Source organism: Natrix helvetica (assembly GCF_964273705.1).
Source record: "Natrix helvetica genome assembly, chromosome: Z".
In the NCBI taxonomy this organism is placed as follows: domain Eukaryota; kingdom Metazoa; phylum Chordata; class Lepidosauria; order Squamata; family Natricidae; genus Natrix; species Natrix helvetica.
This window is the reverse complement of record NC_138554.1, coordinates 2568757-2638848: the sequence shown is the minus strand read 5'-3', so window position 1 is coordinate 2638848 and position 70092 is coordinate 2568757. Positions and strand designations below refer to the sequence as shown.

At 45.0% G+C, this 70092-nt stretch overlaps 4 protein-coding genes and 1 long non-coding RNA gene across 9 annotated transcripts in view; 1 reads left to right on the top strand and 4 right to left on the bottom strand.

Annotated features, from left to right (window-relative positions):
* The window catches only part of LOC309381417 (vesicle-associated membrane protein 2-like), an 18942-nt gene extending 9926 nt beyond the window's left edge, over window positions 1-9016 (bottom strand). The window contains 1 exon segment of the mRNA XM_081932381.1: window positions 8882-9016. Within this exon segment, the coding sequence (XP_081788507.1) occupies window positions 8882-8883 (2 nt within the window). The 5' untranslated portion in view covers window positions 8884-9016.
* A 2236-nt stretch (window positions 9017-11252) lies between these two features.
* On the bottom strand, window positions 11253-21137 carry LOC309381411 (aurora kinase C-like). The gene is made up of 8 exons (XM_081932368.1): window positions 20924-21137; window positions 19959-20112; window positions 19389-19452; window positions 18476-18673; window positions 17685-17823; window positions 15233-15381; window positions 14938-15112; window positions 11253-11913 (listed from the first exon to the last, which is right to left on the bottom strand). Exons 1-8 carry the CDS (start codon window positions 20969-20971, stop codon window positions 11737-11739), a joined length of 1104 nt encoding a protein of 367 aa, XP_081788494.1. The 5' UTR covers window positions 20972-21137; the 3' UTR covers window positions 11253-11736.
* Window positions 21138-24655: 3518 nt separating this feature from the next.
* Window positions 24656-26596, top strand: LOC309381420. Its single transcript, XR_014173553.1, has 3 exons — window positions 24656-25172; window positions 25545-25695; window positions 26392-26596. It is a non-coding gene; the product is annotated as an uncharacterized lncRNA (long non-coding RNA).
* A 1023-nt stretch (window positions 26597-27619) lies between these two features.
* LOC309381415 (transmembrane protein 107-like) lies at window positions 27620-44555 on the bottom strand. 5 transcript variants are annotated; one of them, XM_081932376.1, is made up of 7 exons: window positions 44242-44370; window positions 43483-43670; window positions 40451-40548; window positions 38436-38503; window positions 36068-36168; window positions 31127-31223; window positions 27620-29456 (listed from the first exon to the last, which is right to left on the bottom strand). In XM_081932376.1, the coding sequence occupies exons 3-7, from the start codon at window positions 40535-40537 to the stop codon at window positions 29387-29389; spliced, it is 423 nt and encodes a 140-aa protein (XP_081788502.1). In that variant the 5' UTR covers window positions 40538-40548; window positions 43483-43670; window positions 44242-44370; the 3' UTR covers window positions 27620-29386. The 5 variants fall into 5 exon arrangements, with proteins under 5 accessions (XP_081788502.1, XP_081788503.1, XP_081788501.1 ...); XM_081932377.1 differs by lacking the exon at window positions 31127-31223 and adding an exon at window positions 29592-29688; XM_081932375.1 differs by lacking the exon at window positions 44242-44370 and adding an exon at window positions 44450-44555 and having other exon boundaries at window positions 27620-31223.
* A 7207-nt stretch (window positions 44556-51762) lies between these two features.
* LOC309381832 (transcription factor HES-7.1-like) lies at window positions 51763-57990 on the bottom strand (the record flags this gene model as incomplete). Its single annotated transcript, XM_081933117.1, has 4 exons — window positions 51763-52548; window positions 56798-56876; window positions 57104-57199; window positions 57952-57990. The coding sequence occupies 4 exons, from the start codon at window positions 57988-57990 to the stop codon at window positions 52094-52096; spliced, it is 669 nt and encodes a 222-aa protein (XP_081789243.1). The 3' UTR covers window positions 51763-52093.
* Between the last annotated feature and the right edge of the window lie 12102 nt (window positions 57991-70092).

The following is a 70092-nucleotide window of genomic DNA, read 5'->3' as shown; positions in this document are numbered from 1 at the left end:
AGTATGCTTTAAAATGCTTGGACTTCAACTCCCAGAATTCCCCAGTCAGCATGCTTTCATATGGGTGGACTTCAACTCCCAGAATTCCCCAGACATTATGCTTTAAGATGAATGGGTGTGTTTTTCAATGGGTGGACTTCAACTCCCAGAATTCTCAGTCAGCATGCTTTAAAATGCTTGGACTTCAACTCCCAGAATTCCCCAGACATTATGCTTTAAGATGGGTGGACTTCAACTCCCAGAATTCCCCAGTCATCTTCCCCCCCTCTCTCCCCCCCCCCGAACCCCCACCATTTTATGCTAGCGATTTTAAAGAAACAGCGCAAAATTTCTTCTCCTTTGGGAAATGCCTTTGTTCAAACATATAACCCCAGCTTGCCTTTGAGAATTTCAGCTGCATAAAAAGACAGCAGTGGGATAACAGGAGGAGCCGCGTAATTAGAGGGAGGGTGTTAAGAGAAAGAGCTTTAGGCTTAATCCCTGGGAAGGGATTAACAAACCAAGATTAGTAGTACAGTAGTATAGTAGTAGTACAGTAACCATCTCTAAATTACCCAAAAAAAGCAAATTGGAAAATTATCCTGTTAGGTGACAAGATGAGCCAAGGAGCGGAAACAAGACTGTGGAATTTCAAAATTCTCCAGGAAACCGCCTTGTAAATCCGACATGCGTGTAACACACATGTGTGTAACATAGATCGGTAGAAGATGGATAATTCATCCAGAGAGTCCTCGATTTACGACAATCATCTTCTTTTAAAGACCCCGTAATCCCTTGCGGGGTGGAGTCTGGGGCAACCGAATGGAGCTAGCAGAGTGTTTTACTGGCCAGATGCCCTTCGTGTCTCCGATGAGGAGTTATATTCGGTAAGATATATTCTCATTGTGCCCAGAGAGAGAAATATCTGCCTCCATCTCGAATCGAACTCACGGCCTCCTGAGGCGAGAACTCCACCTGTAGGCCATTGCACCACGCCCTCGACTTACGACAAAATTTCCAGGCAAGGCAGCGAGTCACACAGGCCCCATTTCACGACTCTCTCTTTTTTCGGCCTGGATTGTTAAGTGAATCAACTGTGGTGGTTAAGTGAGTCACATGGTTGTTAAGCGAATCCAGCTTCCCCCTCCTATTGACTTGGCTTATTGGGAGCCCCAGCTGGGAAGGTCGCAAATGGGGAATGGCATGACCCCAAAAGGCGTCATAAATACATCCAAGGGCTCCAACTTTTATTACGCGACCTTGGGGATGCTGCAATGGTCATAAGGGCGAGGATCAGTCATTATCAGAGCTTTTCCAATGGCCGTTGTCATTTCAAACAGTCGTAAGTCCAGGATGACACCTGTGGGGCGATCCAAAATCTCCCATTTGTGGGGTAAGATGGGCCATTGTAGCTAGTCCTCGACTTACGACCACAATTGAGCCCCAAATTTCTGATGTTAAGCGAGACTTTGGCTAAATGAGCTTTGCTCCATTTTACGACCTTCTTTGCCACGCTTAAGTGAAGCGAATCAATGCCGTTTTAAGCTACTCACACGGTCGTTAAGTGAATCCAGCTTCCCCGTCTACATGGCCCGTCAAAAGGGGATCACGTGACACACCCCCAAGGGCACGGCAACCGTCGTAAGTACGAGTCAGTGGCCCAGCGTCCGAATTTTGATCACCTGACCACGGGGGGGGGGGGAGCCACGGTTGTAAGCGTGAAAAAAGGTCCTAAGTCCCTTTCTTTCTTCAGTGCCGCTGCAACTTTCAACGGTCACTAAATGAAAAGGTTGTAAAGTGAGGACTACTCTGCTGAAAGAGGGTTTGCGTTTCTAATTTCGGCCCCCAATTCGGCAGGACAGACAAGGAAATGAAAATTTAAAAACTCACAATGACAACTATTTCTCAAGGGAAAAAAACAGTTCCTGGTTCAAAGAACATCTTGCATTTTTGAAAGCCCCAAAATAATAATCAAACGGAATAAAAATGAAATCAAAGAGAAATCCAAACAACCCAGCAATGAAATAAAATAAAGTGGCAATGAAGGGAAGTAATGGGATCAATACAATAAAACAAAACAGAAATAAAATGCAAACCGGAATGGAAACACTGCAGAGGAAAACAGCAATGAAGTGAAATAAAATAAAAACCAATGAAACGAAATTAAAAAAAAAAAATAGCAGCTCTCCAAGATGAGGCCGACAAACCTGACAAATAAATAAATTCAAAAGGAAAATGAAATCAAACTGGAAATCAAGCAAAATAAAAAACAGAGATGAAATCAAGTCTAAAAATGAAATCGCACAGCACAAAAATGAAATAAAGTAAAAGTAAAGATATAATACAATAGTAGAGTTGGAAGGGACCTTGGAGGTCTTCTAGTCCAACCCCCTGCCTAGGCAGGAAAGATGAGGACATGAAGCATGGGCCGTCCTCGACTTACAACAGTTCGTTTAGTGACCGTTCAAAGTTACGACGGCACCCCCCCAAAAGAGAAACCTACGACCGTTTTTCACACTTAACAACCGCTGCAGCATCCCAGGATCCAAATTTAGACGCTTGGGCAACCAACTCAGATTTGTGACCGTTTGCAAGATCCCTGGGTCACGGGATCCCCAGTTACGACCTTCCGAGCCCGCAAAGTCTATGGGGAAGCCCCGATTCGAATTGACCACCGTGTTGCTAACTTAACAACTGCAAGCGAGTTGCTTAACGACGGTGGTCGCAAAACGGAGCAGAGCTCACTTTAACCAATATCTCACTTGGCAAGAGAAAGTGTTGGGCTCTAGGGTGGCCGTAACACGAGGACTACGCATAAACCATCTTTGCCACCCTGAAAGTTGCCAATTTCCCCCCCAAAAAACTAAAAAACGGAACCAGGAACCGACGTGATGCGAATAAAGATGGTTGTGGCCCACCAGTGGAGCTGGAAGCAGATTCGGACATTGGGAGGGTTGGGGAGGAACCTGGGCCAGTCCTGGAGTCTGGGGAAGGCTCTGATGAGGGCTCTGTGTCGGAGGCAGAGAGAGGGCCAGAGCCATCTGACAGTTATCAGCTGCCTTCAGAGTCAGAGATCAATGGGGCAGAAGAACAGCTGGAGCCTTTTCCCAGTGTGCGCATGGGCAGAGCGGCCAGACGAAGGGAGCAGCTAAAGAACAGGGGTTGACTTGGGAGTAAGGCCACAGGTGGATGATGAATGGCCCCTCCCAGAGGAAATAAAAGAGGGAGCGCCAGGGGAGTGGAGTTTGCAGGAGTTCGCTTCATTGGTTCGGGACTCTCTGAGATTCCTGGCTAAGTTCTGCAGAGATCGGCCTGGCGGCTCTCCAAGCCTGATAAGGTCGGTGACCGTAAATCCTCCCTGGAAAGACTTTGGATGGGAATGAGCAGAATTCACAGTCAATGAATCAAAGGTTTTTTTTCGTTGGGACCAGGAATTTTCTTCCCGCTCTTGGGAAGCCTCGGTCAGAATAAAGATTTCAAGGGCAACCTGGCTTTGTCAGGATTCATTTTCCCTGATAATCTACTAAAAAAAAGGGCATGATATGCCTTCTACACACACACACACACACACACACACACAACACACAAAAACAACACACACACACACACGAATTTGCAGTCAACCTGCTGCAATTAACAAGTGATGACTCAGTCACGACTTCTGGGAAGAGGGGACCGATTTCAATGCATCCATTGAAAGGATGACTAAGGAGGCTCGGAATGGCGCACGAGGTCACCGCTGTGATATCACCGGCCGATTCGATCCCGAGACCGGCACACGCCATCGCCCCGCGGATGGATCCACACGATCTTGCCAAACCCCTTCCAGATGCCACCCAAAGATGCTCGCTGGCAAGCCCAAAGAATGGTGGAGAATTGAAACACTGGAGCCCGGTCGCTTCCGAAGCTTTCCTCATTTCCGGCCCCACGTTACTAGTCCTCGCCGTCTGCAAACAGATGAGGAGGGTTGAAATCAATGCACCTGGTGTTTCAGGTGCAGAGGTCAACCATCCTCCTCGGTTTGGACGGTGAGGACTAGCAACTTGGGCAGAAAAGAGGAGAGCTTTGGAAGCTTCTGTTCAATCATCCTTCTCAGTTTGGGCGGTGAGGACCAGTAACTTGGGCAAAAAAAGAGGAGAGCTTTGGAAGCTTCCGTTCAATCCTCCTCGTTGGTTTGGCCGGTGAGGACTAGTAACTTGGGCAAAAAAAGAGGACAGCTTTGGAAGCTTCCGTTCAATTATCCTTCTCAATTTGGGCGGTGATGACTAGTAACTTGGGCAGAAAAGAGAACTTTGGAAACTTCCGTTCAATCATCCTTCTCAGATTGGGCGGTGAGGACTAGTAACTTGGGCAGAAAAGAGGAGAACTTTGGAAGCTTCCGTTCAATCTTCCTTCTCAGTTTGGGCAGTGAGGACTAGTAACTTGGGCAAAAAAGAGGAGAGCTTTGGAACCTTCTGTTCAATCCTCCTCCTCGGTTTGGGCAGTAAGGACTAGTAACTTGAGCAGAAAAGAGAACTTTGGAAGCTCCCGTTGTCAAATAAGCTGGCTCGTTTTCCCAGCCTGTGGAGTAAAATCCCCAGAAGTAACTATGATACAATCGCTATCAAATAAATCTATATTTTTATATACGGATAGGGAGCTCTGCGTTTGAAGATCGAAGTTGCAAAAGCCGAGCCGGAATTCTCCCATTTTACATTCCAGATTTGTCTATTGACATCCGCTCCCAGTTTTATTGAGGATGCGAGGGCTAAATATATATTAACTTATAAATCTATTTATCCCCTGCTTGCCAGGAGTTCAAACGGCGTACAGCAAATAAGCATTCCAGCCCCCCAACCCCAAAACAGAAAGCCAACACGTTAAAACCCACATTTTAAAACCCACACTTTAAAAAAAGGAACAGGAGGAGAACAAAGCCATCCGTTTGCCAAGAAAAGATTCCCTTTTTTGGCTGCCTTGAGTTCTTCGTAAAAATAATAAAGGAAAGCCACAAACCTCCTTTTTATCATCCCGTAATCCCTTAATTCATGATAGTAAAATATTCATTCATAAATATTTCCAGAGCAGGCACGCCGGTTACCAAGAAATACTTCTCAAAGAAAGATATATATATTTCATTATATAAATATATATTTATATGCATACGGCGCGCAAAATAAATCCATCAAAATCCAGATTGATTATTACTAGGGAGGAATAAAACAGAAAAAGGAAAGGAGACCAAGAAGAGAGAATTACTTAAATTCATGCAAGGCGAGTGGATGAGCCTTAAGAGGTGAGCAAATGAAACTAGATTTAGGAGCGATTTTAATTTTTTTGCAGAGTTTCTGAACCTCAGTGAGTTTAAAAGACGGTTGGAACTTCAACTCCCAGAATTCCCCTCGTTGTGCAGGCCGGGGGAATTCTGGGAGTTGAAGTCCAACCGGTCTTCAATTTGCACAGATTGAGGTGCATTGACCCCCTATTCTAGAAGGCTGAACCCGTTTCACTCCCCCAGCCTTGTGAGTGTGACACACGCACAACTCACAAAGAATGCCAGTCTGTGTCTAAGAAAGGCAGCAAACAATCAACAAGAACCAGGCAGCAGCTCAACCGGCTTAGCGCTTCTGTCAACAAGAGGCTTTGTCTGTCCGTCATGCAATCAACCTTCCTTCCTTCCTTCCCCTCTGCAGATCTGGCTCTCAGCCCAGATTCCAGGCAGATCCACCCACAGGAGTTGCGAGTTCGAATCCCACCGACAAAAGAATAATAATAATAGTAATTTTTTTTAAAATCACATTATTGTGCCTTTCGCCCAGCTCGTGCATATTACATTTTGCAGGAGAGGAAGGAAGGAAAGGAAGGTTTTGTGGTTTGGTTTGGTTTTTTTAAAATTGAAAACCAAGATTTCTAACCTCAACTTCCTTTTTTTTAAAAAAATTGCAGGATCTCTTTTTACGGATGATTGACAGCTCTCTCAAATCAGAGCCCTGCCATGCAAGGGAGGGGGTGTCGATGTCTTTCTTTCTTTCTTTCTTTTTAAAAAGGATGAAAATATGGATCAGCATGGAAAGAAGGGGTTAAAAAAAAAAAAACACCCCGAACCTTCGATTTGGGAGTTTTTTTTCTTAATAAAACCACTTTTTTTTTTTAAACAAGGGAAAGAATTGAGATTGTTACAAAAAGGAAACACCTCTCCCTCTCCAAAACAAAATAAATGAAAATTAGGACATGGAAGATTCTTTCTGGATGGTGGGATGGATGGCCGATCCATTGAATAAATTAAAATAAAGTCGGCTTGGAAGGAGGGAATTGCAATAAGATCACCAACTGAATAGTTCTGATTTATTTTTTCTTTATTTGTTTTTTTTTCGCAGCTGGTGTGATTCAGCACCTGCTGAAGACTGGGAGGTGTTTATAGGCAATCTTTCCATTCAACCCCCTTGTTAGAAAATAATAATAATAATAATAACAAAAACGGTTTATCGCAAAACATTAAGAGATCGAAGCCCTTAAACCCCACTGGATAATAAATCCCTGATTGTCAATAAATCACTGATGCTTTGCGTGTGTGTGTGTGTTACATTCTAACGGTCAAAAGCAGCTTAATTTCTTCCTTAATTTCCTTCATTTTTCTTTGGGGTTTGCAAAATATGCCGACACATTTCCCAATCTGCATTCTCCGGATTGCAATCGCGGAAAAAGCCATTCCGTATATATTTCCCACGAGACCTGTGGCTCTTTTTTTAAAAAAATAAAAAAATTTCCAACCAGACCTCGGAGAATAACACCCGGCGGCACTCTGCACGATCCCAGGAGCATCTTCAGACATCCTATTTATTCTGCATGCAATGTTCCATCGGTGTCGTTTGAAGAGGGGCGGGACTTCAACTCCCAGAATTCCCTAGCCAGATGGCCGGGGAATTCTGGGAGTTGAAGTCCACCCCTCTTCAAATAAGCAGAGGTTTGAAAAACACTCATAAAAGATATTTTCTCTGCTCTCCCATCTCCTTTCCAATAGCCAATTCGGTGCCTAAAATCTGCTCCTTCCCAGCTAAAAAAGTCAGCGGCATAAAATCACCTTCTGCATTTCGAGACGGGGCAAAACACCCCCCCCCACAATTTATTTTATCTGCATCACCCCTCTACCCATATTCCACTCCGCAAATGCTACCACCAATGCATGTTCAGCCCTTTGCAAAATCCCATTATATTCTTATTTATTTTGCAACCTTCCTGGAGCCCACTGGGAGTTTCTCACCCACCCACCCAGGTGGGGTGGGGGGGATCAAGAAGCCAAATCAGGGAGGTTCCACCCCCCACACCCAAAATCCAGGACAAAAATAAAATAAAATAAAAATCCACACCAACCACAAAGGAAAACTCTAGCAGTGTCACCGCCAGGAGAGAGAAAAAAGAGAGGGGGGGGGTGTTGATATTTTTAGCATCCTCCATCTGCCCCGCTTGCAAAAATCTAAAAATACTCCAAAAAAAAGAGGGGGGGGGAGAAGAAGAGAGGATATGCATCCTTCTTAAAGAGGCATCACCTCCCTCCCCCCCCAAAAAATCACCTCTTGGTGCCCCATCCTTTCCTTTCAATCCTATTGTTCCTTCCTGACAGCTTGCCCAAGGGATGTTTTTATTGCAAAATGTTTTTAAGCTCCCCGTTTTTCACCCTTTGCAATTCCCAAGTGTGGGAAAGAGGCATTTTTTTAAAACGTTTATTTTTTATTTTTAAATAACACGCCCACCCTCCACCTGTATGCAAAATAGGGCGGGGATTTTGGACTCCCTTCCAAAAATGCTTTTTTCTTCTTCTTTCCTTCTGTTTTGGATCCTTCTCCACCCCTTTTTTTTTGAAGGGGGGAGGGGGTCTCAGGAGGTTAATTTGCACATAGGAGAGCCAGAGGCTGCACGCATGCATGCATGCATTCAATGCACACACGTATATATTACACGTGTGTGCATCTCCACCCTAGACCAAAAAAAAAGGGGGGCGCCTTTAAAACAAATGTTAAAATTGCAAAAAAAACACCTTTGCATTCAAAGGCAGCCCCCACTTTCTAACACCCCCCCCCTCCGCCTTATTTTTTTTTTTTTGCACGTTTGCAAAAGGCAAAGCGAGCGTGCAAAGATGACCTCATTTATTCCTGGGCAAGGAATAAATAAGAGAGGGAGGGGAGGTTTGGAAATGCAATATTTTTTCCCTTTTTTGCACCCCAGGCGGGTGGGGGGCGTTGGAAAGGGTCGTCTCCCCCCTCCCCATATTTGGAGATTGGGGGGGGATTAAAAAGGGGCCTTTTTTTAAAGGGGTCCAACAGTTTCATTCATTGGGGGAGGCAAGGTACGTGCCCTTGGGGAGGGGGAGAAAGCCACCTTAAACCCAAGTCTTCCCCCTTTTTGGTTTTCTTTGGGGAGGGGGCAGCCCCGCCACCCTAGATCTGAACTCCCCCCTTTTTAAAAATCAAGACTGGGAGGGAGGGAGGGAGGGAGGGGGGGGCGACACAAGAGACCCAGAAGGAAGCATCCATTGCAGCAAAATATATTTTAAAAAGGCAGAAAGGTCGCGTCGTGTGGTTTATCCTTCGCAAGCCCCCCTCCCCATTTGCACCCCCCCAAAAAATGAAAAATATGCGTGGGAGGAGGGGAGAAGAGCCGCTTGCCGATGCACCAAAATCCAATGCAAGCCGGGGGAACGTGCACCTCCGTCTCCTTGCAAAAAGACCCTTCCCCACCCAGGGAAAAAAAATAAAAAACACGAGACCCCCCCCACCCCTTGTTACTGCGGGCGGCATCCGAGGCGTGGGCGGCGAGAGAGAGAGAAGGAGGGGGGAAACCCTTCCTTTCTCGCGTGCACCTGCTTTAATGCAAGAAAAGGAGCATTGCACGCCGATGCCCGCCTTGCATCGAAGCGGCTACTTACATCGCGGAGGACGCTGGCTGTGGCGGGCGGGCGGGCGGTCAGTGGCGGCGGCGGCGGCGGCGGCGGCTGCGAGGCTCGCGCTCCCCGAATGAAGCTGCTCGCTCGGGCAGAGGCAGCAAAATGGCGGCCGAGCTGTCACATCCGGGCATTTCGGAGAGGGGAGGGGGGAGGGGGGGAGGAGAGGAGGAGGAGGGAGAAAGAAGGAGTCCGCCATCTTGGTCAGGCTCCTTTCTCACCTGTCTCCCTGAGGAGAAAAAACAAACCAACCAACCCATAACATTTCAATAAAAACCGACTCAAAACACGACAAAGGGAAAACAAACATCCCAAACAGGGCGCCTTGAAGTCCTAATTCTCGTCCTATTTTTAAATGACCCCCCACGGATCCCTTGCAGGGGTGGAGTCTAGGCCACTTGAATGGAGCTGAGGGTTTTACTGGCTGGATGCCCTACCTGTCGCCAATATGGAGTTTTGTTTCGGCAGATATATTCTCAGTAATATTGGGAATGCGGAATTCACTTATCTATTTATCTTCATGTATGAATCTATATATGGGTGGTCCCTTGCCTTGCAACAACGGTTCATTTAGTCGTCATCTTTTAATGACCCCCCCCCCCCCCCATAATCCCTTGTGATATGGAGTCTGGAGATGATAGATAGATAGATAGATAGATAGATAGATAGATAGATAGATAGATAGATAGATAGATAGATAGATAGATAGATAGATAGATAGATAGATAGATAGATAGATAGATAGATAGATGATAGATAGATGTAGGTAGGTAGATATAATGAGAGAGAGGATGATAGATGATAGATAGATAGATAGATGATAGATAGATATAGATAGATAGATAGATAGAGAGATGATATAGATAGATATAGATAGATAGATAGATAGATAGATAGATGATAGATAGATGTAGGTAGGTAGGTAGGTATAATGAGAGAGAGGATGATAGATAGATAGATATAGATAGATGATAGATAGATGTAGGTAGGTAGGTAGATATGAGAGAGAGGATGATAGATGATAGATAGGATAGATAGATAGATGGATGATAGATAGATAATACATAGATAGATGTAGGTAGATTCTATCTATCTATCTATCTATCAATCTAATACATAGAGATATATAATAGATAAGAGATATATGAGAGAGAGAGAGATCTTTTAATGACACCGTAATCCCTTGTGAGGCGGAGTCTGAGCAACTGAATGGAGCTGTTTACTGGCCAGATGCCTTTCCTGTCGCCAATGCCGAGTTATATTCAGCAGATATATTCTCAATATTGAGAATGTGGATTTCACTTACCTATTTATCGTCACATATAAATCTATATACCAGTAGTCCCTAGACGTGCAACAACAATTCATTTAGTCGTCATCACCATCGTCATCTTTTAATGACCCTATAATCCCTTGCGGAGTGGAGTCTTGGGCAACTGAATGGAGCTGAATGTTTACTGGCCGGATGCCCTTCCCTGTCGCCAATGCAGAGTTTTGTTCAGCAGATACATTCTCATCCCGCCCAGAGAGAGAAATATCTGCCTCTACCTAGGGTCGAACTCACAGCCCCCGATTGTAAGGGGAGAGCTCCACCTCTAAGCCGCCGCCTCACTCTTGAAGTCATAACCTTGAAGATCCCAAATTGGGGCATTTTGACCCACCTGACTGAAATAAACTGGGTTGGCCTGGTTTGGCACAAATCAGCTATCTTGGTTTTTGGAGACCATGCAATTGGGGGTTTAATCCCGACTAAAATTCAACTAAACATCCCATCATCCCATCATGTTTTATGGAGTCGGTATCAAAGTAATTATAATAGTCCTCAACATACGACCACAATTGAGTCCAATCTTTGTTGCTAAGCAAGACAAGTTATTCAATGAGCTTTGCCCAGTTTTACGACCATTCTTGCCACTGTTGTTAAGTAAATCACTGCAGTTGCTAGTAAGATGGCTCTTAAACAAATCTGACTTTGCTTGTGATGTCACAAAAGGGGATGACGCAACCCTGGGACATTGCGACCGTCATAAACATGAGTCAGCTGCCAAGCACCCAATTTTGTTCCCCGTCATCACGGAAATGCTGCAACTTGTGTGTCAAAAACAGTCATCAAGCCACTTTTTCCAGTTGTAACTCCTAACCGTCACTCAATCCAAGACGACTAAACAAATGACTGTAAATCTATAAATCCAATTTCTTCTTTGATCCCTTTCAATGGTTCATCGAAACGGTCATGCCAAGCCCCAGATGCCCGTCCCAAGCAATTTCCATTTTCACTGGTTGTCGGGAATGTCCGTCCAACTTCCAGAAATGAAGAGATTCGGACAAAAACGACTCAAAAAAAGTCAAAAGCAGCCAAGCCTGAATCTTTTTTAATTAAAATTACAACAGTGTCCTAGAAAATATATACACAAAGATCGGGCATACCGTTTTGGAAAATAAGTTGGTTTATTCCTTTAAAAAAAAAAACCAGCGAAGTCGACAAGGATCAAGGTTTGCAAGAAGCTTGCACGCGGTGGCAGATCCGGGATGATCCCAAAGGAGAAGGATCAGCCAAGGTCAAAAGATCAAAGGAGGATTCCTATGTCCAGGAACAGCTGCCCGTCCAGGGGAAGGCGGACGCGCACCTTATTTCCCCAAGCTCTCCGAAACGAGAATCGGGTCTGGATCAGCTCTTCACGTACGAATCTTGGGGTGCAAAGATCCAGAAAAAGACGTCCCTTCCCAAAACCCTGCGATAACGCATGCTCCCCACCCCCACCCCCCAAAAAACCTCCCTTAGCAGGCTGCATCCATCAGAGACGTCGTACAGCTGAGTATCCAAGTCCCCCCTGGCAGAGTTAGTTTGGAGGCACTGGGTTGAAAACCGGGGGTAGCACCCGCTTGGAGTGGGCTTTCACCCACGGATGCTCCATCACGGCTTGCAGCGGGAGACGCTCGGAGGGGTTGTGACGCAGCAGCTTCCCAATCAAATCCCGGGCGCCTTCGGTCACAAAGGGGGGGAACCGGAGATCTACCTGTTAGGAAAGGAAACGGAGGTGAGGTGAGCACCCGACGGGACCAGGAAGACACAGAGAAGTTAGCAACCACGACTTGTTTTAGATTAGCACAGGAGTGGGCAAACCTGCGGCTCTGGAGCTGCATGTGGGTTTTTTTATCCTTCTGCTGCAGCTCCGTCACGCGATTTATTGATGTTTTTCAACCCCCCCCGGTAGGTTTTGTGGATGCCGTTTTTTTTTTCTTTCCTGTGGGAAACGGATCCAAATGGCTCTTTTGAAGTGCCAACTTCTGCCCTGTCAGGCACCGTGGCTAGTTCGAGAGCAGAAACCTGGGTTATTTGATCAACAAAGCCTTCCTGCCCTAGAGCCGACGGGTAGTCCTTGACGTACGACCACAAGGGAGCCCAACGTTTCTGTGGCTAAGGGAAGCCACTCGTGAAGGGAGCGCTGCTCCGTTTCACCACCTTTCTTGCCGCCGCCGTTAAACGAAGCGCTGCAGTCTGTTGAGCTAGCGACAGGGGTGTTCAAAGCGAATCTGGTTTCCCCCTTGATTTTGCCGGTCAAGAAGTTCGCAAAAGGGATATTGCAAGCGTCGTAAATATGAGCCAGTTGGCCAAGTGTCCGGATTTTGATCGCTGATCACGGGCATGCTGCAATGGTCTTCAAGTGTGCTAAGTCACTTTTTTTTCCAGAGTCATTGTAGCTTCAAATGATCACTAAATGAATTGCTGTAATCTAGGACCTATATAGATCTCAATATAAATCTATATATTTATATATAAAAGCCAAGTACCCCTCACTCATCATGAAATCTCCAGAACCGTAAAGCTTACAAACTTGAAATTTGGCACGTATGTTCCCTCTTGCTTCTAGGTGCTCGCTAAGAAAGGATTTTTCATAATTACCATCAGATCAATAGTATTTCTTATACAGTAATTAACACGCTCTGATTCTAAGGAGTTCTACTCCCCCTCCCCACCTGAAAACAGCTCTGTTCCAACTGCCACTTGCCTCACATTCCGTTACCTCAGTTCAAACTGGCAGACGTTCCACTCCTTCACTCAGGAGCGGTCTGGGGCTCCTAAACGTCGGTACCACACCAAAATGTCTACCCCTTCCACCTATGGAACTGCTTCTGGACTCAAGACGGCGGGAGCGATATCCCCTTATGTGTTTCACTCACCGACCACCATTGAGCCAACGGATCGTGAACCAAATTTCTCCTGCATAGCCCGATCACATCGTTTCGTCGCAAAGCACGGGGACCCAGCTAGTATGTAAATAAATTTAAAGACAGCCTCTTTGGCATGATGGGAGAGATGCTGGCCTAGAAACCAAGTAGCCACGGATTCCAATCCTACCTCGGAAAGGAAAGCCTTGCCTTGGATATCCCAAAAGTGCTTTTTTCAAGAGGCAACTGGGCTTTTCTTACTTTTTCCTGGAAGACCTTTCACTTCTCAACCGAGAAGCATCTTCAGCTCCGAATGGATGGTGGGGAAAGGAAGGATTTATACCCCTTAGGGACACAGCTGGTCATTTGCATCCTTTTGGAGAGCCGTTGAGACCGCTTGGAGGTTTGTCTGTGTCCTCGGGGATCACCTGACTGGTGCAAATAAGTGTGGAGCCTTCTTGGAACTGCTGAAAGGACTGTGTTGTAAACTGGAGGCAGCTGATGTCGTATTCCTCCCCCCCTCTGTTGAAAGAGGGGTGTTCAATTTTCACTTCGATGGTGATCGATGATCCCTGTTTCAAAGCAGCGGTCCTCTCTTGTCCAAAATGTGGACTTTGCTGCCTTCAAAAGAATGGCCTCCGTCTTTTAAACGCAGCTGGACTGCCGAATCTGGTCCTGATGGATTTCTTCTATGTTGGGCCATGCGGTTGTGAAGTGGCTGTTTTGTTTCCCCAATCTCCAGATCTCCACACGTCTCACTGCATTTGTACTGCGTGTACCAGGGGGCCTCAACGACTCGCTAAAAAGAATGTAAATGACCAGCTGTCTGCAAGGAGGATAAATCCTTCCGTCCTCCGCCATCCGGACAGAGCTGATGAAGCTTCTTGGATGAGAAGCGAAACGTCTTCGGAAAAAAACCAGAAAGCCCAGTTGCCTGACAGGAGGGTGGGGAACGGAAGGGTTTATACCCCTTGGGGACAGCTGGTTGTTTGCATCCTTCTGGAGAGCCGTTGAGGCCACTTGGAGGTTTGTCTGTGTCCTTGAATGGCCACGCCCCCTGCCTCCCCCCCCTCAAGATCAAACACAACCCTGATCCGTCCCTCCATGTGATCAAATTTGACACCCCTGCTCTAAAAGCATGCAAATGTCCAGCTGTTTGCAAGGAGTACAAAACCTTTCCATTCCCCCACCATCCGGTCAGAGCCAAAGAAGCTCCTTGGAGGAGAAGCGAAACACCTTCAAAAGAAAAAAAACCGAGCAAGCCCAGTGTCCTCTTGAAAGAAAGAAAAAAGCACCTCTGGGACATCAAATTGGATCGATGTTAGGAAGGGAGGAAGGAAGGAAGGAAGGAAGGAAGGAAGGAAGGAAGGAAGAAAGAAAGAAAGAAAGAAAGAAAGAAAGAAAGAAAGAAAGAAAGAAAGAAAGAAAGAAAGAAAGACAGACAGACAGACAGACAGACAGACAGACAGACAGACAGAAAGAAAGAAAGAAAGAAAGAAAGAAAGAAAGAAAGATGTTAAAAAGATGTCTATGGAGGTTCTCCGTCACCAGGTCACAGTTGTCCCAAAGTTTTTTTTTTCCCCTCCAAAAGCCAACTGGACTTTCTGGATTTTTTTCCTTGAAGAGGTTTCACTTCTCATCCGAGAAGCTTCTTCAGTTCTGAGGAACAGATCTCCTCTGCTCTGAAGAACTGAAGAAGCTTCTCGGATGAGAAGCGAAACCTCTTCAAGGAAAAACCAGAAAGTCCAGTGGCCTCTTTGGGACAACCTTGGCCTGGATGACGAAGGAATCCCTTCATCCAAGACAAGGTCTTGAATGAAACTCATCTTGGCCCGGACGCCCTCCCCTCGACCCCCGGGGGCCACGCTCACCGACACGATCCGCCGATAGGTCTCCGATTGGCACTCGCTCTCAAAGGGCGGACTCCCCACCAGGAACTCATAGCACAGGATCCCGATGCACCAGAGATCCACTTTCTCGTTGTGGGCTTTGCCTTCGATCATCTCAGGGGGCAGGTAGTCCAGCGTGCCGCACATGGTCTTCCTCCTGGAGGAGCAGAAGGAGAAGATGGGGACCCCGGGAAAAGGACGCCAGAGGAAGCCTTTCGCGGGCCCAAATCTCTCACCCACCCAGTCATGGGAGGGGAGGGAGGGCAGACCGACCCACCTGAGCGAGGGGGCGTGCACCGACCAGCCGAAGTCGGCAATCTTCAGCTCCCCTTTCAGCCCCATCAGCAGATTCTCGGGCTTGATGTCCCGATGGATGACCTTCTTGTTGTGACAGTAGAGGAGGGCGTCGGCCAGCTCTTCCATGAACTGCAGAGAGCGGCGACAAAGGAGGAAGGGGGGGGGTTATTGTAAGGCCACCCTCTACGAGAGGCCCGAATCGCTCCCAAATGCCCTTTTGGTGAATGAATGAAGGAAGGGAGGAAGGAAGGAAGGAAAGGAAGGAAGGAAGGAGATTAGGAGGAAGGAAGGAAAGGAAGGAAGGAAGGAGATTAGGAGGAAGGAAGGAAAGGAAGGAAGGAAGGAGATTAGAAGGAAGGAAGGAAGGAAAGGAAGGAAAGGAAGAAAGGAGATTAGGAGGAAGGAAGGAAGGAAGGAAGGAAGGAAGGAAAGGAAGGAGATTAGGAGGAAATGAAGGAAGGAAGGAGATTAGGAGGAAGGAAGAAAGGAAGGAAGGAGATTAGAAGGAAGGAAAGGAAGGAAAGGAAGAAAGGAGATTAGGAGGAAGGAAGGAAGGAAGGAAGGAAAGGAAGGAGATTAGGAGGAAATGAAGGAAGGAAGGAGATTAGGAGGAAGGAAGAAAGGAAGGAAGGAGATTAGAAGGAAGGAAGAAAGAAAGGAAGGAAGGAGATTAGGAGGAAGGAAGGAAGGAAGGAAAGGAAGGAAGGAAGGAGATTAGAAGGAAGGAAGGAAGGAAGGAAGGAAGGAAGGAAGGAAGGAAGGAAGGAAGGAAGGAAGGTTGAGCAAACCCGCCACCTCAATGGAAAATTGTTGTGGGGCTCTTGGGTGCTCTCTGAGCTGGGTGGAATTCCTTGCAGGCGTTTCATGGCCCAGCTAGGGAATATCATCAGTGCTAGAAAGGGGGGGACGACACGTGGAGAGGAGGAGAAGAAAAGAAGAGGAGGAGGAGGAGGAGGAGGAGAAAAGGAGAAGGAGAGGAAGAGGAAGAGAAGGAGAGGAAGAGGAGGACAGGGAGAGAAGGAGGAGGAGAAGAAAAGGAGGAGGAGGAGAGGAAGAAGAAGAGGAGGAGGAGGAGAAAAGGAGAAGAGGAAGAGGAAGAGAAGGAGAGGAGGAGGACAGGGAGAGAAGGAGGAGGAGAAGAAAATGAGGAGGAGGAGAGGAAGAAGAAGAGGAGGAGGAGGAGAACAGGGGGAGGAGAAGGAGAAGAAAATAAGAGGAGAAGAGGAGGAGAAGAAAAGGACTGTGGGGTCCTTGGTGCTCTCTTGAGCTTGGTGGTTTTCTTACAGACATTTTGTGACCCAACTATGGAACATTATCAGTACTAGAAAGAAGGGGGACATGTGGAGAGGAGATGGAGAAGAAAAAAAGATGAGAAAAAGAGGAGGAGGAGGATAGGGAGAAGGAGGACTGTGAGGTCCTTGGTGCTCTCTGAACTTGGTGGCTTTCTTCCAGATGTTTCATGACCCAACTAGTTAATATCATCAGTGCTAGAAGGGGGAGGGACATATGGAGAGGAAGAGGTGGAAAGGAAGAGGAGCAGGAGGAAGAAGAAGAAAAGAACTCTGGGGTCCTTGGTGCTCTCTGAACTTGGTGGTTTCCTTGCAGACGTTTCATGACCCGACTATCTAACATCATCAGTGCTAGAAGGGAGTGGGGGGTTTGCCGTCTCTTTACCGGAGTGTTCTTGGTGTTGCCTTGATTAGGCTGTTATTTCGTGTTAGTGTGCTTGTCTGAGCTGATCGCTCCCTGACTGGGGAATTATTTCCTTGATGGTTGGTCCAGTATTCATCTCGGCTTATCTGACTGTGGATAGATGGCTTTTTCATTGACTGTTTCACACGGCAGGTAGACGTCGTTCATCTCTCTGGGCTTGTTGATGGCTGATTTGTCCGAGAACTAGAAGTGGTCTACAATTTTCCAGGAATTGTCTCCAGATTTTTGGACTTGGTTTGGCCTAAGTGTGCACCTCACCCTCCCCAAATCGAAACTATGTGTTGTGAAATTAACAAAATGCCTAATTAAAGGCACCTTCAAGAACATTTCCACCAAGGGGCAGGACAAAGTACTGTACAATACATATATAAACAGGGAGCAAACCCCACCCTCCCCGACAAGGATGATGTTACCTATTGGGGTCATGAAACGTCTCCAAGAAAACCCACCAAGCTCAGAGGGCCTCCAAGTTCTCCTCCTCCCCCCACTCCCTTCTAACACGGATTCCATTCCCTAATTGGGTCTTGAGACGTCTCCAAGAAACCCGCCACGCTCAGGGCACCACAGTCCGATCCTGAGCTACAAAGATCCCCTCTTCAATTATTAAAAGACGGGCCTGCTGCCCTCCGTTAACTTGGAGGAGTCCTAAAACCGCCCATTTTTTTCCCACCCAAGGACAAAGACTCCCCAAGTTGCCGGCCCTCAACAGCGTGGCTGACCGTAGCCGCTCTCTGCTCGTCGAAGCGCTGGTGTTTTTGCAGCTCCTTGTAAAGCTCCCCGCGAGGGGCGTATTCCAGGATCAGATAGACTCGCTTCTTGTCGTGGAAATAGTTGTAGAGGCGCAGAATGTTGGGGTGGCTGCGGGAAGGAGGAGACACGTTAAATGGCAACCCCCCGTAATAAAAAAAAACATTTTCTCCAGCTTTGCTCCCCCACTCCCATTTTATTCTGCAAGAACCTTGTAATCTCAAGCAGCGTAGCCTCCCTTTGAGCACTTGGGGGATGCTACGCAGGTAGTCCTCGAGTTACGACCATAACGGAGCAGGGCCATCAGTGCGATCATCACAAATACGAGCCGTTTGTCTTTCGATCGGGGACGCTGCAACGGCCGTACGGGTGAAAAAACCGTCCGTCGCAAGTTACATTTTTCAGTGCCGTGGTCGCTTCAAACGGCCACTAAATGAACCGGGATAAGAGTGATCTGGTGGCCTAGAGGCGGAGCTCTCGCCTCACAATCAGGAGGCTGAAAATTCAATCCTAGGTAGAGGCAGATATATTTCTCTCTCTCTCTGGGCACAATAAGGATGTATCTGCCGAACAAAACTCCGCATTGGCAACAGGGAAGGGCATCGGGCCAGGAAACACTTGGCTCCATTCAGTTTGCCCGGAATCCACCCCGCAAGGGATTATAGGGTCGTTAACCGAGAAGCCGCAAAAGGCTCAGCCGGTTCCCAACCCTGACTCGAAGCCATCCCAGGTGTGGACCATAAGCCGGGGTTCAGGGCCGTACCTCAGATGACACTGGATCTCGATCTCCCTCCGCAGCTGGTACTCCACTCCCTCCTTCTCCATCTGGGATTTGAAGAGCACCTTGAGTGCCACAATGAACCTGGAGTTCTTCTCCCGGGCTAGGTACACGTTGCCGAATTTCCCTTTACCCAGCGGCCTCCCGATCTCAAAATCGTCGATGGTGAAGAACCGCCGTGGCCTGAGGCAGACAATGTGGAGCAGAAGAGAAATCAAGAACTAAAAAGGTAATGGTTCCCCTCGCACATCTGTGCTAATCGTTCCCGAGACTCCAGGGGGCGCTGCTCATCCCCATTTCAAAGCCGAAGAGCCAGCGCTGTCCGAAGATGTCTCCGTGGTCATGTGGCCGGCATGACTCAACGCCTTCGAAGGCGCATGGAACGCTGTTCCCTTCCCACCAAAAGTGGTTCCTATTTTTCTACTTGCATTTATCATGTGCTTTCGAACTGCTAGGTTGGCAGAAGCTGGGACAAGTAATGGGAGCTCCCTCCGTTACACGGCGGTAGGGATTCGAACCGCCGAACTGCCGACCTTTCTGATCGACAAGCTCAGGGTCTTAGCCACTGAGCCACCGCGGCCCCCAATATATATACATATATATGTGTGTGTGTGTGTGTATTTGTGTTACAACCCCTGGTATGCCCAAATATTTCGAATCCCAGTAAGGGTATAGCTAGCTGATGAGAGCTAAATAGCTTGAAATAGATCTATACTAGTCTCCCTTTATTTATTTATCAGCACAAATACAACACACACACACATATAAATGCCTTGGAGGGTGGATTCAGGGCAACTAAATGAAGCTGAGCTTTTTCTGGCCAGATACCCTCCCTGTCGCCAAGGCAGAGTTCGCAGCAGACTCTACTTTTGCTGTTGTCTGGGGGAAAAATACTCACTCTGGGCAATCCTGCACGGCTGGTACGACGGAAGTGGGTTCGAGGGGCACCCTCCCTGCGATGCCTAGAGAACCGGAAGGCAAAACCAGACGTAGAATTCTTGACATACTTGTCGTTCACTGTCACTGCATCCCAAAGTCAGGTTTTGTGACCTTCTGACAAAGTCAATTGGGAAAATCAGATTCACTTGATACCTTAGCTAACTTTGCCCTGCATTGGGAAACTAGTTATCTGGCAGCTCGCCAAGCGAGATAAGGTTCGTGTGGATCAATATTCCTCGGAATGACTGATCGCCAAGCCTTGCGGACTGTGAATGAAAGGAATTCGCAGTCCTGCCAAGTGTTGCCTTACCCTGTGTGTGGAAACTAGCTATCTGGCAGCTCGCCAAGCGAGATAAGGTTTGTGTGGATCAATATTCCTCGGAAAGACTGTTTGCTGACTGTGAATGAAAGGAATTCACAGTCGTGTAAACAAAAGAGATTTTGCAGGGACCTTTAAGGAAGATTGGGTCAGAACACCTGCAAAGGTGAGACCAAGATTCCTGACCGACGGACTCAAGGGAGATCTTACCTGGATTCTGGACGCAGGCCGCTTTCATGGTGTGTTTGGCGCTGTTGGTGAGCGCTCTCTGCGCCAGAATTGAGCCAGAAGGAGTCGTGGATGGCGTGACCGTATTCTTGTACAGGAGGCGTTGACTACCGGCTGCTTGGCTGCTGGGACGGTACTGCGGGGAGAAAAGAGACCAACCAGCGATAAATCGGTTTTGTTTTTTTATGGTTTACCATGATGGCTCCAGGAAAAAGGGACAGAGGGAAAGACATTTCGCTCAGAAAGCAGAAAAGATTTCTAGTTATCGGAAGGCTTCTGTGCCCCATGCCTTTTATCCCCAGGGCTAGGGTGGGGCTTTGCTAGCAGTAGTGGCTCTTTCGTCCTGAGGACCAGCCCATAGATTTCCACTGCTCTCCTCTCCTCTGCCACATCTATTCATCTCTGACCCCTGCCTTTTATCCCCAGAGCTAGGGTGGGGCTTCGCTAGCAGTAGTGGCTCTTTCGTCCCGAGGACCAGCCCATAGATTTCCACTGCTCTCCTCTCCTCTGCCACATCTATTCATCTCCGCCCCTTGCCTTTTATCTCTAGAGCTAGCAGTAGTGGCTCTTTCGTCCCAAGGACCAGCCCATAAATTTCCACTGCTCTCCTCTCCTCTGCATGTCAGGCACTGGACCCAGCTGTTCCTCCTCTTCCTCATCAGCCACCTCCAGACCTGGAGACTGTTGACTCTCCATCTGGGGGCTGACGGACGCCCCAGTCTCAGCCTCTCTCTCTCTCTCTGCCAGCTCCACTCCCTCTTCCCCCTCGGAGCTCTCAGGTTGCCCTGTTGTTGACCCTGACTCCCACGCCCTCTTCCTCCGATTCGGCTGCTGGACAGGCCACAACACCTGGATTACCACCTCCCACAATTCTCACATCTCTGCCTATTGTGAGATTTGGGATTTGCACCCCGCATCATTTCCTGCAGACACAGAGGAAAACTCACCGAGCAAAGGCTACTGTAGATGCTGCTAATATTTTCCTTGTTTGACATCCTGGGTGCGGACGATCAAATGTTTCCTTTGTTTGCCGACGGGTCAGAGGGAGGCGATATAAATCCTTGGGAGGAATATCCAATGCAAAATCAGAAAAAGGGGTCCCCCGATGAAGCCAGCTTCAGAGTCCAGAGGCTGTGGATCACTCGTCTAAGAACTGGATCCCAACACTAAGGATTGAATTAGAAACAAAAAAGAAAAACGGATGAATTCTCAGAAATAAATGAACGAATTGGTGGGAAAAGAACACATTTAAGTCCTAAAAATGTTCCCGCTGCTCAAGAAGTGTAGACTTACAATTGAGCCATCTATCTATCCATCCATCAATCTATTTATCAACCTATTATCTATCTATCAATCTATCCATCAATCTATCACCTATCTATCAATCAATCTATATAGTCTCCCCTAGTCCTTCTTTTCATTAAACTAGACATAAGAAATTCCTGCAACTGTTCTTCCTATGTTTTACCCTCCAGTCCCCTAATCCTCTTGGTTGCTCTTCTCTGCACTCTTTTTAGAGTCTCCACATCTTTTCTACATTGTGGCGACCAAAACTGGATGCCGTAGTCATAATTTAGTTTACTCAGCATGAAATGGAGCTGAGGAATGTCGCAGGAGGCGGCTGTATATTCTGCAATATTGGGACTGCCAGAGGAGGGACCCGCTGCGGGACAGAGATGACAGCTGCTCTTTAAAAATTATGATTTCAATCGAGTTGATTTAAATCAAATCCACCCTGCTTGGCTTCCCCATTGACTTTGCTTGTCAGAAGATCGCAAAACCGTGAGCCCGGGACACTGTGACCGTCATAAAGATGAGTCAGCGGGCAAGTGTCTGAATTTTGATCACGCGGCCATTGGGATGGTACAACGGTCAGTCAGTGTGAAAAACGGTCGTAAGTCACTTTTTCCAGTGCCGTTGTAACTTCGAACGGTCACTAAATAGACTGTTGTAAGGTCAGGAGGGCCCGTATAAAGACGTCCCTGCAATGCTTACAGAGACGTTACAAGCGGTCCTCATTTTATGGCCGTTCGTTTAGCGACCAGATCTACAGCAGGAGGGAAGCGACTTAATAACCAGTCCTCGTACAGGCAGTCCTTTGAGCCCAAAACTTCTGTTGCTAACTGAGGCTTCAGTGAGTTCTGCTCCATTTTGCGACCTTTCTTGCCAGAGTTATTAAGTGGATCCCGGCAGTTGTTTCAGTTCGTCACACGGTTAAGTGAATCCAGTTTCCTCATTGAGACTTTGCTCGTTAGAAGATCGCCAAATGGGATAGCATTTGCCATCACGGGAATAGAAGAATAAAGAATAGAATATAGAGGAATAAGGAATAGAATAGAGAATAAAATCGAATAGAAGAAAGCAAACGAAAGGAAGAGGAAAGGGAAAAAGGAAAGATTAAGGAAAGGAGAATAGAATGGAATAAGGAACATAAGAATAGAATAGAGAATAGAATAAGGAATAGAATAGAATAAGGAATATAAGAATAGAATATAGAATAGAATAAGGAATAGAATAGAATAGAATAAGGAATATAAGAATAGAATATAGAATAGAATAAGGAATAGAATAGAATAGAATAAGGAATAGAATAGAATAAGCAATAGAGAATAGAATAGAGAATAGAATAGAATAAGGAATAGAATAGAATAAGGAATATAAGAATAGAATATAGAATAGAATAAGGAATAGAATAGAATAGAATAAGGAATAGAATAGAATAAGGAATATAAGAATAGAATATAGAATAGAATAAGGAATAGAATAGAATAGAATAAGGAATAGAATAGAATAAGGAATAGAGAATAGAATAGAGAATAGAATAGAATAAGGAATAGAATAGAATAAGGAATATAAGAATAGAATATAGAATAGAATAAGGAATAGAATAGAATAGAATAAGGAATAGAATAGAATAAGGAATAGAGAATAGAATAGAGAATAGAATAGAATAAGGAATAGAATAGAGAATGGAATAAGGAATAGAAGAATAGAATATAGAATATAGAATATAGAATAGAATTGAATAGAACAAGGAATAGAATAGAACAAGGAATAGAATAGAACAAGGAATAGAATAGAATATAGAACGGAATAAGGAATATAAGAATAGAATATAGAAGAGAATAAGGAATATAAGAATAGAATATAGAATAAAATAAGGAATAGAATAGAGAATAGAATAGAATAAGAAATAGAATAGAGAATGGAATAAGGAATATAAGAATAGAATATAGAATTGAATAAGGAAAAGAATTGAATAGAACAAGGAATAGAATAAGGAATATAAGAATAGAATTGAATAGAATAGAATAAGGAATAGAATAGAGAATAGAATAGAATAAGGAATAGATAAGAATAGAGAATGGAATAAGGAATATAAGAATAGAATATAGAATAGAATAGGGAATAGAATAGAATAGAAAGTCTCTGGTGCATAAGCTCTCAATCCACAGTAAAAGCTAGAAGTGATCAATCATGATCGCAGTCATCATAAAAACACATTCATTATAAATCATGATAATCACATAATCAAAATCCAGCTGCTTTCATGACTGTTGTTAGGAAAGTTGCAGCTTTTCCTGAGATCGCCCCATCCCCCCTTCGCCTCCTTCCCAGCCGCCTTCCAACAAGCCGGATTTGCTTAACGACGGCACCATTCACTTAAGGACCGCAGCAATTCGCACAAAGGGGTCATAAAATCAGGCGCAGCACAAAAGGCACCCTTGGGCTATTTTCTGTGGCCGGTTTTGTTTTGTTTTTTTCTCTTTGGAAATAAGGACAATTTCATTTATCCCAGGCCAGGCCAACCCTGGGAACTTTTTAAGGCTAGTGGACTTCAACTCCCAGAATTCCCCAGGCAGCACAGCTGCCTGGGGGATTCTGGGAGTTGAAGTCCACCAGCCTTAAAAAGTTCCCACGCTTGGACACGCCTCTTCCGCGACCCCCAAACTCCCCCAACTCTTCAAATGGACTTTTCCCTCGCCAGCCAAGCACCCCACCCCGCAAAGTAGGGGATGATGGGATTGGTAGTCCAGTGTATTAAAGAGCGGGTGGTTAGCAAGAAGAAAAAGGGGGGCGGGGTGTTCCGGGTTGTAACGCCCGCAGGGACCGATTGGCATCACTCCCCATACCCGACGCTCCCAATAGGCGTTGGACTACAAGCCCCATACTCCACGGCCAAGCCGATCGGCGCCCGGGCCACGCTTTCTCGAGGTTTCTCCGCCCTCCGCTCGTAACCCCCGCGTCTCTTACCGATCACAAGAACCGCCGCCGGAGGCAGCCCGAGACTCGCCGGGCTTCTCTCTTTCAAATCTCCCTCTCGGAATCCTATTGGCTACCGCAGCCAGACGTCGCCCAACGCGCCGTTTGATTGGCTTTAAGGGACAGCACGGCCTCTCGTTGAGCCACCGGCTTTTTCTATTGGCCGGCTCCTTGTGTGTGCGTGTGCGCTCCATTTCCATTGGACAATCCTTCCACGGAGGGGGGAGGGCTTCCGCCTGGAAAGCCGATTGGTCAGAGCGGGTGGGATTTGGACTCGTTCCAGAAGTTACAGATTGGCCGGATATTTGGAAGACTCCCCGCCTCATTTTCTAAGATTTCCACGCGCTTAGCCAATCAGGACGAAGAAGAAAAGCTACCACGGGAGATAAAAGCGGCCATTTTGAGAGGCTGGGGACATTACAGTCGAAAAGCACCATTTAAAAAGACCGAGAAGGGGGCGGGGCTTCCGTATAAGGAACAGGCAAGACAGCCAATGAACGACGCGCAGCTCTAAAGGAGGGTGTAAATAGAAAGGCATATTAGCCAATCAGAAAGGAGACTGCGCACAGGCAGGATAATGCCAAAACAAGCACAAAAAGGAACTCTCTGGCCGCGGATGATGGGAGCTGTAGTTAAGGAATTAAAACCACCAAACCGACTTTAAAAAAATCAATTGTTTTGGTTAGGAAATGCGCCACTTCCGAGTCAAGAGACGGTCCCCTTTTCATTGCACTCGTAGTTACGCATCGAACACGTGTCAGTTGAGTTCGCACGTTAATTCTTCTTGCTTTTAACAGACACGAATAGAGAAGGACCGTCAGGAAAATCAGAAAGGAGCAAACCGGGGCGTTGCTGTTCCCCGGTTGGCGGAGACTCTAATCATCTCTCATGCCTCTCCATTCATCATTTTCTGTTCTCCCGGAGGAGGAACAGGTAAGGATATACCTCACTGACGATAACCCTCGTCTCTCCCACGTGGCGGCTGCTCACCGCGGGACGACCGGACAGGTCATGGTGACCCGCGCAGGTATTTCCCACGCACCCCAACTCCCTCGCAATGAGAGCCTTCCTCGCCGTAGCCAAGTTTCTTTTGCCGGCTCCCGGTGCTCTCCGCAGCCTCCAAAGCCCTCCCGGTGGCGGCGCCGGCTTAATTTCCCAGCGACCCGTGCGCCGCTCGATCTGCATAAACCTGACGTCACGCCCGTGTCAAAAATAGCCCGGTGACGTCGTTCTCTTTAAATGCCCGGAGCGCCTTGCAGGATTGGGATTTTGGTGCAATTGCGTTGCGTCCGTTTAATCTTCCAGAAACGCCTTGCCTGGGCAGCTGGAAAAGGAGGAGGACTGGGAGCTACTGGGACAGCCAAACAACAGCTGGGAGAGATTTAAATCCCACCTGAAGACGAATAAAAAGATAGGATCATGGATAAGCAGGGGGTTGGACTGGAAGACCTCCAAGGTCCCTTCCAACGCTGTTATTCCAATTCTATTCTTTTCTCTATTCTGTTCTATTCCATTCTATATTTTCTATTTTATTCTATTCTCTATTCTATTCCATCCCATATTTTCTATTCTATTCTATTCAATTCCATATTTTCTATTCTATTCTCTATTCTATTCCATTCCACATTTTCTATTTTATTCTATTCTCTATTCTATTCCATCCCATATTTTCTATTCTATTCTATTCTATTCAATTCCATATTTTCTATTCTATTCTCTATTCTATTCCATTCCATATTTTCTATTTTATTCTATTCTCTATTCTATTCCATCCCATATTTTCTATTCTATTCTATTCTATTCCATATTTTCTATTCTATTCTCTATTCTATTCCATTCCATATTTTCTATTCTATTCTATTCCATTACATATTTTCTATTCTATTCTATCCTATTCTCTATTCTATTCCATATTGTTTATTTTATTCTATTCTCTATTCTATTCCATATTTTTTATTCTACTCTTTATTCTATTCTATATTTTCTATTCTATTCCATTCCATATTTTCTATTCTATTCTATTCTCTATTCTATTCTATTCTCTATTCTGTTCTATTCCATTCCATATTTTCTATTATATTCTCTATTCTATTTCATTCCATTCCATTTCATATTTTCTATTTTATTCTATTTCTTTTCTATTCATCCCCAGGGCAAATAGATGGAAAAGAAATGGAGGGAGTGACAGATTTTATTGTCCTGGGCTCCAGGATCACCGCAGATGGGGACGGCAGCCAAGAAATGAAAAGAGGCTTGTCCCTGGGGAGGAAAGCTATGGCAAACCTAGACAGCATCCTAAAAAGCAGAGACATCACCCTGCCAACACAAGTGTGTATAGTCAAGGCTGCAGGAGGGGGGAGCTGAGTTTCTGCCTCCCCCTTTAGGGGAAATATTCTGTCCTTTTTAATATTTCCTAAAATATTTCATTTTTCTAGGAGAGGGATGGGTGCTAACTTCTGGGCCGACTTCTGATGAGCAAAGTCTCTGGGATTCACTTAACGACCAGATGATTCACTGAACAACAGGATATATATATATATATATATATATATATATATATATATATAATCAACAAGAGGAGTAAAAAGGCTGTTTTATATATATATATACTAGCTGATAGCCCAGCATAGTCCCGGTATGTATTTATCCCAATCCTGTATTAGAGGGAGCCCCCTTACGGAGTACTGCAAAGCCGTTACGATGGCAACTCCCCTGTGCTGTACAGTAGAGGCCGTTTTAAGGCACAACAGGCTGTATCTTAACAGAACTTGAATCCAAAATGCACACGATCGCTGTCGAAAATACTGTGACTTGACACTATAGATATAATTCAGTCCTTTTCTATTTTAGCGGCCCAGGCGTTCCAGAGTTATGCTGGAACACACACACACGGACACACCCTGAGGGATGTTAGGGGTGTCTTACCCCCACAGTATTTGTTTCCAGAGAGAAAGTCATCTGTGTACCAAGTTTGGTTGAATGCAACGGGGGGAAATGGAATCGCGATCCCCAGTCTGTTTTTATTTTTTATTTATGTATTTATTTATTTTTTGGCAAAACAAAGGGAAGCGATGGCATTTCCCTCCCCTTTTTCATTCTTGCACGTCATTTTTTCCCACTGCAATTTCAGGTTGTGTCGCTTTGAAGGAAGAGAAGGTCAGCTCCGCCACAGAATGAAGTTGCGAGGTGGCGAACGAGACGTTCATGGGAAACGCAATAACACCTTCTTTAACCGATTTCAGGGATGTCCAACCTTGGCAAATAGAAGACTTGTGGACTCCAACTCCCAGAATTCCCCAGCCGGTTTGTGGAAGGTTGGTAGGTAGGTAGGTAGGAAGTTGGTAAGATGGAAGGAAGGAAAGAAAGAAGAAGAATAGAGGAAGGAAAGAGGTCTATGGAGATTCTCGGTCATCCACGTCAGGGTTGTCCCAAAGGTGTTTTTTCAAGAGGTAAGGACTTTGTGGTTTTTCAGACAAGCCTCCAAGTGGCCTCAAGGACCCTCTAAAAAGGATGCAAATGACCAGCTGTCCGCAAGGAATAGAAATCCTTCCTTTCCCCACCATCCGGCCAGAACTGAAGAAGCTTCTTGGATAAGAAGCAAAACGTCTTTAAAAAAAAACCCCAGAAAGTCCAGTTACCTCTTGAAAAAAACACCTTTGGGACAGAAGGGAAATAGTGAATGGATGGATGGATGGATGGATGGATGGAAGGGAGGAAGCAAGGATGGATGGAAGGATGGATGGATGGATGGATGGATGGATGGATGAAAGGATGGATGGATAGAAGGGAGGAAGCAAGGATGGATGGGAGGAAGGATGGATGGAAGGAAGGGAGTAAGCAAGGATGGATGGAGGATGGAAGGAAGAAAGGATGGATGGAAGGAAGGATGGATGGAAGGAAGGAAGAAAGGATGGAAGGATGGATGGATGGAAGGATGGATGGAAGAAAGGATGATGGAAGGATGGATGGATGGAAGGAAGGAAGGAAGGAAGGATGGATGGATGGAAGGAAGGATGGATGGAAGGAAGGAAGGATAGATGGATGGATGGAAGGATGGATGGATGGAAGGATGGATGGAAGAAAGGATGGAGGGAAGGATGGATGGATGGAAGGAAGGAAGGATGGATGGAAGGATGGATGGATGGATGGATGGATGGAAGGAAGGATAGATGGATGGATGGGTGGATGGATTGAGGAAGAATGGATAGATGGAAGGAAGGATGGATGGAAGGAAGAAAGGATGGATGGAAGGAAGGAAGGGTGGATGAATGGATGGAAGGAAGGATGGATGGAAGGAAGGAAGAAAGGATGGAAGGATGGATGGATGGAAGGGAGTAAGCAAGGATGGATGGATGGATGGAAGGATGGAAGAAAGGATGATGGAAGGATGGATGGATGGATGGAAGGAAGGAAGGATGGATGGATGGAAGGAAGGATGGATGGAAGGAAGGAAGGATAGATGGATGGATGGAAGGATGGATGGATGGAAGGATGGATGGAAGAAAGGATGGAGGGAAGGATGGATGGATGGAAGGAAGGAAGGATGGATGGAAGGATGGATGGATGGATGGATGGAAGGAAGGATAGATGGATGGATGGATGGATGGATGGATTGAGGAAGAATGGATAGATGGAAGGAAGGATGGATGGAAGGAAGAAAGGATGGAAGGAAGGAAGGGTGGATGAATGGAAGGAAGGAAGGATGGATGAATGGAAGGAAGGAAGGAAGGAAGGAAGGAAGGAAGGAAGGAAAATCCATCTATCTTAAAGTCCCAAAGATACCTTCTCAAGAGGCAACTGAACTTCCTTGTTTTTCTTTGAAGGCGTTTCTCTTCTCGTCCAAGAAGCTTCCACCTTAAGGCTGCCAAGGTTGGTCAATGCTGCCTTTAAGGAAATACAGGAGTACCATCACAGATACAATATTGGAGGTTTGCCCTGAAGGAGTCCAAGCACTGAAGAAGACCCAGCTGCTTTTTTGGTCGATGGAATGGTGAGTAAAGATGGAGCTGAAAGCCAGAAACAGATGATAGTCCTAAACGAAAGACATTTCACCTCCCTCTCACTCTCTGTGGGAGCTCCTCCGGCCCTGGGATAATCCGAACGAGAAGTCTCTTTTTGACCAGGGGTCGTCGCCCTCGTCCTCCTTCTCACAACGGCTTCTTCTTGAGTCCGAAGACGGAGATGAAGAGGAAGATCTCGACCGTGGCAGGCAAGGCACTGGGCAGAGGGGACGAAAAGGGAAAGGAAGGATCAATACCCCCAAAGGAGAGCGTTCCCCCCTCCCTTCCTGAATCGAAGCGAACCCGAAATCCTCGCGAGCAACTTGGCGACCACGCGAGGACGCTCGTCTACCTGCAAAAGCCCAGGATGTACCAGTACGTGACCGTCTCCCAGCGCTCAAAGACGAAGAAAGAGAGGCAGACGGAAGCGCTGCAGTGGGCAGCCAACGCTAAGAAGGGCGCCGTCAGGGAAATCAATGGAGGAATTCGTTTCAAGTGAATTTTTTTTTAAAAAGGGATTCCTGCCTTGGTGGCCTCACAATCAGGAGTCTGAGTGTTCGATCCTAGGTAAAGGCAGATATTTCTCTCTCTGGGCACGATGAGAATATATCTGCCAAATAGAACTCCGCAATGGTGACAGGGAAGGGCATCCGGCCATTAAAACACCTCAGTTGCCCAAGACTCCATCCCGCGAGGGATTATGGGGGGTCATTAAATGAAGATGATGATTCCTGCCTTGGGGAACAGGTCCGTTCTCCTCAGCCCGTCGCACGAAGCGACCTCCGGGACTTTAGAAATTGTTTGGGATGGGGATGGGGTGGTGAAGGGAGGGTGGTGGAGGAAAAAAGTCTTCAAAAGTATTGGGAGTAGTCACGCTGCAAAGTTGGATTACTCTAAAGGCTTGGTTCAGACAACCTGCTAAGCCAAAGGCTTGTGTTTCTCTGCCATGCAGAACCAGAATTATTGGGCTTAATGGAACCTGTTGTTTGAACATAATCACTGATGTCATTTTCTGCTCCTCTTCCTCTTTTCTTTCGGGGCGGGAAATGATGGAATATATATACACCGCATTTTTCGGAGTATAAGACGCACCGGAGTATAAGACGCACCAAGATTTTGAAGAGGCAAATTAAAAAATAAAAGTTTTTGCACTCTGCAAACCTCCCAAAAACGGCCCGTTTCCCCCCCCCCAAAAAAAGGGCATGAATCGCCTTTAGGAGGCTTGCAAAGTGCTCCTAAGGGGTAGGGGGTGGGCAAAATGAGCAAAAAATGGCCCGTTTTTCATGAAAACCGGCCTGATTTTGACAAAAAAAGGGCATGCATAGCCTTTAGGAGTCTTATAGAGTGCCCTGAGGGCTGGGGGGGGGGGCAGAATTGAGCAAAAAATGGCCTATTCTTTGCTCATTTCTGCCCTCTCCTGCCCCCAGGAGCACTCTGGAAGCCTCCTAAAGGCAATGCACGGCTATTTTGGTGAAGGGGGCGAGGCTTCGGGAGGCAAAAAATGCTGTATTCAGTGTATAAGACGCACCCAGATTTTCAGCCTCTTTTTTGAGGGGAAAAGGTACGTCTTATACTCTGAAAAATACGGTGTATGTATGTATGTGTGTATATATGTGTGTGTGTGTGTGTGTGTGTGTGTGTTGTATTTGTACTGATAAATAAATAAAGGGAGACTAGTATAGATCTATTTCGAGCTAATTAGCTCTCATCAGCTAGCCATACCCTTACTGGGATTTGAACTTGGGCTGTATTATATCTTAGGCAGGAGTCTTAGCCACTAAGCCACAGGCTCGCCTCCTGTATATATATATGGTGAAATAAATAAGTTTGCCCTCCCGCAGCCCCTCCTTTTGCCAGCCTCGGACGCCGGGAATGAGGACGGCCAACCTGCAAAATGCAAAGATCCACCAGTACAGGCTGCCATCCCATTGCTCAAACAGGAAGAAGAGCAGCGCGACTCCGGCGGAAGCGTGAGCCAGGGTGGCTTGGGAAGAGAGGAGGCTCGGTCAGGGAGCACAACAAGCATGGAAGGCAAAGCCACCCACCCACCCTGCTCTTGGGGTGGGGGTGGGGGGGACACGGTGGGCGCTTGGCAAAGGGTCTGGGAGCTCAGCGGTTGAAAGAACATGGCTCTGCTCAACTCGGGACGCAGGATTTAGGGAGGGAAGAGAAGGAGGGGGAGGGAAGGAAAGAGGAAGGGGAAGTGAAGGAAGGATGAAAGGAAGGAGAGGAGGGAAGGAAGGAAGAAGGAAAGGGAGGAGAGGAAAAAGACAGAAGGAGGGGAGGAAGGAGGGGAGGAGGGAAGCAGCAAAGATGCAAAGGGAAGCGAAGGAAAGAAGGGAAGGGAAGAGAGGAGAAGGAGGGAAGGAAGAAGAAAAGTGAAGGAATGATGAAAGGAAGGAGGGGAGAGAAGGGAGGAGGGTAAAAGGAATGAGGGAAGGAAGGAAAAGAAAGAGGTAGAAAGAAAGGGAGGAGAGGAAAAAGACAGAAGGAGGGAAGGAAGGAGAGGAGGAGGGAAGGAGCAAAGGAAGGAGGGAAGGAAAGAAGGGAAAGAAGGGAAGAGAGGAGGAGGAGGGAAAGGAGGAGGAAAGGAAAGTGAAGGAAGGATGAAAGGAAGGAGAGGAGGGAAGGAAGGAAGAAGGAAAGGGAGGAAAAAGACAGAAGGAGGGGAGGAAGGAGGGGAGGAGGGAAGCAGCAAAGATGCAAAGGGAAGCGAAGGAAAGAAGGGAAGGGAAGAGAGGAGAAGGAGGGAAGGAAGAAGAAAAGTGAAGGAATGATGAAAGGAAGGAGGGGAGAGAAGGGAGGAGGGTAAAAGGAATGAGGGAAGGAAGGAAAAGAAAGAGGTAGAAAGAAAGGGAGGAGAGGAAAAAGACAGAAGGAGGGAAGGAAGGAGAGGAGGAGGGAAGGAGCAAAGGAAGGAGGGAAGGAAAGAAGGGAAAGAAGGGAAGAGAGGAGGAGGAGGGAAAGGAGGAGGAAAGGAAAGTGAAGGAAGGATGAAAGGAAGGAGAGGAAAAAGACAAGGAAAGGGGGGAGGAAGGAAAGGGAGGAGAGGAAAAAAGAAGGGAAGGAAGGAGCAAAGGAGCAAAGGAAGGAGAGGAAAGAAAAGGGAAGGAAAAAGGGAGGGGGAAGGAAGGAAGGAAGGAGGAAAGGAAGGAGGTAAGGAAGGAAAGGAAAAAATACAGAAGGAAGGAGGGAAGGGAGGAGGAGGGAAGGGAGGAGGAAAAGAAAGAGAAGAAAGAAGGAAAGGGAGGCAAGGAAAAAGACAGAAGGAGGGAAGGAAAGAGAGGAGGGAAGGAAGGAGCGAAGGAAGGAGGAAAAGAAAGGGAAGGAAAAAAGGGGGAAAGGAAGGAAGGAAGGAAGGAAGAACAGGGACGTAATTGTGTAGCAAACTTCCTAACGCTTGAACGGCTAGTAAATAAGGAGAGCGAGAAAGGAATGCAGGTAGCCCTCAACTTACAACAATCCATTTAGTGACCGTTCAAAGTTACAACGGCGCTGAAAAAAAAGTGACTTACAACCGTTTTTCACACCTATGGCTGTTGCAGCAATCCCCCGTGGCCATGTGATCCCCTCTTGCGACCGTCCGACAGGCAAAGTCCACGGGGAAGCCAGGTTCCCTTAACAACCGGGTTACTAGCTGAACACCTGCAGGGACTCGCTTCACGACGGTGGCCAGAAAGATTGCAAAAGGGAGGGGGCAAAAACGCCCTTACCCCCCGTCTCCTGCAGCCACAGCCCTTGTGGTCGCCATTGCGGTCGTAACCCGAGGACCATCGGTAATCCCTTTCCTAAAAGCAGGTGACCTTAATCTTGAGATCTTGGCTTGCCTGCCTGAGTTAATCCCAATCCTTCCTGAAAGGGTTACCCAGGGCCTGGAAGCCAGATGATGGGATATAAATACAAAAAATGACTATTCATCATTCTTATTTTTAATCCGTATTTTTTTCTCCCACGCCATCCCTTTGCTAAACAACTAATTCCCAAAATGGTCAAACTATTTACTGAGACTGAATTACTATTCTTCGTCTCGTCCTTCCTCGTTCCTTTTCTGCCTAGGACTGCGTTGCTTGCATCGTTACGATTTATATTCTTTTATTTCGTCTCCTGGTGTAATTTGGATTGCTTATTTAGTATCCTGTGACTATTCCTCAGTGTTGTATCTTACGATTCTTGAGGAACATATTTCTTTTATGTACACTGAGAGCTTTTGCACTGAAGACAAATTCCTTGTGTGTCCAATCACAATCTATCTATCTATATCCAGTATCAATTTTGCTGTATTTAAGTACAATGACAATAAAGATTAGACTTATATTCTATCATCTGTCTGTCTGTCTGTCTGTCTGTCTGTCTGTCTGTCTGTCTGTCTATCTATCTATCTATCATATCTATATCTATCTATATCTATCTATATCTATCTATATCATCTATCTATCTATCCATCCATCCATCCATCCATCCATCCATCCATCCATACATACATACATACATACATACATACATATCTATTATATCTATCTGTCTGTCTATCATCTATCTATAATATCTTTATCTAACACTGGAAGTCTTTAAGAAGATGTTGGATAGCCATTTGTCCGAAACGGTATAGGGTTTCCTGCCTAGGCAGGGGGTTGGACTAGAAGACCTCCAAGGTCCCTTCCAACTCTGCTATTGTATTGTATTATCTATTATATATCTCTATCTATCTATCTTATATATCTATATCTATACATACAGTACATACATACATACATACATACCTATCTATTATATCTGTCTGTCTGTCTGTCTGTCTGTCTATCTATCTATCATCTATCTATCTATCTATCTATCTATCTATCTATCTATCTATCTATCATATCTTAATCTATTATATATTTCTATCTATCTGTCATCTATCTATAATATCTTTATGTATTATATCTCTATCTATCTATCTATCTATCATCTATAATATCTTTATTATATCTATCTATCATCTATCTATAATATCTTTTATATCTCTATCTATCTATCTCTATCATCTATCTATAATATATTTATGTATTATATATATCTATCTATCTATCTATCTATCTATCTATCTATCTATCTACCTATCATCTATATCTTTATTATATCTATCTATCATCTATCTATCTATCTATCTATCTATCATCTATAATCTTTATTATATCTATCTATCTATCTATCTATCTATCTATCTATCTACCTATCTATCATCTATAATATCTTTATTATATCTATCTATCTATCTATCTATCATATCTTAATCTATTATATATTTCTATCTATCATCTATCTATAATATCTTTATGTATTATATCTATCTATCTATCTATCTATCTATCATCTATAATATCTTTATTATATCTATCTATCATCTATCTATAATATCTTTTATATCTCTATCTATCTATCCTATCATCTATCTATCTCTATCATCTATCTATAATATCTTTATGTATTATATATCTCTATCTATCTATCTATCTATCTTTCTATCTATCTATCTATCTATCTATCTATCTATCTACCTATCTATCTATCATCTATAATATCTTTATTATATCTATCTATCTATCTATCATCTATAATATCTTTATTATATCTATCTATCATCTATCTATCTATCTATCTATCTATCATCTATAATATCTTTATTATATCTATCTATCTATCTATCTATCATATCTTAATCTATTATATATTTCTATCTATCTATCATCTATCTATAATATCTTTATGTATTATATCTATCTATCTATCTATCTATAATATCTTTATTATATCTATCTATCATCTATCTATAATATCTTTTATATCTCTATCTATCTATCCTATCATCTATCTATCTCTATCATCTATCTATAATATCTTTATGTATTATATATCTCTATCTATCTATCTATCTATCTATCTATCTATCTATCTATCTTTCTATCTTTATTATATCTATCTATCTATCATCTATAATATCTTTATTATATCTATCTATCTATCTATCTATCTATCTATCTATCTATCTATCTATCTATCTACCTATCTATCATCTATAATATCTTTATTATATCTATCTATCTATCTATCTATCTATCTATCTATCTATCTATCTATTCAAAAACGGCTCTGTGTGTCTGTGTGTGTGTGTCCAAGCATAACTCTGGAACGCCTGGAGCAATTTCAACCAAACTTGGTACACAGATGACTTCCTCTCTGGAAACAAATACTGTGGGGGTAAGACAGCCCTAAAACCCCTCGGTGTATCTGTTCTGTTAAGATACAGCCTGTTGTGCCTTAAAATGGCTTCTCCTGTACAGCACAGTGGAGTTGCCGTGATAACGGCTTCACAGTACTCCACCAGGGGGCTCCCTCTGGAATGTGGGGACAATCCAACGTTAGAAATTACGTTTAGTCTGGACATTTGCCCCCTATAAATAAATACCCGGGCAATGGCGGCTTATCGGCTAGTTGGCCAATAAAGAATCCTATTCTATTCTCTTTCTGACTTGGAAGTATGGGAAACGGACCAAGACGCTGCCATTGTTCGTAAACACCAACCAGTCGCCGAGCGTCCAAATGTCTCGAATGTGGCGGGATGGTCACCGGTGTGAGGACAGGCCGTAAGTCACTTTTCCCCATGAAGTCAGCGTTAAATGAACGGTCATAAGTTGAGGATTACTTTCTGGGCAATTTGCTTTCGCGGGTTTGAAGCTGGGCTCGCCTCTGTGGTCGAGTCGTGTTCTCAGCTGCTTTTTTTTTTTAAGGGACCGTTCTCTCCCCTCCCAGCCCATCCTCTAATCCCCGTTTTTCTTTACGGAAGGATACAAAGCAGACTTTGGGCGTTGTTGAACATGGAGACCCCGGAGAGGAAGCCGGCCAACTCTACCACAAACAGCCCGAGGGTGACGGACAGGGCCACGATCATCCTAGAAAGAGAGAAACCGTGAGGAGACACACGCTGAGGAGAAACTTGCAACGAGATTAAAGAAAGGGCCAATACTGCTGCGGCCTAAATTGCGATGCGCCGGGCGAAGCGGGCAAATCCTTTCAATATTAATCTTGAAATAGTCTGCTCCTTGCTTTTGGTGGTGGTTTTTAATCTCGGCCAACTACGTTGAGGCACTTTCGTCCAGGCTTCTTTTAAAATGCCAACCGATAATTACAGTAAATATCCCGCAGGCCGAAGCAGGGAAATCTATCTATCCATCAATATGAAAACGGGTGTGTGTGTTCCAGCATTAACTCTGGAACGCCTGGGCTGCTCAAATGAAAAGGACTGAATCAGGGGTGGGTTCCGGCAGAGATGACTGCCGGTTTGCTCAGGGGAGCGCCGTGGGCGTACGCTGTGCGCGCAATACAGCTAAAACTGCTCTGCGCACGCGCAGAAGCAAAAGACAAGATGGCGGCGCCTACGGGAGAACTGGTCCGGGGAGGCGTGGCAGGCCTGGGTCGCTACCAGCTGCAACGACCCAGGCTGCAAAGCTACCGGTCGAAACTGGTAGGAACCCACCACTGGGCTGAATTATATCGATAGTGTCAAATCACAGTATTTTTGACAGTGATAGTTATAATTCAGTCCTTTTCCTGTCTAATAGAGAATTAGCATAAATAAATGCCTGGGCGATGCCGACTTATCAGCTTGGATACAGTATTTCACAACCAGCTTTTTAAGCTCTGTGGACTTCAACTCCCAGAATTCCCCCGGGCTGGGGGAATTCTGGGAGCTGAACTCCACCCAGCTTAAAGCAGAAACACTCTTCTCAAGCTTTTCTGGTGTAAACCGGCTTATTTTCCACTCGCTTCTCACTGGAGATCGAGTTTTGCATCAATGACTGGCCTCTTAAGATCCAATAATCTGGGTTGGTTGTTTTTTTCCCTCTTCCCCCATTTGCAAGTTCAATAAAAACGCTCAAAAATCCCCAGATTTGGGTCGCTTCCGCTGCAAGGCAACGAAGAACCGAAAACTGACTCCGATCCCCAGCACAGGCGGTTAAGCTTCGAAAGCTACCAGACCCATCCTCCTTCAGCCCCCAGCCCTGGCAGCCATTGTCCTCAGTGGACAGAGAAATCAAGGAACTTGGAGATAGCCAGCGATGGGATTCAGCCGGTTCAAGAGAGTTCGGGAAAACCAGTTGTTAAATTGCGGGCTGGCCACGCCCCTTCCAGGAGTCCCCATTCGCCCCTTTTTGGCTCCCAGGTAAGTGCAGGGAGGCCTACTAGACAAAATGGGGCACAGGGAGATGGGGGTGCAGTGCCCCCCTCTCCCCACGGCCCATTTTTGCTCCCAGGGGGTGTACTGGCCCGCCAGTGGAGCTGGCAGCAGATTCGGACAGTAAGGAGGTTGGGGAGGAACATGGGCCAGTCCTGGAGTCTGGGGAAGGCTCGGAGGAGGGCTCTATGTCGGAGGCAGAGATGGGGACAGGGCCGTCTGACAGTTATCAGCTGCCTTCGGAGTCGGACATCAGTGAGGCAGAAGAACAGCTGGAGCCTGTTCCCAGTGTGCGCATGTGCAGAGTTGCCAGACGAAGGGAACAGCTAAAGAACAGGGGTCGACTTGGGAGGAAGGCCACAGGTGGACGGTGAACGGCCCCTCCCAGAGGAAATAAAAGGGGGAGCGCCAGGGGAGTGGAGCTTGCAGGAGACCATTAGTTCGCTTAATTGGTTTGGAGACTCCTTGCCAAGTTTTGCAGATCTCGGCCTGGCAGCTCTCCAAGCCAGAGAAGGTCGGTGACCGTAAATCCTCCCTCGAAAGACTTTGCTGGATGGGAAGGAGCAGAATTCACAGTCAATTAATAAAAGGGGATTTTTGTCGGGACCAGGAGTTTGCGCCAGGCTCTTGGGAAGCCTCGGTCAGAACAGGTGGGTGCAGGAGGCTGAGTGCTGTCTGTCACACACCCCTGGCCACACCCACCATGGCCACGCCCACTCAGCTGGTCATTAGGGCCGAGAACCAGTTGTTAAATGATTTGAATCCCACCGCTGGAGAGAGCCACGCTGTTAGCAGGCCCCCAAATTCTCTCTTTTTACTCCGGGAGGGGAAAAAAAGCTTCTTGTCTCTTTTTGACCCGCAAGCAAAACAGCCTCGGGAACCAGGAAAATCTCTCAAGCATTATTTTTTTTAATACAAATCCAGGCTACTCCTCCCTGACTTCAACAAAAGTGAATATGAGCAGCAGCGATCAAGATGACTCACTCTGTGTCTCGGCGGTTATAGTCTTCTGGGGTGCACTGGAGAGGGAGGGAAGCGCGGACGTTGTTTTCCTGGAGGACAAAAATAAAAGGGAGTCAAAAGAGGGGAGAGGTTGGGTGGTGGTGATGAAGCCTGCAGGAACAGTTGGCTAAGGGGCGCTAGGCTCTTTCCGGTCGTGCTTTGCAGAGGTAGTGGGGCAGCTAAGCCCCAGCCTCTCCCTTGTTTTCCCCAAAGGTTTGATGGAGGAAGGCAGAGGATGGATGGATGGATGGGGTCCCCCTTTGTCTTTCTGATGACCCCAGCAGGATTGCCAGGAAGGGGAGGGGGCGGAAAAGGCAAGGGATTCGGACAGTATCCAAGGTGGGCTGAACAGCTGCAGAGAAGCTCTTCTCAATGCAAAAATGGATCCCTCCCTCCACCTCTCGATCTAGCCATCTGTCAATCATTTCATTCTCTCTTAGCTGTCTTATCATATCTGCCTGCCTGCCTATCCTGTCTATCACCTATATATCTTTCATTTATTATCATCAGAGGATAGAGGATCCTGAGGATAGATACAACAGATCTCCCCCTACTGTATATCTATCTATCTATCTATCTATCTATCTATCTATCTATCTATCTATCTATCTATCTATCTAATCGATCTAGAGCTATCTATTTGATTGCTTATTAGTAATCCATGACTACACTAAGTATGATTCTTGATGAATGTATTTTTTTGTTCTTTTTTTCCTTTTATGTATACTGAGAGCTTATGCACTGAAGACAAATTCCTTGTGTGTCCAATCACACTTGGCCAACAAAGAATTCTATTCTATTCTATTCTACTCTACTCTACTCTTCTATATATTATTCTATTCTATTCTCCTCTCCTCTGTTCCATTCCATTCATTTCTATCTATCTCCCTCCTATGTATCTTTCATCTTTCATTTCTATCATTTATCTCTATCTCATCTATCTATCTATCATCTATCTATCTATCTATCTATCTATCTATCTATCATCTATCATCTATCTATCTATCATCTATCTATCTATCTATCTATCTATCATCTATCTATCTATCTATCTATCTATCATCTATCTATCTATCTATCTATCTATCTATCTATCTATCTATCTATATCATCTATGTCTTTCCCTATTTATCTTTCATCTATCATTATCTACCATCTCCATCCATGCCTCCATCCCCTATGTATCTTTCATCTACCATTTCTATCATGTATCATCAATATCCATCAGCCACCTGTGTATCTTTAATCTCTTTTATATCATTTATATCCATCCATCCATCCATCCATCCATCCCCTATGTAACTTTCATCTACCATTTCTATCATCTATCATCCATATCCATCTATCAGCCACTTATATATCTTTAATCTCTTTTATATCATTTATATCCATCCATCCATCCATCCCCTATGTAACTTTCATCTACCATTTCTATCATCTATATCCATCCATCCATCCTCGATCTCTATCAATCATCTATCTCCCTCTCCTATGTATCTTTCACCTATCCTTTCTATCATTATCTACCATCTCCATCCATCCATCCCTCCATCCCCTATGTATCTTTCATCTACCGTTTCTATCATCTACCATCCATATCCATCCATCGATTTCTATCTCTATGTGATTTTTATCCCACTTTTATTACGTGTCCGTTCGCCCTGGCCAACTTGCCACGGGACACCTCACTCTGGGACAAGAGTTACACTACGATCAAAGAAATGGTAGAAGAGAATTGTTTAAAAAAAAGGAGGCAAAAGGAGGGACAGGATGAAATGCGAATGGCAAAAATGACAATATTTTTGCATTTATTTTAAGGAGTGACATAGAATTGTGAAATTGTGAAATTGATGGCCGGGCGAGGTGTCTCATTCGACTCCTCAAAGACTCTGTTTTTTATTTTGATGAAACATCCTAAAAGGAAAAAAACAAATCCGAAAGGAAAGGGGATATTTGGAAAAGGTCCCAGGAATTGAAACTAGGAAGAAGAGACTCACCCTGGACCAGAAGATGGTGATGACAATGACCAGGTGAGCTGTGAGGACCAGGAATCGAGCGGGAACCAGCCCGCTGACCAACGGCATCTTCTCCCACCCTGCAAAAGACCAAGACAATCCTCACCGCCCGAGGGAAAACATCCAGACCCAGAATGCAGAAGAGCAAGAGTGGAAGGGGCTTCGGAGATCTTCTAGTCCAGCCCCCTGCTCAAGCAGGAGACCCTCTGCCGTTTCAGACCAACGTTGCCCAATCTCTTCTCAAAAACCTCCAGAGTACCCACAACTTGTGTTCCACCGATTCATTGTTCCCATGAGCAAGAAATGCATCCTTAATTCCAGGGTGCTTCTCTGCTTGATCCGTTTCCATCCCTTGCTTCTTGTCCTGCCTTCGGGGGCTTTGGAGAATAGCTTGACTCCCTCTTCTTTGGGGCAGCCCCTCAAACATATTATGTTGCCCCTAGACCTTTTCTTCATTAGACTAGGTCCCGCAGCCTTTCATCTTGTTGTTGTTAGTTACGAAGTCATGTCCGACCCATCGCAACCTCATGGACGACGTTCCTCCAGGCCTTCTTGTCCTTCTGGAGTCCATTGAAGCTCACGTCGACTGCTTCGGTGACTCCATCCAGCCACCTCCTTCTCTGCCGTCCCCTTCTTCTGCCCTCCATCGTTCCCAGCATGAGGCTCTTCTCCAAGGAGCCCTTCTTTCTCATTAGGTGGCCAAAACATTTGAGTTTCCTCTTCAGGATCTGGCCTTCTAAAGAGCAGCCTGGGTTGATCTCCTCTATTGACTGATCGGTTGGATCGCCTTGCAGTCCAAGGGACTCAATGCAGGAGTCTTCTTCTCCAGCACCAGAGTTCAAAGGCCTCCATTCTTTGGCGCTCAGCCTTCCTTAAGGTCCAACTTTCACAGCCATCCATTGCAACTGGGAGAACCATAAACCTTGACTATACGTACTTTTGTTGGCTGGGTGATGTCTCTGCTTTTTACTACGCTGTCTAGTTTTGCCATAGTTTTCCTCCCCAGGAAGCAAGCGTCTTTTGATTTCTTGGCTGCCGTCCCCATCTGCGGTGATCTTGGAGCCCAGGGAAATAAAATCTGTCACTATCTCTATTTCTTCCCCATCTATTTGCCCTGGGGATGAATAGGATAGGATAGAATAGAAAAGGGGGAAAAAAGCATAGAAAAGAAAATATGGAATGGAATGGAATATAATAGAATAGAATTAGAATAGAATTAGAATAGAATAGAAAATATGGAACGGAATAGAATAGAATATATAAAATAGAATAGAATTAGAATAGAAAATATGGAATGGAATGGAATAGAATAGAGAATAGGGAATAGAATAGATTAGAATTAGAATAGAATAGAAAATATGGAATGGAATGGAATGGAATATAATAGAATAGAATTAGAAATAGAATTAGAAATAGAATTAGAATAGAATTAGAATAGAAAATATGGAATGGAATGGAATAGAATAGAATAGAAAATATGGAATGGAATAGAATAGAATAGAGAATATAATATAATAGAATTAGAATAGAATAGAAAATATGGAATGGAATGGAATAGAATAGGGGATAGAATAGAATTAGAATAGGATAGAAAATATGGAATGGAATGGAATATAATAGAATAGAATTAGAATAGAATTGAAAATATGGAACGGAATAGAATAGAATATATAAAATAGAATAGAATTAGAATAGAAAATATAGAATGGAATGGAATAGAATAGAATAGAAAATATGGAATGGAATAGAATAGAGTAGGGAATAGAATAGAATAGGATAGAAAATATGGAATGGAATGGAATATAATAGAATAGAATTAGAATAGAATTGAAAATATGGAACGGAATATGGAATGGAATAGAATATATAAAATAGAATAGAATTAGAATAGAAAATATAGAATGGAATGGAATAGAATAGAATAGAAAATATGGAATGGAATAGAATAGAATAGAGAATAGGGAATAGAATAGAATGGAATGGAAAATATGGAATGGAATGGAATAGAGAATAGAATATTTCCATTTCTTTCCCATCTATTTGCCAGGAATTGAGAGGGCCGGATGCCATGATCTTGGTTGTCTTAAGGTTGAGTTTCAAGCCAACTTTTGCACTCTCTTTCTTCACCCGCATCAAGAGGCTCTTTAGTTCCCCTTCCATTAGAATTCATCGTACCCCATAGCATAAATTCAAATTCAAAAACAGCGGGAACGCTTAAGGCATGGACAGGGGAAACTCTGCATCCACAATCAAGGCCTATGGAGATCCTCAGCCACCCAACTCAGGGTTGTCCCCAAAGGCGCTTTTTCCAAGAGGCAGCTGGACTTTCTGAGTTTTCTTTGAAGAGGTCTCGCTTCTCATCCCGGCTCTGACTGGATGGTGGGGAAACTGAAGAAGCTTCTGGGACAAGAAGCGAAACCTCTTCAAAGAAAAACAAAAACCAAAACTCCAGCTGCCTCTTGAAGAAAAAAAAAGCACCTTTGGGACATCCACAAACAATCTTCATCAAATTTCCAACACTGGAAGTCTTTAGGAAGACGTTGGATAGCCATTTGTCTGAAATGGTACAGGGTTTCCTGCCTAGGCAGAGGGTTGGACTAGAAGACCTCCGAGGTCCCTTCCAACTCCGCTATTGTATTGTATTGTATTGTAAACTGATGTGAGGTGATAGTGCCAACATTTGCTTAGCGACCGTTGGAAGACACTGAAAAAACACAGACTTGTGACCGTTTTTCAGGCTTGCGACCGCTGTCGCACCCCACTTTGATCCAAATTCAGGCAACCTTGGCAACCTGGTTCCTATTTACGACGGTCCCAAGGTTGCGCGACCGCCATGTTAATCGTTAACCACTGCAGCGCTTCGATTCACGACGGGGGCAAGAAAGGTCGTAAAATGGAGCCAAACCCACTTAGCAACGGTCTTGCTTATTAGCAAGGGGAATATGGAGCTCCATTGCAGCCGTAAGTGGAGGGAAAACCGTATCGGGATCTGTTTTCGCCACCTGGGAACCTACTTTGTCTTTGCACGGATCTCCAGACAATCCAAAAGGTCAACGGAGTCCTGGGATTTCTTCAAATCCGGTTCTTTTATCGGGGATCACTCAGGACCCCCCTCCCCCATCTTTGGGGTGCAGAAATCCAGGTGCTGATTTCCCCCTTTCAGAGATCCAGGATCGTTCTTCTTTTAATCTTCTTCTTCTTTCTAAAAGAGAAAATCAATGGAAAATTAATATTTTGAAATAATAATAATAATAATGCAAATAAATACATCCTTTGCAAATGCCGAAAGCATCCTCCTCTGTGAAAGCCGAAGGGGCAACTTTGGGCACAGACTTTTTCCTTTTGGCCTGGCCTACCTCGCAGAGTTGTTGTTGCGGGATGGGAGGGGGGGAGGAAAAGAGAGGGGCCTGGAAAGCATGAGGTCTCCTGAGAGCATCCCAACCCCTCCAAAGCCCATTCGTGCCAGTTTTCACTCCCCACGTCCCTCCAGTCTTTTTGCCGCGTTCACACGTGTCTCTTAACACGGGTTAACCCATTTAAGGGGTTTGCACAAGGAGGGGCGAGGGCTCAAATCAACCAACTCGAATCAAATCAACCAACTCATATCAACCAACCAAGCCGAACTCCCTAAACACGTGACCCCATCAAAGCGCCAACACCCAGGTCTACTCCGCGTGTCGTGTGAACGCAGCCGCATTTTACAACAGATTTCGTTTTCGCCCCCAAATGCTCTCTTGACCCACTACCGACACTCTTCTACCCGTACAGCATACCCGCTTCCCGCCCGCAGATCAAACGAGCTCCCTTGAAGCCTCAGGCTGCGGGTTTGGTTGCTAGGCCGCAGCGTTGCCCTGGCAACCGCCTAGGCCCAGCCCTCTCTTTTCCCTCTCCGGGGTCGGGCTTCGCTCAGCCTCGCGAGACTTTCAAGTCTCTCTCTCTGGTCGCCATCTTAACTACGGGCAAATTGCCCATCTCCTTAACCTCTCCGTTGCTGCACTGCTCGGCTTTCCCTTCTTCTCCGCTGGGGGAAAAAGCACATTTCCATCCGAACCGTGGAATCGCCGCAAAAAACAGACAAACAAATAAAAAACACCTGGATGAGAGGGAGGAGGAAAAAGAAAGAAAAAGAGAGAGAGAACGAAAAAATAAAGAAAGAAAAAGAGGGATAAAGAGAAAGAAAGAAGAAAAAAGAAAAAAGGGAGGAAAAAGAAAGGAGAGAAAGAAAGAAAAAAGAGAAAAGAAAGAACGAATGAATGAAATAAATACATTTTAAAAAGAGGGAGAAAGAGAGAGAAAGAAAGAAGGAAAGAAATGGGAGGAAAAAGAAAGAAAGAAGAGAAAAGAAAGAACGAATAAAAGAAAGAAAGAAAAAAGGGAGAAAGAGACAAAGAAAGGAGGAGAAAGAAAGAGAAAAGAAAGAAAGAAAATGGGGGGAAAAGAAAGGAAGGAAGAAAGAAAAATAAAGAAAAATAAAGGGGGGAAGGACAAAGAAAGAGAGAAACGGGAGGGAAAAAGAGAACGTGATAGAGGAAGAGAGGGAGAAGGGGAAGGAGAAAGAAAGAAAATGATAGAGAGAAAAAGGGAGAAAAAGAGAAAGAGAGAAAGTGATAGAAAGGAAGAAAGAGAAAGAAAATAGAGAACAGAAAGGAGAGAGAGAGAAAAGGAAAGGGAAAGAGAGAAAGTGATAGAGAAAGAGAGAAAGAAAAGAGAAAGAGAGAAGAGAGAGAAAGGGAAAGAGAGAAAGTGATAAAGAAAAGAGAAAGAGAAAAGAGAAAAGAGAAAGAGAGAGAAAAGGAAAGGGAAAGAAAGTGATAGAGAAAGAAAGAGTAGAGAGAGAAAGTGATAGAAAGAAAAGAGAAAGAGAAAGAGAGAAGAGAGAGAAAGAGAAAGAGAGAAAGTGATAGAGAAAGAAAAGAGAAAGAGAGAAGAGAGAAAAGGAAAGGGAAAGAAAGTGATAGAGAAAAGAGAAAGAGAAAAGAGAAAGAGAAAGGGAAAGGGAAAGGGAAAGAGAGAAAGTGGTAGAGAAAGAAAAAGAAAAAGAGGAAGAGAAAAGAAAGAAAAAGAGAGAGAGAATAGGAAAGGGAAAGAGAGAAAGTGATAGAGAAAGAAAAAGAAAGAAAGAAAATTGAGAGAAAGAAAAAGAAAGGGAAAGAAAGTGATAAGAGAAAGAGAGAAAGAAGAGGGAGAGAGAAAGAGAGAAAATTCCCCAGGTGAATCCCAGGGAGAAAAAAAAAACACCTGACCATTTGAAAAACAAGCATTTATTATCCGGGGACTCCTTCTTATACCTTTTTTGTAGGTTTTCCACGCGGGAGGGGAAAACGTGGTGATCCTCCGAGGATCCCAGACGATCCACTTCGGGAAAAGCGTCATAAAAGCCTCCCGAGCGAGCTGTGATGGCCGAGTGGTTAAGGCGTTGGACTTGAAATCCAATGGGGGCTCCCCGCGCAGGTTCGAATCCTGCTCACAGCGCGTCCCTTTTGCAACGCTCTGCCCGTCCGCAAGTGCGACCAGGCGCTTCTCTCTCCTCGCTGTTTCGACAGTTTGGATTGGAAATGCTCCAGCCTTACGACCGACCTTTCAACAAGGAGCGGCGAAAAATCCACCCTTTGCAGTGCTTTGATGCTGAACATAAGCCAAATTTTGGAAGCCTGGAAAGTTTGCATGGGGTTTCAGAATTCCTCTGCCAGCAACAGCATCTGGGGGTTGACGTTTACCCCTCTTAAAGCTCTCAAGCTTTTTTAAAAAAACAAGATATAAACAGAAGGGACCCCGAAACATAATTTAAAAGTAGTTTTTAAAAAGTGTTTGCAGACCACATGGGTCAATGCATTGCAAAAAAAATATGCAAGAGTTGGAACCAACTTTGCAAAAGTTCGACAAAGCAACCAAATTCGCTGCAAAAAAAAAAAAGGATTCAAAGCAGGAGACGTATATCTGCCGAACAAAACTCCGCATTGGTGAGGGGAAGGGCATCCGGCCATTAAAACACTCTGCTAGCTCTCTGGGAGATATAACTCCGCATTCTCAATATTACTGACAATATATCTGCCGAACAAAACTCCGCAGTGGCGAGGGGAAGGGCATCCGGCCATTAAAACACTCTGCTAGCTCTCTGCGGTTCTGGGTCCGCTGAACGGGTGGATGGATCTTTTACCGTTTTCTGTAACTTTGAAGTTTGGGATTTGTGCACTATGGGCTTTTGTGTTTCCAAAAGTGGCTGATGGGCTTTCGTCCTGTGTTGGATTTTGGGGTGAGGGGAGGGGGCTGCTTTCGTTCTAATCCCATCCCTCTGCTTTTTGGTAGGTGTCAAACTTTGCTGCAAAAGCAGTTTGGGAATCTCCCGCCTTCAATGGATTTCTGATTGCAGCATTTGCTTTGCTTATGGATGGAGCCATCTAGATAGTTGGTTTCCTCTTTGAATAAGCTATTTATCTCCTGGCATCCGCTGTGGGCTATTAAGAAAGATTCGGAGGTTGCTTTCTGCCTCTAAAAACATGTTTCTCCATTTCTCCGTTAAGGGAAATATAATATCCTGCCTTTAAGGAAAAAACAGAATATTTCCCAACATATTTCATTCTTCTAGATTAAAAGGGGAATCTTGGTTAATATGGGGAAGAGGTGGGGGTGTCGCAGTCCCAAATATCTCGAGGCTTCTGAGCATTAAATATTTTAAATGAAATATTTTAGGAATTTTTTTTTAAAGGCAGAAGTTTCATTGCATTTCTTCTCTGCCGCCAGGAGGGGTCGCTGCCTCCTCTCCATCTTTGCAACCGCTGCTCGGCGGGGAAAAAAGGCAGGGGGGGAAACCCCGGATTTTTTATTTCCTTAAAAAATATCAGATTCAGGAGAACCGAAAGGGAAATATATAATATTTAAAATATTCCTAAATATTCCTAATATTTCTTTAAAATATTTTATAAAAGACTTGTGGAGATGCCGGGGATTGAACCCGGGGCCTCATACATGCGAAGCATGCGCTCTACCACTGAGCTACATCCCCTCGCCTGGCCTCCCGTCCGCTTGCTTTGCTATTGATGTCCCATGGATTTTTTTTTTTTTTTGCATGGACTCTTTCTTTTTGCAAAGCGATGCAAACGACAGAGCTCCTGAGCATGCACAGAGCGCTTTTTCTTTTTTTTGCACCGGGCCGGGAAGCAAAGGTTGAGCGAGCATGTGCAAAGGGCGGAACGCAAATAAATCCCTTTATTTATTTTATATTATTTTTTAAAGGGTGGGGTTTTTTTTCTTCCCAGGTTCTGTTGTTTTGCACCGTCGCGGCTGCGGGCGCCACGTTGCAAAAGTGGAGTTTTCTCTCTTTTTCAAATAAGAATAACAAATACATGGAAAAAAATTGGATTATGCTTATTCTTACCTTTACATACTGAGATTAGGAAAAAGGGAGCGACTGGCCAAGTGGCGCCGTGGCTTAGTTGGTTAAAGCGCCTGTCTAGTAAACAGGAGATCCTGGGTTCGAATCCCAGCGGTGCCTTGTTTTGTTGTTTTTCCTTTTCTTATTTTTTCCTCCCCCCAAATCCCCCCCCCGTTTCCCCTTCACCTCTGCAAAATGTTCACGGATGCAAAGAGCTTTCCCCCCTAAAAATGCAACCCTTTTTGCATTTCTATGCCAGCCTCTTTGGTTGCTGATTTGCAAGTTTTGCAAAGCTTTGGAGTGTGTTTTTTTTACCCTCGACGCGTGCAGGGTTTTTTTTTCTCACGTGCCCCCACTTGCCCTTGTGCAAAAAAAAGGAAAGAAAGAAAGAAAGAAAGAAAGAAAGAAAGAAAGAAAGAAAGAAAGAAAGAAAGAGAAAGACGGAGGGAGGGAGGGAGAGAAGGAAGAAAGAGAGACAGAGATGGGAAGGAGAAGAAAAGGAAGGAAAGAATGAGAGAAAAAGAAAGGAAGGAAAGAAAAAAGAGATGGGAAGGAGAAGAAAAGGAAGGAAGAAGAAAAGAAGGAAGGGGAATGAGAGAAAAAGGAAGGAAAGAAAGAAGAAAAGGAAGGAAGGAAGGAAGGAGAATAAGAAAGAGAGAAAAAGAAAGGCAGGAAGGAAAGAAAGAAAAAGCAACAGCAACAATGAGACAAGACAAGACAAGATAGAGAAGAAGAAGAAAAAAGAACGTGTTGCATTGGCCGGGAATCGAACCCGGGCCTCCCGCGTGGCAGGCGAGAATTCTACCACTGAACCACCAATGCCTTCCTGCTGCTGTGTTTTTTTTTTAAGTATGTGAACTCCGTGCAATGTGAAAATATGTAACTAGCTGTTTACAGTGGTCCTCAACGTATGACCACAATTCAATAGGAAGGAAGGGAAGAAAGAAAGAAAGAAAGAAAGAAAGAAAGAAAGAAAGAAAGAAAGAAAGAAAGAAGAAGGAAGGAAGGAAGGAAGGAAGGAAGGAAGGAAGGAAGGAAGGAGGGAGAAAGAGAGAGGGGAAAAAGGAGAAAGAAAGAAAGAAAGAAAGGGGAGGAAAAAGAAAGAAAGAAAGAAAGAAGGAAGGAAGAAGAGAAAAGAAAGAACGAACAAATGAAATAAACAAATTTTAAAAAGAGGAGGAAAGAAAGAAAGAAAGAAAGAAAAAAGAAAGAAAGAAAGAAAGAAAGAAAGAAAGATACAAACACACCAAATGAGGCAACTTTTCTGCACAGTTTGTTTTCATAGTGTAATATCTCTTTATTGTCATCATACAAAATAAATACAAGGAAATTGGTTAATTTCATCTGGTTTATTTGAAATGCAAGAATGGTTCGGAAGCAAAAGGGAAAAAAGGAAGGTGACTTTTTTTTTCGAGGACGTGCCTGGAAAAATGCAGAAACGCAGGAGGCAAAAATAAGAATTCTTTTACTCCCATTTATATTCCGATATTATCCTGATATCTATCACACCGCTAAAATAATAATCCAACCCGCATAATTCTGATATTAATACACATTATTGTTATGTATACCTGAAGAATGGGAAAAATAGACTTTGAATGACTGTCCTACTAAATACTATGTGTAAAAATACGAATAATAGTGGAAGTCTCTCTCTCTCTCTTTCTCCCGATAGATAGATAGATAGATAGATAGATAGATAGATATAGAGATAGAGATAGAGATAGAGATAGAGATAGAGATGTTTTGCATTTGTGCTGATAAATAAATAAAGGGAGACTTGTATACATCTATTTCAAGCTGTTTATCTCTCTATATCTATATCTATATCTATAATCTATCTATCTATCTAGCTAGCTAGCTAGCTAGCTAGCTATCTATATGTGTGTGTGTGTGTGTGTGTGTGTGTGTGTGTTTTGCATTTGTGCTGATAAATAAAGGGAGACTAGTATAGATCTATTTCAAGCTGTTTAGCTCTCATCAGCTAGCCATACCCTTACATGTGCGTTAATAATAGCATTAGATGGATTGAAGAACTGGAAAGAACATGAATAAATATATCAATGATCGCGACGGATACTAAAACTGTATAAGGAGATATTGAAAAATGGAAGCATGGAGGATGGAACTTCGATTTAACTATGGAAATAGGAACAACAGCACGTCTTTGAATATTATAGCGATATGAAAGGGGGAAAAATGTTCAAATAGAAATAGAAAATAGTGGGGGGAGGGGAAAATAATAATTATATATTAATATGTTAAGATATACAAAAGGACCGAAAGATGATTCCAAAAGGAAGGGTGATATAAAAACCACGTATAAACAAATATGAAACAACGGGAACAAAATGCAATATTTAGGAATAATAAGACTATGCTTGTGTGTACTGAAAAGTGTGCTACCGAGTTACCACACCCTTCACACAGTGACAGGGGTAAAGAAAATAAAAAAATAAAAATTTGATTGCAAAAAAAAAAGTAAGAATTATTTTATTCCCCGCAACACAGGCAGTTTTTTTTAAATATAAAGTTTTATTTTCTCCTTTCATACACATTCACAAATATACATTCTCGTAAATACTATTAACATATATCCATTAAGTATTAACATTTATCCCAAGCGTCTCACAAATATAAAAAAACACAGTTGGGGTCCCTTTCTTGCCATCTTATTTTGCAACAGCGCTACTCCTTCCTTCTTCCCAATGTCCCTTCTCTTACCTTCTCCTTTCCTCCTCCTCCTTCTCCTTTCTTCTTTCCCTCTCTTTTCCCCCCTTCCTCCTCCTCTCTTTCTCTCCTTCCTACCCGCTCTCCTCTTCCTGTGTTATTATTCTGTTATTCAGAAGTTGTGGGAGCTTCATCCCTGGAAGCTTTCAAGAAGAGACCGGGCTGTCCGAAACGGCATAGGGTCTCCTGCTTGGGTGGAGGGGGGGTTGGACTACATGACCTCCGAGGTCCCTTCCAGCTCTGTTATTATTCGGAATTTGTGGGAGCTTCAGGCCAGGCAGGGACAGAAGGAAGACAAAATAGCCTTTGTGCCAAGACAACACACCACGACAGACTGGAAAAATGGCAACAACCATGGGAAACGAACTATAGATTGACAATGGCGACAGCATGCAAAGAGAATTTATATAAAACGGTTTATAGATGGCACGTGACACCTGAAAGACAAGCAGAAACGTTTAAGGATAAATCAGCTAAATTTTGGAAATGTCACCAATTGCCAGCAACGTATTATCGTACGTAGTGGATGTGTAGGGACGCAAAAAAGTTCTTGGGTTAAAATACAAACATGGTTAGAGAAAATGACGCATCAGAGTTTAAGCCAGAGGTATTCTTACTGGATATTCTACCGGAGAACATATAGTAAAGGAGATTCGTATTTGATAGTACAAATAATAACAGCAGCTTAGAATTGTATTTAGAATTTTAGAACTTAGAATTGTAACACTGGAAGTCTTTAAGAAGATGTTGGATAGCCATTTGTCTGAAACGGTATAGGGTTTCCTGCCTAGGCAGGGGGTTGGACTAGAAGACCTCCAAGGTCCCTTCCAACTCTACTATTGTATTGTATTGTATTGTATTTGCACAAAACTGGAAAGCAGACAAAATCCCATCGGCAGGGGAGGGAATAAAGAAGATATTAGGCTGTGCAGAAATGAACAATAGATAGAAGAATTGGAAGGGACCTTGGATTGGAAGGGAATTTTGCACAAAACTGGAAAGCAGACAAAATCCCATCGGCAGGGGAGGGAATAAAGAAGATATTAGGCTGTGCAGAAATGAACAATAGATAGCAGAATTGGAAGGGACCTTGGAGGTCTTCTAGTCCAACCCCCTGCCTAGGCAGGAAAACAGATTGACATTGAGAATAAAGGTCAAGGAGGAATCAATGCACCGCAGGGCAGGGGGGCGATTTTATAAGTGGCGTGAAAAAAGATATAAATAGAAAGACAAAGGAACAAAACATGAAATAAATATCTCGGACGACGCGTGATTAAATTAGGGGGAAAAGAAAACACCAACATGTAAATATACAGGCGGGAAACATGATGTGAATTGACAAATGCTAAATAGCAATTATAATAATGCATATCTGAGCATGAACTTAAAAATAAAAATAAACTTTTTACAAAAGAAAACAACCACACAACACAGCCCGTCACCGTCCCAGAGGGGGAATCTGGAGTCTTTGGCTCCCTGGAATGGCACCCACAGAGCCTCTGCAGAAGATGGGGGTGGTGGGCTTACGGCCAGGGTCTCCACACTCTCAGTCCTGTGCGACCCCATGGCTCGGAGAGTCTGCTCTCTGTGGCTGTGCTGCAGCCCCCCGTCGATGGGGCCAGGCTGGGCGGGCGGGCCTGCAGTCCAGAGCCGGAGGGGCTGAGGGTGGGCCGTGGGGGCCAGAGGTACGGCGGTGGTGCCCCCAGAGGCGGGCTGCACCCGCCGAAGATGCTGGGGCTGCAGCAGGGCTGGTGAGAGTCGTATCTGGGGTTGGAAGGCGCCTGGGGGGTGCAGGGGAGCTCCGGCTGGGGCCTGGGGGTGAGGGGCTCCATGCAGTGACCGAGGCGGTCCAGGCAGAAGGATTTCTGGGCAGGACAGAGGCCCGGGCTGGTTCGGAGGAAGTGGGCAGCTTGGGCAAGGCACTGGCGTTGGCCACCGTGGTAGCTTTCCAGGGGGGATTCTTCTTTGGAGGCCCCGTCTGCATTGTGGGGGGAAGGAGGGAAGGAGGAAAGGAAGTAAAAGGAAAGAAGAAAGAGAGAAGGAAGGAGATGGGAATGAGACGAAAGAGAGGAAAGAAGGAAGGGAAGGAAGTAAAAGGAAAGGAGAAAGAGAGAAGGGAAGGAAGGAAGGAAGGAAGGAAGGAAGGAAGGAAGGAAGGAAGGAGATGGGAATGAGACAAAAGAGAGGAAAGAAGGAAGGGAAGGAAGTAAAAGGAAAGGAGAAAGAGAGAAGGGAAGGAAGGAAGGAGATGGGAATGAAACGAAAGAGAGGAAAGAAGGAAGGGAAGGAAGTAAAAGGAAAGGAGAAAGAGAGAAGGGAAGGAAGGAAGGAAGGAAGGAAGGAAGGAAGGAAGGAAGGAAGGAGATGGGAATGAGACGAAAGAGAGGAAAGAAGGAAGGGAAGGAAGTAAAAGGAAAGGAGAAAGAGAGAAGGGAAGGAAGGAAGGAAGGAAGGAAGGAAGGAAGGAAGGAGATGGGAATGAGACAAAAGAGAGGAAAGAAGGAAGGGAAGGAAGTAAAAGGGAAGAAAGAAGAGAGAAGAAAATGAAGGAAGTAGAAGGAAAGAGAAGACAAAGAAAAAAGGAAGGAAGGAATAGAGAGAGAAGAAAAGGAAGGAAGGAAAGGAATTGAAGGAAAGAAGGTAGAGAGAAGGGAAGGAAGAGAGGGAGGGAGGGAGGGAGGAAGGAGATGGGAATGAGAAGAATGGGAGAAAAGAAAGAAAGAAGTAAAAGGGAAGAAGGAAGAGCATAGAAAATGAACGAAGTAGAAGGAAAGAAGAGAGAAGAAAAAGGAAAAAGGAAGGAAGAGAGAAGAAATGGAAGGAAGGAAAGGGAGTAGAAGCAAAGAAGGAAGAGAGAACAAAAGGAAAAAGGAAGGAAGGAAGGAGATGGGAATGAGAAGAATGGGAGGAAAGAAAGAAAGAAGTAAAAGGGAAGAAGGAAGAGCATAGAAAATGAACGAAGTAGAAGGAAAGAAGAGAGAAGAAAAAGGAAAAAGGAAGGAAGAGAGAAGAAATGGAAGGAAGGAAAGGGAGTAGAAGCAAAGAAGGAAGAGAGAACAAAAGGAAAAAGGAAGGAAGGAAGAAGATGGGAATGAGAAGAGAGGGAGGAAAGAAGGAAGGAAGTAAAAGAAGAGAAGAAAAGGAAAAAGGAAGGAAAGAAAGAAGGAAGGAAAAGAAGTAAAAGGAAAGAAGAGAGAAGGAAAGGAAGATGGGAATGAGAAGGGAGGGAGGAAACAAGGAAATGAAGTAAAAGAAAAGGAGGGAGAGAGAAGAAAAGGAAGGAAGGAAAGAAGGAGATGGGAATGAGAAGGAAGGGAGGAAAGAAGGAAGCAAAAGAAGTAAAAGGAAAGAAGAAAGAGAGATAGAAGAAAAGGAAAGAAGGAAGGGAAGGGGAATGAGAAGAAAGGGAGCAGAGAAGGAAGGGAAGGATGTAGAATGACAGAAGGAAGATAGATAGAAAAAAAGGGGATGGGTGGGTGGATGAAAGGGAGGAAGGTAGAAGGAAAAAGGAAGGAGGAAATAAGGCAAAGAAGAAAGAAACAAGAGAAAGAGAGAGAGAGATCAATTTAAGAATCACATTGGCATTTTGGAAACATACAAAGGACAACTTTATGCCACGACTCAAAGTAGCAGTCGCCCTGCCCCTCCCCTCTTTTCACCAAGACTTGTGACCAGCTGCTGCCCCCACACGCCAAGCCAAACCCCCCCCCCCCATCTGGCCAGGTTGATTTCTCAGAGACCTGAGTCACCAGGGCGACAATCTCCCCCCCTCAGTAAGACCCCCCCCCCCCTTAACTACCACTCCTCCCCACACACATATCTAATTGCACTTACCCCATCAGGTCAAACATGGGAGGTGGCATTTGAGGGAGGGGGGAAACAGAAAAAACGAAGAGGGGAAGAAAGGAAATTTACTGCAGAGGGAAAGTGAAGAATAGAGCAGAAGGGAGGGGGGGGTTGCCTTCCCCAACGTGACGTCCTCGAAGTGTGCTGGGTTTGAAGGCCTAGAGAGCTCTGTGTGTGTGTGTGTGTGTGTGTGTGTGTGTGTGTGTGTTGCTCCCTTAGCTTTCGTTAGCCACTGCTAACGGTCAGAGTGTAAAAACCATTAAAGAGATATCTGCCTTTATACACGAATATAATACAAGATATCTGTATAAAGGCAGATATCTCTTTAATGGTTTTTATACTCTGACGACATTAGCAGTGGTTAACGAAAGCTAAGGGAGCAATATATTTTAAGTTTCTGGAGATTGCAATGTCTGTTTAATACAATAATACAATAATACAATAGCAGGGTCGGAAGGGACCTTGGAGGTCTTCTAGTCCAACCCCTTGCCTAGGCAGGAAACCCTACACCGTTTCAGACAAATGGCTATCCAACATCTTCTTAAAGACTTCCAGTGTTGGGGCATTCACAACTTCTGGAGGCAACTTCTGTTCCACTGATGAATTGTTCTCACTGTCAGGAAATTTCTCCTCAGTTCTAAGTTGCTTTTGTCCTTGATTAGTTTCCACCCATTGCTTCTTGTTCTGCCCTCAGGTGCCTTGGAGAATAGTTTGACTCCCTCTTCTTTGTGGCAACCTCTGAGATATTGGAAGACTGCTATCATGTCTCCCCTAGTCCTCCTTTCTCTTAAGCTAAACATACCCAGTTCCTGCAACCGTTCTTCATATGTTTTAGCCTCTTAGTTTCTTTGTATGTATGTTTGTATGTATGTTTGTATGTATGTATATATATACACATACATATATATAACATATACATACATACATACATACATACATACATACATATATATATATATATATATGTATGTATGTATATTTTACAACATACATACATATATATATATTTGTAGATTTTCACGGGTGTAGGTATGCTGGTCTTGTTGTATTTGGGTCTTTTCCCGTGTAATCTTATGTTTTCATATATATATATGAAATATACTATGGATACTTTTAGATGGGTGGACTTCAACTCCCAGAATTCAATGCTGGCCTGGGGGAGAGGATTCTGGGAGTTGAAGTCCACCCATCTAAAAGTATCCATTCTCTCTGGTTTAGTGCCCGAGGGTGAAATTATAATTGTATAAATGTTTGATTTCTTTGATTTATATAACTGATAAAAATTCGATTTCCATCCCATAGCGGTTCGGATCTGGGGAACAATTGTTTTTAAGTAGCCATCATCCCAAATGTTTTCAATAATATTCATCCCGGGAAGATGGATAATATAATATCCAGGCAAAATTCTTGATTGCACGGTTGAAAAGTTTTGATTCATTTCCCAATTGGAAGTGGGGCGAAAACTTTGCTTTTGCCCCCCACCCACCCCTGCCACTTTTTTGGCCAAATTTTTAGTTCATGGAGGGAAAGTCAACTATGACGCATTCATCATATTTGTCCAAATTTGTCCAGTTCGCAATAAAACAACTCTGAACAGCATACAATAAAGCCACATCAATAACGCTGACAAAGAACGGGAATCGTCTGGGGGTGATTCCCCCCCCCCAAATAACCAGCTGGGGAAACGTTTGGGGGTTCAAACCTCCTGCAAAGGGAGGGATTCTCCCCCCAATAGCTGTACAGCTGTTGCGGAGTTCTTTTATCTTTCCATTTGAAGAAGGAAAGAAGGAAAGGAAGAAAGATCAGAGGGATGAAAGGAAGGAGGGAGAGAAAGAAGGGAAGGGAGAAAGGAAAGGGAAAAAGATGAAAGGAAGGAAGGAAGAGGGAAGATCGGGAAGGAAGGAAGAAGAGGGGAATGGCGGAGGGAGGGAAGGAAGGAAAGCAGGAAAGATGAGAGGGAGAGAAGGAAGAAAGGAGGGAGGGAGAGTAAGAAAGGAAGAAAGAGGAAGGAAGTTCTTTCCTTCCTTCTCTCCCTCCCGTCTTCATTCCTCTCCTTCTTTCCCTCCATCTCATCCCTCTTACCTTCCAAAGAAGGGAAGGAAGTGTTAGGTATTAACTCTGTCCGCTAAAGAAAGATGGGATGGGAGAGAAGGGAGGAAGAAAAAAAAGAAGGTAAGAGGGAAAGAAGGAAAGGAAGAAAGATGGGAGAGAAGGAAGGAAGAAGGGAGGAAGAAAAAAAGAAGGCAAGAGGGAAAGGAGGAAGAAAGAAGGAAAAGAAGAAAGGTGAGAGGTAGAGAAAGAAGGGAAGGTTAAAGAAGGGAAGAAGGAAGGAAGGAAGGAAGGAAGGAAGGAAGGAAGGGGGAAAAAGAGGGGAAAAGTACCTGGGAGCGGCTGAGTCCGGAGGAATTCCACCGTCTTTTGCAGAATTTCCGCTTTTTCCACTTTGGGATTTCGGAGCCTCTGCGGAGGAAGAGAAAAAGCCCAAGGCGAGCACGGGGAGGGGGTGCGTGGGGGGGGGGTTGCGTGGGAAGGGTGGGGGGAGGCAGACAGACAGGGAAGGGCAGGGAGGGAGGAGAAGGAAGGGAAGAGGGCATGAAACCAAAACTCTCCGCAGCTTCTTCGCGATCCCCTCGCGGGGGTTGGGGTTGGGGGGGGGGGGAAGGGGCTGACCCTCCACGGGGGCTCACCTCGTCGCGCGTGGCTTCCAGCAACAGGACCCGCAGGCGGCCCAGGCTGCGATTCATGCGCTCCCGCCGCCGCTTCTCCATCAGGGGCTTCAGCAGCTGCGGGGGGGGGGGAGAAGGGAAGAGGAGACGGGTTGGGGTTTCACAGGTGAACCAGAGTGGGAAGGGGCCTTGGAGGTCATCTAGTCCAACCCCAACCCTTCCGCCCAAGCAGGAGACCCTACGCCGTTTCAGACAGAGGGCAGCACGAAAGCTTCCAGGGATGAAGCTCCCACAAATTCTGAATAACAGAATAATAACAGAGCTGGAAGGGACCTCGGAGGTCATGTAGTCCAACCCCAACCCCCTCCGCCCAAGCAGGAGACCCTACGCCGTTTCGGACAGTCCGGTCTCTTCTTGAAAGCTTCCAGGGATGAAGCTCCCACAACTTCTGAATAACAGAATAATAACACAGCTGGGAGGGACCTCGGAGGTCATCTAGCCCAACCCCAACCCCAACCCCCTCCGCCCAAGCAGGAGACCCTGCGCCGTTTCAGACAGAGGGCAGCCCGGTCTCTTCTTGAAAGCCTCCAGGGATGAAGCTCCCACAATTTCTGAATAACAAAGTAATGACAGAGCTGGAAGAGACCTCAGAGGTCATCTAGTCCAACCCCCCGCCCAAGCTGGAGACACTACCCCGTTTCTGACCGAGGGCAGTCCAGCCTCTTCTTGAAAGCCTCGCGGGATGAAGCTCCCACAACTTCCGAAGGCAACTTCTATTCCATGGGTGGATTGTTCTCCCGGTCAGTGTCTCGGGGGTCTTTCCCACGCGCGCCTGGGGAAGTGGGTGAGCGGGCGGGTGGTTCCCTTACCTTCTTCCCCTCGTTGCCTTCCCCTCTGGGGCTCCCCATCTTCATCATCTTCCTTCCCCCCCTCCAAGCGGTTGCAGGCAGGGGCGGACGGGGGTCTTGGAGCGAGAGCCGGAGACTCGTCTGCGCGGGAGTCGCGCCCGGAGACCCTTTTTATAAACCCCCGACCCGCCTTTGATCTCCCTGGGGGGGGGCGGGAGAGGTGGCGCGTGGCATGGGCACGATCAGCAGGAAGACCCCTCCCTGCCCACCCACCCACCCACATCCCTGCCGCCCCTCCCACCCTGACCAGGCCTCGCCCACCTTTTCCATGTGTTGCAGGCCAGATGTTCTGCTAAGGGGCACCGTGAATATGACCCAGGGGTTTCTGCGGCAGCCGCCCAAAAAGCTAAGGAAGGTATCAAAGGTGGAATAGAATAGAACAGAATAGAATAGAGAACAGAATAGAATATAGGAATAGAATAGAATAGAACAGAACAGAACAGAATAGAAAAGAAAAGAAGGAAAAGAAAAGACTGAACGGAATAGATAGGAATGGAATAGAATAGAAATCAGAATTAGAAGAGAGAACAGAACAGAACAAAATAGAATAGAAATTAGAATAGAATTCAGAATTAGAATAGAACAGAATAGAATACAGAACAGAACAGAATAGAACAGAATAGAGAACAGAATAGAATATAGGAATAGAATAGAAAAGAATACAGAATAGAATACAACAGAAGAGAAAAGAAATGGAGTAGATAGGAATGGAATGGAATAGAATAAAATTCAGAATTAGAAGAGAGAAGAGAAGAGAACAGAACAGAACAAAATAGAATAGAATATAAATTAGAATAGAATTCAGAATTAGAATAGAATAGTAGAATAGAATAGAACAGAACAGAATAAAATACAGAATAGAACAGAACAGAATAGAATAGAAAGAAAAGAAAAGACTGAATGGAATAGATAGGAATGGAATGGAATAGAATAAAATTCAGAATTAGAAGAGAGAAGAGAACAGAAATGAACAAAATAGAATAGAATAGAAATTAGAATAGAATTCAGAATTAGAATAGAATAGTAGAATAGAATAGAAAAGAAAAGAATATAGAATAGAATAGAAAAGAAAGAAAAGACGGAATGGAATAGAATAGAATTCAGAATTAGAATAGAATAGAATTCAGAATTAGAATAGAATAGAATTCAGAATTAGAATAGAATAGAATAGAATTCTTTATTGGCCAAGTGTGATTGGACACACAAGGAATTTGTCTTTGGTGCAGAAGCTCTCAGTGTACATAAAAGATATAAAGTAATAAAGTAAGGCCATACCTGGAATCCTGCCACTAATTTTGGTCCCCTCGTTACAAAAAAGATGTTGGAGACTTGGGGGAAAAGGGCAGAGAAGAGCAACGAAGAGGATCAAAGGCCTGGAGGCTAAAATATAGGAAGAACGGTTGCAGGATTTGGGGGTGGCCAGCCTAGAGGAAAGAAGGACTAAGGGGGACAGGATAACAGGATTCCAGTATTTGAGGGGCTGCCCCAAAGGAGAGGGGGTCAAGCTATTCTCCAAAGCATCTGAAAGCAGAACAAGAAGCAACGGATGGAAACTAATCAAGGAGAGAAGCAACCTGGAATTAAGGGGAAACTTCCTAGCAGTGAGGACAATTCACCAGTGGAACAGAAGTTGCCTCCAGACATTGTAGGTGCGCTATCACTGGAGGTTAAGGCCCCTCTCAACGGCTCCCTGTCAGACAAACGCTTTGACGTCTATAAATACCCGAGCAACGTTGGGTCATCTGTGTGTGTGTGTGTGTGTGTGTGATATTTTATTTATTTTTAAATATGAACATTCCATCTTCCTTGAAACAGCCTGTCGGTCTGGGTGCAAATTCCATTGATATTGATTCTGTAATCTTAGAATGATGGCCTATTCAACGATTGAACATCGTCAAGCCTGTTTATTTCCCCCCTCTTAAGGTCCCTTAAATAAGCATATACTAATAACATTCCTCCTCCTCCTCCTCCTCCTCCTCCTCCTCCTCCTCCTCCTCCTCCTCCTCCTCCTCCTCCTCCTCCTTCTCCTCCTCTTAAGGCTAACCATTATGGTGTCATTCCCGTCCCTTGTCTTAACCTCTTTTCTACTCCTCTTTCATCCCCTTCTTTTATTTCCCATTTTCGTTCTCTAACCGTGGATAAAACAATTCCCATCGCCCGTAAGCTTCCATTTCTTCTCCGTGTGAAGAAATCCTGACGGAGGAACAGATAAAGGATGGCATTTGTAGATCGACTCTCTCACCCCCCCTCCCTCATTCCCCATTCAACAGAAGTGGGGAGGGGGACGGTGTGTCCGGCCGTTGTCTAATAAGCCCACCTCAAAGTGTGATTGTGCCTTCCTTAAATCGCTTCTCTTTTGTTGCAAAAGCCCATCAAATCTTTCACAAGTGGCCGTGAGCCAAGGGGTCGTTAGGCCCATGATGAAGGCCAATGATGATGATGATGATGGACTGTCGCCCAGCCAGCCAGATGTTCAGCCTGGATTGGGCAGTTTTGCCCACCTAGCGAGTCCCTGCCCGAGGACCTGGGCGAGGCAGAGGCTCTTGTTTGATGGGGTTTAGGGGACTTTGGGCCAGTCGCCAGGAGACTGGGAGTTCTAGTTCTGCCTTAGGGACGAAAGCTGGACTTTGGGCCCACCACTAGGAGACTGGGAGTTCTAGCCCAGCCTTAGGTATGAAAGCTGGCCAGGTGACCTTGGGCCGATCACTAGGAGATTGGGAGTTCTAGTCCAGCCTTAGGCATGAAAGCTGGCTGGGTGACTTTTGGCAGATCACCAGGAGACTGGGAGTTCTAGACCCACCTTAGGCACAGAAACTAGCTGGGTGACTTTGGGCCAATCACCAGGAGACTGGGAGTTCTAGTCCAGCCTTAGGTATGAAAGCTGGCTGGGTGACTTCAGGCAGATCACCAGGAGACTGGGAGTTCTAGACCCACCTTAGGCACAGAAACTGGCTGGGTGACTTCGGACAGATCACCAGGAGACTGGGAGTTCTAGTCTAGCCTTAGGCATGAAAGCTGGCTGGGTGATTTCGGGCTGATCACCAGGAGCCTGGGAGTTCTAGTCCAGCCTTAGGCATGAAAGCTGGCTGGGTGACTTCGGGCTGATCACCAGGAGCCTGGGAATTCTAGTCCAGCCTTAGGCATGAAAGCTGGCTGGGTGACTTCGGGCTGATCACCAGGAACCTGGGAGTTCTAGTCCAGCCTTAGGCATGAAAGCTGGCTGGGTGACTTTGGGCAGATCACCAGGAGACTGGGAGTTCTAGTCTAGCCTTAGGCATGAAAGCTGGCTGGGTGATTTCGGGCAGATCACCAGGAGCCTGGGAGTTCTAGTCCAGCCTTAGGTATGAAAGCTGGCTGGGTGACTTCGGGCTGATCACCAGGAGCCTGGGAGTTCTAGTCTAGCCTTAGGCATGAAAGCTGGCTGGGTGACTTCGGGCTGATCACCAGGAGCCTGGGAGTTCTAGTCCAGCCTTAGGCATGAAAGCTGGCTGGGTGACTTCGGGCTGATCACCAGGAGACTGGAAGTTCTAGACCCACCTTAGGCACGGAAGCTGGCTGGATGACTTTGGGTAGATCACCAGGAGACTGGGAGTTCTAGTCCAGCCTTTGGTATGAAAGCAACTGGAGTTTGGGCCAATCACCAGGAGATGGTGAGTTCTAGTCCTGCCTTAGGCACGGAAGCCATCTGAATGATTTTGGGCCAGTCCCCTCCCCCCCTTCTCCTTCTCTCAGCCCACCCCACCTCACAGGGCTGTCGTTGTGGGGAAAACAGGGGGAGGAAGGTGCGTGAGATACATTCGCTTACTTTATTTGTAAAAAAACCAGAAAGGAGGGCTGCAAATAATGAATAAATAAAATGTGCCTGTTCCACTACATTTCTACGCTTCATTGCACAAACACGACACCCACCCGTGAGCTGTACCAATCGGGGGAGATGCTTTCTGACACGCATACACGCAACCCACCCCTCCCCACTCAATAGCACAAGCGGGGGGGGGGAGAAACCTCTGCATTTGAATGAGCGCAGGCACTGGGGAGTTGTAAGGCAGTTGTGTGTCCTTGCGTGGGAAGGTATTTTTCCCCTTTTATTGGGGCTTCCTCATTAGAGAGACAATTGTGGGAACGTGAAGCCCCCCCCATAAGCCCATAAAGACGGAGGTGTCAGGATGACCTGGGGGGGGGGAAAGCTGGAAGTCGAGAGGGGGAAAAAACAACTTCCAATAAAAAGGATGAGAACTTTCCCACAACTTGGAGAAGGACCAGGAGCTGTCCCATCCGTCTGTCCATCCATCCATCCATCCATCCATCCATCCATCCATCCATCAATCAATCAGACAGCCCCAGGGTCTCCATTTGGGAAGTGGGGGGGGGAGAGAGAGAAAAAGGCAGAAGGGGCTTTCGATCCCACAGGGAAAATTGCAGAGGTGGCTTGCGCAGACCTATTTATGAGCAATTTATTTATTTATCCTAATCCTGTGTTAGACAGTGGCGGTGTTTGTTTGTTTTTTAATTCATTTTTATTGAATGTTTTAATCTTTAAAAACAGTTAAAAAAAAAAAGACACAACAACAAGGAAAAAAAAACCCACAATACAACAAAAGAAAACACGGAACGTACATAACAATATAGAATCATTTTACAGCTTTCAATATCGGCTTTCCCGCTTAGCTTTTATAATTCTCCCTTCGGCACTGCCTTCCTATCGCTATATAACCTTGTCCTATGATGTAGCAAGCATAACATTAACACTTAATACAATACAATAGTAGAGTTGGAAGGGACCTTAGAGGTCTTCTAGTCCAACCCCCTGCCTAGGCAGGAAACCCTATAAACCGTTTCAGACAGATGGCTATCCAACATCTTCTTAAAGACTTCCAGTGTTGGGGCATTCACAACTTCTGGAGGCAACTTCTGTTCCACTGATTAATTGTTCTAACTGTCAGGAAGTTCCTCCTCAGTTCTAAGTTGCTTCTCTCCTTGATTAGTTTCCACCCATTGCTTCTTGTTCTACCCTCAGGGGCCTTGGAGAATAGTTTGACTCTCTCTTCTTTGTGGCAACCCCTGAGATATTGGAAGACTGCTATCATGTCTCCCCTAGTCCTTCTTTCTATTAAGCTAGACATACCAAGTTCCTGCAACCGTTCTTCATATGTTTTAGCCTCCACTCCCCTAATCCTCTTGGTTGCTCTTCTCTGCACTCTTTCTAGACTCTCCACATCTTTTCTACATCCTGGCGACCAAAACTGAATGCAAATATTCCAAGTGTGGCCTTACCAAGGGATTGTAAAGTGGTATTAACTCTTCACGTGATCTTGATTCTATCCCTCTGTTGATGCAGCCTAGAACTGTGTTGGCTTTTTTGGCAGCTGCAGCACACGGCTGGCTCCTATTTAAATGGTTGTATTTATATTCCTTATTTGCATCTCCATCTATTTGCATTCTCTATTTCTTCTGATTTCTAGCCGCTTGTACATTTTATTCCAAACATTATAAAAGTCCGATTCTTCTCTTTCTTTTAGTTCTATTGTTATTTTGTCCATTTCTGCGCGTTCAAGTGTTTTCCTGATTGTAGTTTCATCTGAGGGTGTATTGATTTTTTTCCCAATTGTGTGCGAAGGCAATCCTGGCTGCAGTGAGTACGTGAATGATTATGTATTAAGATTGTTTGGTCCATTTTTTGATCCAGTAGCCCTAATAAAAATGCTTCGGGTTTAAGTTCTATTTTTCGCTCAGTCATTTCTTCTAACCCCTTTCGAATTTTGCACTAGTACTTCCTTGTGATGGGGCATATTACCGTGGTGGGTTTTTTTTGTAAGAACCAATCCCCCTTACCAGAGGGACTCCCCCCCACCGTGGAGTACTGCAAAGCCGTTACCATGGCAACTCCACTATGCCCGTACAGTAGACGCCATTTTACGGCACAACAGGCTGTATCTTAACCGAAATGGAACCCAAAGTGCACACTAACGCTGTCAGAAGTATTGTGGCTTGACACTGTAGATATACGTCAGTCCTTTTTCATTTTAGCGGCCCAGGCTTTCCAGAGTTATGCTGCAACACACACAGACATAGACAAACACAGACACACACACACACCGAGGGATTTTAGGGGTGTCTTACCCTCACAGTATTTGTTCCCAGAGAGTAAGTCATCTGTGTGCCAAGTTTGGTTGAAATTGCTCGAGGTGTTCCAGAGTTATGCTGGAACATACATACATACATACATACATACATACACACACACAGTTTCCTGCCGGAGAAGGGGGTTGGACTAGATAACCTCCCAGGTCCTTTCCTGCTCTATGGGTGGATGGGTGGATGGATGGATGGATGGATGGATGGATGGATGGATGGATGGACTACTTGTACTATGGAGAGCAGCATCAGATGAAAAATCGATGCTCTCTGTATATGCTCAGAATCTCCTGCTTTTTCCGAAGACCTGGAAATAAGGGACCAGAAGACGCCAGACAGAGACCCCTACCCCAAAGAAAACTCCGGGATGTTCAATTTGGAAATGGGGCCCAGGCGCTGTGGGGCAAACCGAGAGCCCCCAGATGTGAGGTTCGAAGTTTTTTTCCCTTGGGAAAAACGTCACTTTTTTTCCCCCCGCTCTTAAGTCCTCCTTTTATGGCCCACTTGCAAAGGGAGCCTTTGATCCATGCTGCTTCGCGCCCCAGCCGAGCACAAATTGAGCACGCCCTCCCCCTCGCCCTTCTGCTGTCCACGTGCCTCATGGGGGTCTGTGGGAGGGAGGGGAGAAAGAGAGAGAGAGAGACCCCTGCCCTCCCCCCTCCCTTTCTCCCTCCCTCCCTCCCTCCCTCGCTTGGGTGCATTTCAAAGCTTCCCAAACAAGGCAAGGAGATGCACAGCTGGTTGGGAGGCCGGTTTTAACAGATGAACAGAGTTGGCAGGGACCTTGGAGGTCATCTAGTCCAACCCCCACCACCACCCAAGCAGGAGACCCTACATCGTTTCTGACTGATGGCCGTCCAGTCTCTTCTTGAAACGCTCCAGGGATGAAGCTCCCACATCATCTGAAGGCAACTTCTGTTCCATGGGTAGCAGCCCCTCAAATATTGGAAGACTGCTATCCTGTCTCCCCTGATCCTTCTCTTCACAAGACTAGCCAGGCCCAGTTCCTGCAACCGTTGTCGTATGTTTGAGCCTCCGGTCCCCTCATCATCCTGGTTGCTCTTCTCTGCACTCTTTCCAGAGTCTAAACATCCTTTTTTATAGTGTGGGGACCAAAACTGGATGCAGGATTCTAGGTGTGGCCTTACTAGGCCTTTATAGAGTGGTATTAGTACCTTCCTTGATCTTGATTGTATCCCTCTGTTAATGCAATTTACTTGTTAATGCATTGGCTTGTTTGGCTGCGGCTGCACACGGCTGGCTCATATTTAGTGGGTGTCCACTAAGACTCCAAGATCTCTTAGAATAGAATGGAATGGAATGGAATAGAATAGAGAATAGAATAGGATATAATAGAAAAGAAAAGAAAATATGGAATGGAATGGAATAGAACAGAATAGAGAATAGAATAGAAAATATGGAATGGAATGGAATGGAATAGAATAGAATAGAATAGAATAGAAAATATGGAATAGAAAATAAAATAAAATATGGAATGGAATGGAATGAATGGAATAGAAAAGAAAAGAAAGAAAAGAAAAGAAAAAATGGAATGGAATGGAATAGAATAGAATAGAAAATAGAATAGAATAGAAATATGGAATGGAATGGAATAGCATAGAAAATAAAATATGGAATGGAATGGAATAGAATAGAATAGAAAATAAAATATGGAATAGAAAATAAAATAAAATAAAATATGGAATAGAATAGAATAGAATATAAAATATGGAATGGAATGGAATAGAATAGAATAGAAAATAAAATAAAATATGGAATAGAATAGAATAGAAAATAAAATAAAATAAAATATGGAATGGAAATGAACGGAATAGAATAGAAAAGAAAAGAAAGAAAAGAAAATAGGGAATGGAATGGAATGGAATAGAATAGAATAGAATAGGATAGGATAGAATGGAATAGAATAGAATAGAAAATATGGAATGGAATGGAATAGAATAGAATGGAATGGCATAGAATGGAATAGAAAAGATGGAATGGAATGGAAAAGAAAAGAAAAGATGGAATGGAATATAGAATAAAATAGAATAGAATAGAAGAATAGGAAAGAATATAGAATAGTATAGAATAGATAGTTGGAAGGGACCTTGGGAGGTCTTCTAGTCCAACCCCCTTCTTAGGTAGGAAACCCCTCTCACAGTGACTGCTATTAAGCCACGTTTCACCCAGTCTATATTTGTCCTTTAGGGTTTTTCTTGCTTAAGTGTAAGAGTTGACTTTTTGCCTGCTGAGAGAGAGAGGAGGGAGGAAGGAAGGAAGGAAGGTGAATGGAAAGAAGGGAGAAAGGAAGGAGATGGGAATGAGAAGGAGGGAGGGAGGGGAAAAGACTAGAAGAGAGAAGGAGGGAGGGTAGGAGGGAGAAAGGGAGGAGAGAAGGAAGGAGGGTAGGAGGGAGAAAGGGAGGAGAGAAGGGAGGAGATATCTATCTTCCTTCTCTCCCTCTCTCTCTCCCCTTCCCTCTCTTTTTCTTCTTTCTCTTTCTTTCTCTTTCTTTTTCCCTCCCTCCCTCTGTCTCCTTTCTCTCTTTCCTTCCTTCCTTCTCCCTCTCTCTCTTTCTCTCTCTCTCTCTCTTTCTTTCTTTCCCTGGGAAGCAGCAGCCTGTGTGAAATACACCCTGCTTTACGAGGCTGGGGTCTGTCGTTCCACACTTTCCCACTTGGGAGGGTGCAAAAGGTGTGCTTGTGTGTGCTTTAACACAACCCCCTTCTTGGAGTTTACAGGCTGCTGGAGACAAAATGGGGAAGGGGGGTGGGGGGGTGAGTGGGGAGGGGGCAGACAGATGTCCATCCCTCCAGGGACAAAAGGCCTGGAAGTGTCAATGCAGAGACGTTTGAAGAGCTGATCCGTCTGCGATTCCCATGGAAAAGTTAGGGGAGCCTGGGGTGGGGTCGGGGCGTGGGGGCAGCGCGGGGGGGGGGAATGGATAGAGGAAGGAGAAACAAATCCAAGCCCTGCGGAAAATCATTCACGATTCAGGGCTCCGCTCTGCAACAGTTTCACCTTTAGAGGTAGACTACCCTGGAAGGTGGAGGCTCTACAAAAGCAATAATCTTCTTGGATTAAATTTGGGGTGGTGATACTGGTGCTGATGATGATAAGGAGGAGGAGGAGGAGGAGGAGGAGGAGGAGGAGGAGGAGGAGGAGGAGGAGGAGGAGGAGGAGGAGGAGGAGGAGGAGGAGGAGGAGGAATTGGGGGGTCCTGGGTGCTCTCTGAGGTTGGTGGTTTTCTTGCAGACATTTCATGACCCAACTAGGGAACATCATCAGTTCTAGAACTGAGTGGGGTTTGTGGAGAGGAGGAGGAGAAGGAGCAGAAGAAGAAGAGGAGGAGGAGGAGGAGGAGGAGGAGGAGGAGGAGGAGGAGGAGGAGGAGGAGGAGGAGGAGGAGGAGGAGGATTTAGTCTTTAAGCAACTTTAAAACAGATGGACTTCAACTCCCAGAATTCCCCAGCCTGTAGCTTCAAGTTGCCAAGGTTGAGAAAAATTAGAATAATAGAAGATCCTAAATAGGGATATTGAGTCGTCCGGGATTTTCTGAATTGTGTGATGCCCAGACTTAAAAGAAGACCTGGAAGTAGCATCATAAATATTAAAGACAGGTCATCAAGGGTTCTATTTGGGGGGGAAATGGAAATGGATTTGAATTAGGACCAGAGATAAGAAACTTCCAATACAGAGGGAGGGAAGGGAAGGGAGGAAGGAAGGGAAAGAAAGAAAGAAGAAAAAAGTGAAAGGGAAGGAAGTAGGGAAAGAGGGAGGACAGAAAAGAATAAAAGAAGGGAAAGAAAGAGAAAAAAATGAAAGGGAAGGGAGGGAGGGAAGGGAAGAGGGAGAAAAGAAAAGAATGAAAGAGAAGAGAAGGAAAGGAAAGAAGAAAAATGAAAGGGAAATAAGGAAGGGAGGAAAGAGGGAGGAAAGAAAAGAAAAAGAGAAGAGAAGGAAAGAAGAAAAATGAAAGGGAAGGAAGGAAGGGAAGAGGGAGAAAAGAAAAGAATAAAAGAGAAGAGAAGGAAAGAAGAAAAATGAAAGGGAAGGAAGGAAGGGAAGAGGGAGAAAAGAAAAGAATAAGAGAAGGAAAGAAGAAAAATGAAAGGGAAGGAAGGAAGGGAAGAGGGAGAAAAGAAAGGAATAAAAGAGAAGAGAAGAAAAGAAGAAAAATGAAAGGGAAGGAAGGAAGGGAAGAGGGAGAAAAGAAAAGAATAAAAGAGAAGAGAAGGAAAGGAAAAGACAAACGTAAGGGAAGGAAGGAAGGAAAGAAGAAAAGAGAAGAAAAGGAAAATAAAAAATGAAAGGGAAGGGAGGAAGTAAAGAAGGAAGGAAAGAAGGAAGGACAGAGGAAAGAATAAGAGAAGAAAAGGAGAGGAAAAGAAAAAAATGAAAAGGAAGGATGGAAAGAGGGAGGAAAGAAAAGAATAAAAGAGAAGCAAAGGAGAAGAAAAAACGGAAAGGATGGAAGGAAGAAAAAAGGGAGGAAAGAATAAAAGAGAAGAGAAGGAGAGGAGAAGAAGAAAAAATGAAAGGGGAAGGGGGGGGAAGGAACAAAGCCACAAAAAGAGGATATTCTATCTCAGAAGAGCGGAGGAAGCTTCGCGCTGTGAGCAGGATTCGAACCTGCGCAGGGAAACCCTATTGGATTTCGAGTCCAACGCCTTAACCACTCGGCCATCACAGCTGTCTTAAAAAAAAAAAAAGAATCTCCACCTATTCGGCACTTTTCTCTTCCTTTCCTGGCCCAATCTAGGGCAGGCGCTGCACGCATCGTAGGACAGGCTCCCGCGTGTGAATGCTAGACACGCGTGCTCCGTAGAAAGCTAGCAGGTCAGGAAGACGCACACGCACCTTTAGCCCCCCCCCCCTCCATATGAGATGAATTGGAAGAGGGTTGTTAGGATTCCACGCACTCCCGCAATCTAAAATGAAGGCACTTCAGACTTCCTCGATGAGGTCTAGCCTCTTGGGGCACCACTTTTATTATGCTCATTTCCAATTTCAAGTGCCAAATTTGCATTCCAGATGCAAAAAAATGCACTGGCCCTAATAGGAGCAAAATAATAAACTAAACTAAACTAAACTGAACTGAACTCAACAAAACAACAAAACAACAAAACAACAAAACAACAAAACAACAAAACAACAAAACAACAACACAACAACACAACAACACAACAACACAACAACACAACAACACAACAACACAATAACACAACAACACAACACAACAAAACAGTGGACCAGCAAGAATCATATATGATTCCAGAGTCAGATAAACTCCTTTGCTTGGAATCAATATATTTTCAGGGCTAAATTGAACATTTAAATGGATTCCTAATCAATACAGCGGAGGCAAAATCTCTCGCTGGAGGGCTGCATTCACACAACTTGTTATATCCGCACTAAAACCCAGTTATTGGGTGATTTGAGGTCTGCAGCCCTTCAGTCGTGCGAAATGGGGATGGTTCTCTGGATTAATTTTGACTTCTCATTATACCTACCTACCTACCTACCTACCTACCTACCTACCTACCTACCTATCATCCATCCATCCATCCATCCATCCATCCATCCATCCATCCATCCATCTATCTATCTATCTATCTATCTATCTATCTATCTATCTATCATCTAGGTAGATGATAGATAGATAGATAGATAGATAGATAGATAGATAGATAGATAGATAGATACCTATCAGTAGGTAGACCATAACCTACTACTAGATAAAGTAGAAGAATGTGGGTTAGACAGCATCACCACCAGATGGATTGGTAACTGGCTGACCAACCGCACTCAACGTGTAGTCCTCAATGGAACTGCATCTACATGGAGGGAGGTATGCAGTGGAGTCCCCCAAGGCTCTGTTTTGGGCCCAGTACTCTTCAACATCTTCATCAACGATTTGGATGAGGGAATAAATGGGGAACTCATCAAATTTGCAGATGATACCAA

Excerpts from the sequence above, each read along its gene's own strand:
- LOC309381415 (XM_081932375.1), bottom strand. The coding sequence starts at position 40,537 with ATGCCGTTGGTCAGCGGGCTGGTTCCCGCTCGATTCCTGGTCCTCACA. Across the intron at positions 36,169-38,435 it reads TATAACCGCCGAGACACAGA|GATGATCGTGGCCCTGTCCG; the intron begins GTGAGTCATCTT and ends CTCTCTTTCTAG. Across the intron at positions 31,224-36,067 it reads CAACGCCCAAAGTCTGCTTT|CCACCCTGGCTCACGCTTCC; the intron begins GTATCCTTCCGT and ends TCTCTTCCCAAG.
- LOC309381411 (XM_081932368.1), bottom strand. The coding sequence starts at position 20,971 with ATGTCAAACAAGGAAAATATTAGCAGCATCTACAGTAGCCTTTGCTCG. Across the intron at positions 19,453-19,958 it reads GGCCTGCGTCCAGAATCCAG|GCATCGCAGGGAGGGTGCCC; the intron begins GTAAGATCTCCC and ends CCGGTTCTCTAG. Across the intron at positions 17,824-18,475 it reads GAGATCCAGTGTCATCTGAG|CCACCCCAACATTCTGCGCC; the intron begins GTACGGCCCTGA and ends TCCTTCCCGCAG.